Source organism: Notolepis coatsorum (assembly GCF_963971535.1).
Source record: "Notolepis coatsorum genome assembly, chromosome: 2".
Taxonomy (NCBI): Eukaryota; Metazoa; Chordata; class Actinopteri; order Aulopiformes; family Paralepididae; genus Notolepis; species Notolepis coatsorum.
The window spans coordinates 137,599,764-137,671,852 of record NC_140166.1 but is presented as its reverse complement, the minus strand read 5'-3'; the positions used below and the strand labels follow the sequence as shown (position 1 = coordinate 137,671,852).

Genomic DNA, 72,089 nt, shown 5'->3' with positions numbered 1-72,089 from the left:
AAATGTCTTCTTTAGAACGAATGTCTTTCTTTTCGTTCTTAAAGGGCATTGTCTCTAGTGTCCATAGCCTCTCGACATGCTGCAGGAGAGTGGTGTCTTCTTCTGTCGCTCTGGAGTGGAGGCAGCTAGTGGCTGCTGTTCGGTTGAGAGATTTAGCAAGGGGGCCTTGTAGTGTCCACCCTAGGCGGGTCTCGACTGCTGCAGGACAGCCTCGGGGTCCTGTATGGACCCGGTCAATCGGGACGATGAGGTCTGCATGGTCGGAGCCTATCAGCAGGGTCGGGGTGGCGCCGTCTATGAGCGGGATAGGTAGTTGACGCAGGTGCACATATTTATCCATCAGCTTGGCGATGGGGTAGGTGTACTGCGATAGTCCTATTTCTTGGCTGGTGAAAGCATTTGTAATCCTATACCGTCGCTCTGGCTGCCCGCTTGCTGCGATAGTGAAGGAGACATTCTCGCCCTTTATCGTCTTTAAATCTCTTCTTATTGTCCGAATCGTCATTTGGTTCTCGCTCCCCCGCAGTCCCAGCTGGGCCGCAGCGGACGCGAGCAGAAGGGTCTTCTCTGACCCGTCATCAAGGACGGCGTAAGTGTCCATGACTTTATCTTGGTAGCTCAATGTCACACGGACTACCTTTAAGAGCACTTGGGCGCCGCTGCTGCTGGCGGGGTCAATGTACATGACACTTGCCCTGGTGCCGCTCGATGGTGCAGGTGCAGGCCTTCTTCTGTTACTGTCGTGTAGTATATCTAGATGGGCTCCGTCACACCGACTGCACCTTTTCTTTAGGCGGCATTCGGCTGCCATGTGACTGCGCGCACATCGGTAACAGCGCCTGTTGGACTTTATCCATTGACTCACTTCTTCTGCATTCATCTTTGTGAACAGGTCACATTGTGACAGCCAGTGTTCCTTCTCGCAGTAGGGGCACACCATCTTCCACTTCTCTTTTCTCGAGGGGGTACTGTGGCTCTTACTGCTCGGTACTGACTCTGATTGGTGCATGACAGTCACCGATCTTCTTCCATCGTTTATTCTCCTGGGTCCCTCTCTGGAGCTTGGCGTGCTCCGCACGAACGTATCCAGTCGTAAGCTGCTGACTTCTCTCGCCAGGAAGTCGGCTAGATCGAGGAGGGATGGGTCGGGACCGTTAGGATCACGGTGGTCTCTCTGCCGCCTAAAACGCTCTTGTCTGGCGGGTGGCAGCTTCTCTAAAATCCTCTCGACGTTAGAGTTGGCGTATAGCTCGTGCATGCCCTTTTCCCGTTGCGCTCCCAGCATCCCTACCAGGGACTGCACTTTTATAGACAGGTCGTCTAATGAGCGATTGTCTGTTGCTGGGGGTAGGCGATCAATATGCCTTATCTCTTGGATTACGTAATCCCATATACGTCCATATCTCTGGTCCAGCGCTGCTAGAGCCGCGGTGTATGGGGTCGTAGAGGTGGCATAGGCTAGCGCTATATTGTGCGCTCGCGGTACTTTCAGGTGCTTCAGTAATATTGCATACTTGTGGCGTTCATCAACGACGTCCACCATCATTGTCTCTAAGCACATCCGGAGCTCCGTGTACTGTGCTCGATTCTCATAGGTGAAGTCTGGAAACATCGGCGTGGCAATGTATGACGCCGTGGATGGCTGATACATCGGCGAGCGTTGGGGGAGAGACCTCCTAGGCGAGTCTCCTCTTGCGCCTCTCTGTGGGCTGGTACCGGCAGGGTACCATGGCCCGCTGGTCCAGGTGCTATTCCTCGGGGCTGGTCGTGCGTCGTGCTCACCCGTGAATAGAGTCGGGGGTCTGTAGCGCAGCGCCGCGGGGGTATAGCCTGGGCTGTACTGGACCTCCTGGTCCGGTGGAGTACTGTGCTGTCGTCGGGCTTGGTTCTCCTCCTCTCCCTCTTCTTCTTCTATCAGGTCCTCTAGATCCTGTAGTCGTTTATTTAGCTTCTCCGCAGTGTATGCCGCTCCTTCCTTGTAGCTGGGTCTCGCTTGGACCGGTCTGGGAAGGGGGTCTGCGGGGGGTATAGGCTTGGTCTGTTGGTCAAGTTCAGGGTCGCTTGCTCGGTTAGGAGACGCTGCCCTTGACTGTTGTCTCGACGAGTTCCTTGAACCCCTGGCGGAGGGAGAGGGTGTTGCCTTGAGGATCAGCTGCTCCATTAGTTGCGCTTGTAACTTGTCGCGCTCGGCTTCGCGCTTGGTGAGATCTGCTTCTCTTTGGGCACCGGCAGCGGCGCACTGGGCGTCGGCCCGGTCTCTTGCCATATTCTCTTCCGTCTGAAGGCGTCTCATCTCCAGGCGTATGCGCTCTTCTTCGCTCCGTTGCTGCGCTTGGAGTTGTTCGCGCTCGATAAGCATCTGTGCTTGGAGTCGATCGCGTTCACCCTGAAGTCGATCGCGTTCACCCTGAAGTCGATCGCGTTCGGTAGAGGCTGTCAGGCTGACGAGGAACGCCTGTGATAGCATCCTCTCCGCTTCGCTGGGGGAAGACGGTTGTAGAGGTGAGCCGCTCCTGACGGTACTCGTTGGGGAGTCCCGGAGCTCTATTTCCTCGGCGCTCTCCTCCTCTTCTTCCGTGCAGAGTTCTCTCTCTGTAGGGTTGTCTTCCTCCCGGGGCTGGTCGGGGACTACTTCTTCGGTATTGGCGGGGGGTAAAGGCATGTCAGCTCCCTCCTGGTCCCCACCGTGAGCTTGGTCAGTTACATTAGAACCCACTAGGGCCTCTGTGGTCGGGGAAACCTGGTCGTTAAGGTCAGACATAATTTTACTTTCTACTTTTACCGCGTTTACCGTTTGTCGAAGGCTAGGTAGTTGACTGACAGCGTAATCCTCTAAGTACTGAGGTGGCTGTCGTCTGCGCTGCGGGCGTTCTACGTTAGGAGGACCGTTTCGTGGAGTGTTCATCATAGGCCATTCCAATATTAATAACACTATATTAATATTACACTAGTTACCCTCCGGCTCGAAGGACCAATTGTAACTGAGGGGTACAATTCCCTGACTGTATTGATAAGTATGGTATCATTAAACCACTACCGCTTGTACTTTAACTTCTGGCCATCCAGTACATGATATAGATATGATGAACACTTTCCCACCTGATGAAACGAAGTCCACACAAATGTATAAATCGAATATTTTATATAGCAAAGGGTATATACAACGTTCACTTAATGACATTTATGATTTGAAATGCACTTGTAAGGCAAATGAGTATTCGTAGGTAAATCAACATTGAATGTCCAATCTCTGGTTACGCAGGGAGCAAGTATACAACCTGGTTCTTTAGGGAACTATAGCGATGGTACTTAAATGATTATAGCTGGATACACTAAAGGGGGGGGTCCCGCTGGTTGTAAGTCAGTAGGGGGGGGGTTAGGAGAGCCGCTGGCGGTATCCCATCTGGCCGACGATTTCTTGGGAGAATTCAGAGTGCTGAACACGGTGCCCACAGAACCTCGGTCCGCAGATGAATACAGCTGGGCCCTCTGGTGGACGGTAGCTGCCGGTCCACAACGAAGAGACGTGAGGCGACCTCACTCGGGGTAGAGCGCCGTCTCACCTGGACTCCTCTCGGGGGGTAGTTCCAACACTCAGCAGTGTTGGCTGTTATCCATGGCATAATCAAAGCACCCAAAGCACGTAGATAATCCAAGCCGTGGAGGGCTCGCCGTCGTCCGGGTGAAGTAATCCAATGTACAGGTCCACTCGTCCTGGCCCGGAGCTCCTCGGATGCAAGCACCACACGTGGTCTGCCCAGCCTGGTTAAGACTCCAGATAACGTCAGGAACGATGGGGGTACTGCTCACTTTATAACTCTAACCGAACGATGCACCATACATAATAGACTATTATTAACTTAATAGAAATACGTCCCACTCGACGGTATAGTGCCAAACTATGACAATTCAACTATTAATCCACACGATGTCTCAATGCCTATTCTGAGGCCAAGTAGGCCATACTGCACCACACGTGCGTCGTGGGTGAGGCTTCACGTCTGTTACTAGGTTGGAGGGTAAAGGACTAATGGACTAAAAGAAAGTTCTACTTTACTTGCGCCATATATATATGCGCTGTGAACAAATAGTACCATTCGTATTTCACCAGACGTATTCCTACGCGGAACCGGGCTTGTAACGACATGTTCGTCGGCACGATTGAACTTGAACCAAGGGGCTTGGCTGCTGGCGCCAGGTTCTCGTCCAATGGTAGAATGAAACTATTATGGGCTGTTAGTAGACTAAAGGGATATTCAGTGTATATGTACAAGGAATATACAGGGGATATCAAACGATATACAAATACTATTAAATATATATCCATAAATAAATATATATATTCGGTTTAATCTGATCCTTCACAACAGGGGGGGCTCGCGTTTAAATCTCGCACAGGGCCTCGCATTTCTCCCAGGCGGCCCTGTATATACGTTTATATATATATTAGAGCTGGGCCGTTAACGGCGTTAACGTGCTGCGTTAACGCTATACTAGTATCGCGCGATAATATAATTAACGCATTAATCTAAAAAAAGATTTTTTTTTTTTTATTTTTTTTTTACCTTTATTTACCCAGGGTAGGTTCGCTGAGCACAGATGCTCTTTTTCAGGAACGCCCTGCTTCACATTCACACAGTTCCATTCACACCTGGGAGCTGCCCAGTACAACCACAGTTGACACCATTGGCCACTGAGCAACTCCACTGGAGCAGTTGATTCAAGCCATGTCACATAGTTCAAGTTTGAAATGATTCTTTCTGTTTTGCTCCTGAGAGTGTGCTAGATACTGTACTGTACTGGTAATATTATTTATTTGTGTTAACTTCTGAATAAAACAACTTATTAAACACAAGTACATCTTATTGAACATTATTTTGATATTTCATTACCAATTATCATAGCAAAACAGCTTTTTCAAACAGTCTGTAATGCATTTTGGAAACGGGAGATGGGCTCATGGTGTAATGGGCCACCTGGCCTGAGAAACATAAGGAGGAAAGAAAAAGTAAGGACTTACTTCTGGTCATTATTTGGGTAGAACACACATATTTTGAATGCCTTCGGCAGGTTTTTTTTTTTTTATTTGAGCCATTTTAATCTAGATTAATCTAGATTAAATCCAGGATTGCAGATAGATTAATCTAGATTAAAAAAATTAATCTATGCCCACCTCTAATATATATACATACGGTGTAATGATCTCCCCTCTCCCCTCCAGGTAGGATTGCATCCAGCTCACTGATAGACTATCAAAACCAATTGCTTTTAGCTTGTCAATCAGAATGGAGTGATTGACAGTGTCGAAAGCCTTTCGACGATTTGTTACAACCTCTACTTGTACCATCCCTGACTGACTAATGGATAAATAATGTAGCTGAACTACTTTTTCAAAGTAGTGTGTTTGACAAACACCATTTTTGTGAGAGTAGCTAAGATGTAGTTTAACTTCTTTCACTGTGAAGTAGGAGGTTCGTTAAGTAAACTACAATTTCCACAACACTGGTATTACAAAACAGGGTGTTGCTCACTCAATGCACTGTAATTGACTGTAAAGTGTGCTTTACAGCCTTTCTCAAAGGTAGAAGTCAGAGCTCCACCCATAGATATTACGTAAAACAAACTTGGATGTACCAAACAGAACACCAAACACTGTCCCTCCCAACAGTATATCACACAGTGCAAAGTAAATAAAAACACAATCCCTCACAACTCATTTGAAAGGTTAATATGGACCTTTTGTTAGAAGGCATATTGTCAAAATGGTAAGGTTTTGGCATATATATTCTGAAAAGTAGACCAACAGATAAATGATAGCTATATAAATGTACTGGTCTTGTTTGATACAGACCTTTTTTTTCTCACCTGGCAAAAGTTTTTCTCCACACATAATTATATGTTGGTTTCATTATAAGAAGGTAGAGAAAATAAACAACAAAGTTGTAATACAGTAATTTCGAAACCAAAAGTGGCTGAAACCTCACAGATAAGCACCACCATAAGATAAGATAAGATGTGTTTTTATTAGGGATGGATGCAATATTGTTATTGTTTTATCTTTTTACCGATACCGATATTTTCCGATATCACATTTTACTGCCGATATCGGCCGATAATATTGGTCGGCCGATAATATCGGCCATCCCTAGTTTTTATTGTTCATTGAAGTTGAAGATCAAAGGCTCCATTTTGTTTACATCCTGTGTACCACGGTAGGTGGTTTTAACAGAGTGCAGAATGGACAATAAAAACACATCTTATCTCACGGTGGTGCTTATTTGTGAGGTGTCAGTCGCTTTTGGTTTTTTCGAAATTACTGTATTATCTGTATGATACAGATAGACAGTACTGTTACATCCAGACATTTATGACATACCAGGAGGAGTGGAGAAGGCCACAGTCACCACACCAGGGCCATCCTAACAGACCTGTGCCGTCCGGCCGGGGTATAAAACAAACCTGGGCAAGTGCGCCAATAAGTTCAGTGGAGCGGCACATTGGCATAGGCTGCTGCCACATGTCTGCCACACGCATGCGTATATGTCACAAATCGCTGCTGTCGGGACAAAACCTCATAACTCCAAAAACCCAACTTTTCAGCAGATGAAAAAAACTAACACAGATTTGAGGGTGAATAGAGTTAGGAGGTTTAGACAGATGATCGGTTGAATGCTTTCCCATTGTTTAAACTTTGTAAAACCCACACACACATATGGAGGATGATCTACGGAGTTGATTTATATAATAAAAAAAAATTCAAAAAATGGAGTTATGAGGTTTTGTCCCGACAGCAGCGAAATGTAACAGTACTATATACCTGTATGTCATGTATGTCCCTATGTCATAAATGTCATGATGTCATGTATGTTGGGTATGTCATAAATGTCACTATGAATTGAAAATGGGGGACCCTGATGTAAACAAGACAAACGTCTTTCTCTGGTCTGCATCCCCTTAACAATTGTGTGTATTGAGCCTTACTGTATTGTACCCATTCTGCAATCTGTTAAATAAAGTTTTCATTCATTCATTCATTCATTCATTCATTCATTCATTCATTCATTCATTCATTCATTCATTCATTCATCCATTCTTCATTCACAGATAAAGAGCATAGCTAGCCAACCTCTTTTTAAAAGGAGGGTCAAAACATGGCTCACAGACAATACAGTATTAGCGCTTAGCCATGGGAGGTAGGTGACCAATGGTGTGTAATGTCTACTAATGATGACTCACCAACAAGGTTGCCGCTTTTCATGTCATCCTTTGGATTATTTTGTCTTGCAATTTTCCATGAAATCAAATCAAATGAAATCCATCAGTGACACAAAACACATAACAGACAATACAATACAAAAGAAGTAGGCCTGCAATAAAGTAAAATATAGTCAACTGCTAGATATATAATACCACTTTCCCTTGACTGCCAGAAGTGTACCTTCTTGCTTGGGGGCGACAGTCGCTCGGGAGGTAGAGCAGTCGTCTGGTAATCAGAAGGTTCCGAGTTCGATTCCCGCTCCCCCCGTGGTAGCGTGTCGAAGTGTCCTTGAGCAAGACACTTAAACACCTAACTGCTCCCGATGAGCAGGTCGGCACCTCGCATGGTCAACTCCGCCGTTGGTGTGTGAATGTGTGAGTGAACGGGTGAATGTGAGGAACAAATTGGATAAAAGCATTATATAAATGCAGTCCATTTACCATTTTACTGACTTGTCGCACATAATTTGTAAGCCGCTGAATAAATGTAAATGTAGTGTGCTATATATATCATGCCAGTTAGGGTACCTTGTGTATACTGCACATACTGTTTACTTTTACTCTCACGCATAGTATATATTCAGAATGTTTATTGCCTATATTTATTGTAACGTATAATATAACCAATAGGGCAATAGGGCAATCTTATTTTTCTCATATTTTATATTCAGAGTCGATTATATTGTTTACACTCTTTATTTTTCTCATATTATATATTCAGATCAAATTGTATTGCCTATATTTATGTCTTTCTACTATTACCCTGCCCATACCTGTGCCTCCCCTCCCCCATCCTGCTATGATGCCCGAATTTCTCAGAAGGGATTAAAGGAATATCTTATCATATCTTAGCTTATGTTATCTGTGTCCTCTGAATTCTTTCACACGACTATGATGGACAGTAATGACAGCCAATGAGGCGCGCTGTGTGAGTGTAACATGGCAAATGAACAGGTCTAGCACTGGGCCATGGTCGCAATCAAAAATTCAACTCAACAAGTAGCCTGATTTGTGCATCACAGAAAATATTTTATTGTGCATTTTTATCAAAATCCCCAAATCATTCATTCATTCATTCACATTTTTAAACAATCTCCAGCATGTGTGACAATGTGTATTGCATAGAAAAATAATGTGCATAAACAATTCATACAAGTTCTTTAAAACATCCGGTCAGCAATATAAAAAGTGCATTTCTTCACATCGAGAGAAAAGTTGATAGTAACTAGACAACGATATATATACATTGTTGCATGACACATCTACAGTGTACACTCCATGCATAGATACTGTAGATAGATTATTGATTCCATTCAAAGGAACGACACAGTTTGATCTCCTCTCTGCAACATCATCATCATCATCATCATCATCATCATCATTGCCTCATCAAATAATCTAGTTTTCCAGAAGAGGGGTCACATTTGTCTATGTTTGTTTACATATTTTACCCTCCACAAGATAACCGAGTTATTTACAGTGCTGCTAAAGGTCCAGTCCCGCTTCCAGTGCAATATCGTGAAAGGTCCAGTATTTAGATGCAAGTAAAGGGTTCCGCCTCAAGTACATGTACTCCATACACATTCATACAGTTTGATCAAGCCACTATTTACACACACTGTAACATAGAGAGCCCTTGTCCGTGAGCCTATGGCTCTAGATAAATATAGCACTCATCCTTAAACAAAAGAAAATGTGCTTATCTAAATATGATACATTTACATGTACATTTTGTGATACCTAAATAAACTCTTAAATAGCACACAAATAAGTCACAATCAATGGAAGGATCTCTAGTAAACCTTAATAAATATCATAGTCTGACGTGTCCTGAGAGGCACTGAAATGCCTTCAATGCAGATGTGCAACATACTGGTATATATACGAAAACATTTTATATATCTACTAATCGGTTTTTTTCTCGACACCGCTATTTGTTTGTGAAGCATTCGGTATTTAGGCAGTTGTTCCCCTGCATCACGAAAGAACACGGATATATCCATATTATTATATCGTCGGCGGTATCGATCGCTTCTTCACATCGCTCGCTCCTTCATACGTCGCACGGTCCTCTCGCCCGACTCTCGCCGAGGCTGCGTGAAAAGCCCCTTCTTCAAGGACAGTTACCACGAGACTAAATAAATACACGTCTTATGACATCGGGAATAAAAAAACGCACACGACAACAGCGTCCAAATAAATTAAGTATTTCCTGTCCTTTTTTGGTCCCCTTAGCCACATCGCCTCCTACACGCTCACCTTGTAGTTTCGCATGCGGCTTCTACACGACCTACGGAACCACACCCAGTAGAGGGTGATCATGAAGACCCAGTAGCACACGTAGGCGACGCAGCCGTAGATCAGAAACTCCGTCTCCATTATCTTCCCGGCGGTCTGCCAGCCCATCCGGCTCTCCTTGTAGATGGTGTAGCACAGCCCGCTGAGCAAGATGGCCGCCCACACCGACAGCGGGAGCAGGGGCATGTAGTTGCCCACCATCTTGCGCCGGCCCGACGTGCCCCAGCTGCTCTTGTTCATGGTGAGGATGGCAAAGTACTTGGCGGGCAGCAGGCTGGTCATGTAGAGGACGGAGTAGAGGGACATGAACACCATGACGAAGTCGCGGCGCAGGACACAGGCGTAGGCCGCCTTCAGCAGGCCGATGAGCTGGATGCAGCACAGGACCCAGAGGATGTCCCACAGGGAGCCCACCCAGAACAGCTGTATGATGGTGGCGGTGACGAAGAAGGGGAAGATGCCCGAGACAATGGACTCGTAGGTCATCCAGAGGTGGTGCTTGTGCCACCACATGGCGTTGTACAGCCACTCGCGGAAGTAGGACTTGCTCCAGCGGGTCTGCTGGCTCAGCCAGCGGAGGAACTGGCCGGGCGTCTCCGTGTAGCACTTGGCGCGCGCGGTGTACCTTTGAGAGAGAGGGGAGGTTATAGGAAGATGAAAAGTGAGAATTCCAACATTTTAGGTTTACAATTTCTTTTTTTTATTATTATTAGTAGTAGTATTTTTACAGCTTTTTCTGGTCACGCAGGACCGATAGAGGAGAGGGAGAACGGGAGGAGATGTGGGGAAGACATGCGACAAATATAGGCGGGAGCGGGAGGCGAACCGGGGACAGCTGCGTAGGACAGTCCGTGGGTGTGCGAGGCACTATGCGATGCGCCACGAGGGCGCCCCAGGTTTACAATTTCAACATCAACTAAAACACAACTCTTCAAACAATATCTTTAAAAAAAAATTAAAAATAAAGCTAACATCCTTACTGTCTTTTTACTACCCTACTAGTCTTTTTACTACTCCTCTTTTGTACCCTGCTACTATACTACTACCTATCATGCTAATATGTCTATAGGACTATGGTTTTTACGCTATTTGACGAACAATGCCACCTGACCCTTGGCCACTGACTTGTTGAGAGATTTACCCTTCCTGCTGACTTGTTGAGAGATGTACCCTTCCTGCTGACTTGTTCACAACTTGTGAAGTCGCTTTGGCTAAAGGTAATGACTAAATATACATGTAAATGCACTAATACACTCACAGTACACACTCACTTTAAATAAACTCACTGTAGCACCCACTTTACCCACTTTAGACACTTTAACACACTTTATATTTATTGGTAAAGAGATTTGCACTACAACTCATACCTCATTGCACCTTACCCTAAGTTGTACCTCATCCCATTTCTGCATTGTACTGTATATTGTATTGTAACTCAGCTACTTTTTCTCTACTCTGCATTGTATATTGTATATGTATATTGAACACTTTTGTTTTGTTTACACTTGTCTACGTACTTGACTTTCTATTTTATACTTATTTTATACTTATTTTATACTTATCTATTTTTATCTAGCACACTCTCAGGAGCAAAACAGAAAGAAGCATTTCATATAAAAGTATTCTGTATTTTTGTACGACAACTAATAAAGAAACTTGAAACTAAATGGGTAGTTCCATTTGACACTAGTGATCTTCAACTAACACATCACATCAAAGGTAGTGGTGCACTGTGTCATTTTAGTACAATACAGTGTTAGAGCGCTGAGAGCCGACGTACTTTGTGGCGTAGCCCATGCTCAGCATGCGGTTTGTGAGATGCCTGTCGTCCCCGAACGTACAGTGAGTTCCCAGGAACATCTGGTTGTACCACGACTCCAGGAACTGCTGGAGGAGGTCGTTCCTGTACAGACCTGAACGTCGAGGAACCATGGAAACACAACAAAACAGAGATTATAACAAATGTATTATAGAATAATAATTAAAAATAGAAAAAGAAAGAACCTTTTTACGGTCTTATGCTATCATGCGCTCTTCCACTAATTAATCTCCCTTGTCTTTATTTCTACCCACTATGCTAATATGTCTCTACTAATATGCACTCAACACTGCAGCACCCAAGTTTCAACACTGTTTGATGAACATTGTTACTCAGCTGAAAGAGTTGTACCCTTCCTTCCTGCTGACTTGTCGTACAGAACTTGAAAATGTATTACCACCACTAATTCTAACTATGATGACCAAAGGAATTTGCACAGCAATTATGTTTATAAGCAAATTGCCAATGATCATAAACACCCTAACCACACTGTTACCTTAAACTAATCATAACCCTAACCTTAACCACACTATTACCTTAAACTAATCATAACCTTAACCCTAACCTTAACCACACTGTTACCTTGAACTAACTTTAACCCTAACCACACTGTTACCTTGAACTAACTTTAACCCTAACCACACTGTTACCTTGAACTAACTTTAACCCTAACCACACTGTTACCTTGAACTAACTTTAACCCTAACCACACTGTTACCTTGAACTAACTTTAACCCTAACCACACTGTTACCTTGAACTAACTTTAACCTTAACCCTAACCTTAACCACACTGTTACCTTAAACTAACCTTAACCTTAACCCTAACCTTAACCACACTGTTACCTTAAACTAACCTTAACCTTAACCCTAACCTTAACCACACTGTTACCTTAAACTAACCTTAACCTTAACCCTAACCTTAACCACACTGTTACCGTAAACTAACCTTAACCTTAACCCTAACCTTAACCACACTGTTACCTTAAACTAACCTTAACCTTAACCCTAACCTTAACCACACTGTTACCTTAAACTAACCTTAACCTTAACCCTAACCTTAACCACACTGTTACCTTAAACTAACATTAACCTTAACCCTAACCTTAACCACACTGTTACCTTAAACTAACTTTAACCTTAACCCTAACCTTAACCACACTGTTACCTTAAACTAACTTTAACCTTAACCCTAACCTTAACCACACTGTTAACCTTAAACTAACCTTAACCTTAACCCTAACCTTAACCACACTGTTACCTTAAACTAACCTTAACCTTAACCCTAACCTTAACCACACTGTTACCTTAAACTAACCTTAACCTTAACCTTAACCACACTGTTACCTTAAACTAACCTTAACCTTAACCCTAACCTTAACCACACTGTTACCTTAAACTAACTTTAACCTTAACCCTAACCTTAACCACACTGTTACCTTAAACTAACTTTAACCTTAACCCTAACCTTAACCACACTGTTACCACACTGTTAACCTTAAACTAACCTTAACCTTAACCCTAACCTTAACCACACAGTTACCTTAAACTAACCTTAACCCTAACCTTAACCACACTGTTACCTTAAACTAACCCTAACCCTATAAGTGCCTTCTCCTTACCCAGCGGGCCGCTGATGCAGGACACACAGTTGAAGAAGGACTGGCAGGACCTCTCGATGTTAAAGGCCATCCAGTAGCGCAGGCTGCTCATGAAGCTGATGTAGGACTCCTTCAGGTTGAGGATCATCACGTCTCCCCCCACAGCGCCGTACCTGGGATCGCTCTCCAGCACCTTGCACAGCTCCAGCGTGGCCAGAGGGTCCAGCATAGTGTCTGAGTCACATACCTGGAAGATAAGATGAGATAAGATTATTATTCCTTTGGGGGGAAATTCTGGCGTAATATAGCAGCATGGGGGGGGGGGGAGGGGAGGTATACAGGTGGGCAGGGTAATAGTAGAAAGACATAGAAATAGGCAATACAATTAGATCTGAATATAAACATGAATGAATTAATGAATGAATGAAAACTTTATTTAACAGATTGCAGAATGGGTACAATACAGTACGGCTCAATACATACAATTGTTAAGGGGATGCAGACCAGAGAAAGACGTTAGTCTTGTTTCCATCAGGGTCCCCCATTTTCAATTCGGTTATATTATACGTTACAATAAATATGGGCAATAGGGAATTTGAATCTGAATATATGCTATATGAGTAAGAGTCAAAGTAAATGGTATACAGTATACAGTATAGACAAGGTGGTACCCTAACTGGCTGATATATACGTCAAGATGGCAGAGATAGCAGTGTAAAAAAGGATAAACAAATTTCAAATGTTTTTTTTAGCATCTTTATGAAAGTCACCGCACGCTAACGCCTTTATCATTTTTGTGAAAAGAAAAAGCGGATAAATAAAACGCAATTTTTTTTTTTTGCGATCTCTCTCCTAAACAGTACTGTATTTATTTGTATATCTTGTATGTCATAAATGTCAGGATGAAACAGTACTGGATATCTGTATGTCATAAATGTCTTGATGAATTGAAAATGGGGGACCCACGCATGATGTAAACAAGACGAAAGTATTTTTCTGGTCTGCATCCCCAATTGTTTGTATTGAGTCGTACTGTATATTGTACCCATTCTGCAATCTGTTAAATAAAGTGTTCAATCAATTCAATCAATCAATCAAACCTTACCTGTATGTAATCAACCGAAGAGCCCAGTGCTTTGAACGCCGTGTACATCACCTCCCTCTTTCCGCCCCACTGCTGCATGATGCACACGCACCTCGTGCTGTCGATCATGTGTTCCACCTGCTTCCTCTGAGGGTCCTCGCCGTCCACCACACAGTCCCCTGCCGCCGGGCCCCCCTCCTCCTGTTCCCCGGCCGCGGCAACGGGGTCCCACGTGTGGTAGTTGTTCTTCCACACGAGGCAGCCGGGGTCTTGGTCCGCGAACACCTCGCGGAACATCTCCAGCATGTAGAGGTCGTCCTCCGTGTTCCCGTCCACCACCATGATGACGCGCATGAGCTCCGGCGGGTACCTGAGCGCCCGCACGGACTCCAGGCACTTCCTGAGGTACGCCGGGTCCTCCTGGTAGGCGGAGATGGTGAAGCCGATGGTCTTGGTGAAGGTGCAGGGCTCCGTGATGCGCGCCCTCATCCGCCGGTGCTCCAGGAAGGCGAAGAAGCTCTGGACCACCACGTGGAGCGACAGCAGCAGACCGTAGAAGCCGAAGGAGACGATGCCGTGCGGGGAGGTGGCCAGCTGGAAACCCGCCACGTAGGCCCACACCATCACGCCCAGCACCGCCAGGGCGAAGAGGAACGTGAAGAGAGCGCGGACTATCGAGCCCAATCTCTTTATGATCGGTTTCAGCTCCATCTATTTTTCTTATTAAGCTGCAAAAAAAGAGAAAGAAGATGTCACTCTCTATTCCACTATGAATTGAAAATGGGGGACCCTGATGTAAACAAGACGAAGGTCTTTCTCTGGTCTGCATCCCCTTAACAATTGTGTGTATTGAGCCGTTTTACTGTATTGTACCCATTCTGCAATCTGTTAAATAAAGTTTTCATTCATTCATTCATTCATTCATTCATTCATTCATTCATTCATTCATTCAAAATGTTTTATGGGGCCCTGATATAAGATATCCCTTTATCGATCACAGGATCATAGCAGCATGGGGGGGGGGGGGTACATGTATGGGCAGGGTAATATTAGTAGAAATTAATATAGGCAATACAATTAGATCTGAAACAGATGAGAAATAATAAACAGCCTAAAGTCAACACATTTCAATACATTGTAGAAAAGAAAAGAAAATTACGGGAAATTCACTGTATTATTTTACAGATTACTTTTCTTTTTCTACTTTAAGTGTAAATGCCATACAAATACATTAAATTACATTAAATTACATTTTATAAAAATATGAAATAAAGGTTGTAATCTGTAAATGTATTTATTTTACTGTAATTTGACAGTAAGTATTTGGCAACCGTTGCTGCCAGACATTTACCGTTTTTTAACAATAACTATACAAGCATGGTTATCAATGACAACTCTTTAATATTGTGCCAATGATTGCCTTTTATGATAAGATATATAGGTTGCATTTTACTATAACAGCCACCGGAAACAATAAACAGAGATTATGACCATAACGTTAACAACACCGACCATAATTAAACCATGCATATACCCGCGTCAAATTATAGCACGAAGGAGCTACAGAGGACTTTCATCATATCATATCATCATTATCTGAAATGATAAAAAAAAAAAAAAAAAAAAAAAAAAAATCTAACCCCGACTAACCTTAATGTCATGCACTTGTCCTAATAAACTAACCTACACTGTAACACGCAACACTTTGATGAACATTGTTACTCAGCTGATAGAGTTATACCCTTCTTGCTGTCTTGTCGCACAGAACTTGTAAGTCGCTTTGGATAAAAGCGTCAGCTAAATGACTAAATGTAAATGTAAAAATGTATATTCATCTCATAATCATATATAGACGCACAAGCACAACAGGGACGTTTTAAGAAAAGGTAAAAGTCACAAAATATCCTACCATATATACAGCAACAAAATCAATGTTTTTGTTTGATTCATCATCATCATTCTTCAAAAGATATCATTAGAATTCATGACGTATAGCCTGATAATGATTGACAACCAATCAATGTATAAAGAATTGTTGACCACCCAGACGTTGTTTGTTTTTAAATGTTATATGGTATAATTATATATATATTATAAACTACGTTAGCAGGTACTGGTTGACTGCGACCGACTCATCCATAACTGGAATATAACTGGATATTAATCGTAAAAAAAAATGAAAGGAAATAAACTCACTATAATATCACAGATCAGTTTTAGTATTATTATTACCTGATGTCAAATTCCTCGGGTGTTGAATTTGCGACGCATCCAACTCGCGCTCTCTTCACTAGCTGTCTGGCAACATGTGCAGAAGTTGGCATGCTTTATAGAGGGACTGGAAACACACACTTCTTAATCATGGAGCCAGATGTGGACCATGTTCACTGAGAAATTAACAATCTGCGCCCATTGACTCAGCAGCAGCAGTGCGTCAGAAGAGAGGAGGTGGTCTCTCAGCTCAGTGGATTGAAGATGTATCAGACATGTGTGTTTTCCAGGAAGGCTTAGTTATGTTGTTTTGTGTTTCACCATGGTAATTAGTTACCTAGTTAAATTACACTACTGTGTGTCGTCTATAAAAAAAATGGTGTTTGTATAATTGTTACTTTATTGTATATAAATACCAGCTTTTTCATTTTGTTAATATTTTTTTTTTTTTATTCCTTTATTATGCTGTCGAGCAAACTGAGAGTAAGAATCAATCACATTGTACTTGTTGCATATGGCAAATAATCTGAATCTGAATCTTAATATAATAAGATAATAATCTCGATATATGCTATACCCGTGCTGTTGGGCTAAGTATCACATTGGCAATTAGAGATGATTTATTTTATACTGTATTCAGATCTAATTCTGTCTTTCTACTATTACCCTGCCCATACCTGTACCTGATTGAATTGATTGATTGATTGATTGATTGATTGATTGATTGATTGATTGATTGGTTGGTTGGTTGATTGATTGATTGATTGATTGATTGATTGATTGATTGATTGATTGACTAATATATCAATTAGTCACTCCCCCATGCTGCTATGACGCCCGAATTTCCACAAGGGGATCAATAAAGGAATATCTTATCTTATCTTGTCTTATATAATATTGCCTTGCTTTGTCTGTAATATGTAATGCATATAAATTTTTTAGAATGTATATCTTTGACTGTGTATTCTTATTATTGACTACCTAAATGTTTATTGTGAGCGATCTGTGGTGCTGAATTTCCCTCGGGATTAATAAAGTACTTCTATTCTATTCTATTCTATTTTATTCTGGATTGATATAGCCTACTTGATGTTTAAAGAATATATAATAATAATAATAATAATAATAATAATAATAATAATAATAATAATAATAATAATAATAATAATAATAATAATAATAATAATAATAATAATAATAATAATAATAATAATAATAATAATAATAATAATAATAATAATAATAATAATAATAATAATAATAATAATAATAATAATAATAATAATAGCCGCACTAGAAACACACTGCAATTAGAAACTGGCCCCGGTAACTGTCCAAATGCCCACCCAACCCCCTCCAATGTACAGTTTCTTCCCCTTCGAAAATATATTTTTTCTTTTAAGATCTCTTTCTCTTAAGAAAGTGAATACCAGGAAGGCAGCAGGACTGGACGGTATCCCCGGCCGCGTCCTAAAAGTCTGTGCCGACCAATTGGCCCCGGTATTCACGGACATATTCAACCTGTCCTTAGAACAGGCTGTCATCCCCATCTGTCTGAAGAAGTACACCATTATCCCTGTACCCCAAAAAATCCATGCCCGCTTGCCTCAACGACTACCGCCCTGTAGCTCTCACCTCCATAGCCATGAAGTGCTTTGAGAAGCTTGTGAAGGGCTACATCTGTTCCTCCCTCCCCATCAACATGGACCCCCTGCAATTTGCATATCGCCCCAACAGGTCCACGGAGGATGCCATAGCCCATGTGCTGCACACAGCAGCATCACACCTGGACAAATGTGTATGCAAATGCAATGTAATAGCAATGTGAGAATGCTATTGATTGACTACAGCTCAGCATTCATTCTGCCTGGTATGGAAACAGCAAGGTACAGGACAAGAAGGCCCTACAGAGAGTGGTGCGCTCAGCTGAGCGTATTATGGGTATTGCACTACCACCCCTGCAGGTCTTATATAACAAGAGGTGCAAATCCAGAGCCTGCAGAATAATGAAAGACCCTCACCACCCCAACAACAGCCTGTTCAAGCAAACACCAGCAACTAGGACAGAGAGACTTTGGCTCAGCTTCTTCCCCCATGCCATCAGAGTCTTGAACACCGAACTCTCCACACACAAGCACACATGAGCACACACACAACACACACACTGTATACGCTCACACACTAACAGTCACTTTAGCATGAACACACACACACACATGCTCCACACCCTCAACTCACGGTCACTTTACACAATGGAAAGGTCACTTTTAAAAAAAAGAATGGGAGTGGTTCTTGTATAGTAAATAGATGGATATAACAAGTTAGCATAAGGACACACAGTATAACTGTAGATTGTATAGTATAGCATTGTACAGTAGTGTACATAAGACTCAGTGCCTCATCCGTAGTAGCTAACATTGTATTGCACTATCGCAGGACCTTAGCATGTCTTACCATGCTTTTTGTAAACTTTATGTACATTATACCTGTTATGTCTATTCTTATTACTTGTATTATTGTTGTATTATTGCACAAATGTCTTATTCTCATTGCTTTCTTATTACTTGTATTATTGCACAATCATTGCGGGCATGATCCCCCGCATTTCACTGTATGCTTGTATGCCGTGACAAATAAAACTCTTGACTTGACTTGACTTTCAATACCATAGTCCCCTCCAAGCTCGTAGTCAAGCTCAGAGACCTGGGCTTGAACTACGACATCAGCCAGTGGGTCTTGGACTTCCTGACAGGAAGACCCCAGGTGGTGAGAGCAGGCAACTGCACCTCCTCATCCATCACCCTCAACATGGGCCTGCCAGGGCTGTGTTCTGAGTCCCCTCCTCTACCCGCTGTACACACATGACTGTGTGGCACAGCGGAACAACAACACAATCAGTTTGTTGAAGACACAGTAGTGGTGGGCCTGATCTCTGCAAACGACGAGAGGGCCTACCTGGAAGAGTTAGAGGATCTGGCGCGGTGGTGTCAGGAGAACTGCCTCTCCCTGAATGTCAGCAAAACAAAATAAATTATTGTGGACTTTAGGAGGTCGGGGGCCAGGGACTACAGCCCCCTCAGCATCGACGGGGCACCGGTCGAGAGAGTGAACAGTTTTAAGTACCTCGGAGTCCACATATCCGAGGACTTGACATGGACCACACACATTGACAGTGTAGTTAAGAAGGCACAGCAACGCCTCTACTTCCTTAGGCACCTAAGGAAGTTCAAAGTGAGTCAGAAGATCCTTAAGAACTTCTACTCATGCACAATAGAGAGCATCCTGACTGGTAACATCACCTCCTGGTTTGGGAATAGCACCACACAAGACCGAAGCAGACTACAGAGAGTGGCCCGTTCAGCCGAACGCACAATCGGAGGTGGGCTTCCCACTCTCCAGGACATTTACAACAAGCGTTGCAGGGGCAAGGGTAAGAGAATAATCAAAGACTCTAGCCACCCAAACAACTGCCTCTTTGAACTGCTGCGGTCAGGCAAACAATACCGGAGTCTCATGGCCAGTACAGAGAGACTCAGAAGGAGCTTCTATCCCCAGGCCATCAGGATGCTCAACGAACAATGACACTATGTAACAAAACATCAACTACACTCACAGCACACACATCCACATGTACACACTCACTTTAAATAAACACTCACCTTAACACCCACTTTACCCACTTTTAACACACATTATATTTTTTGGTAAAGAGATTTGCACTACAATTCATACCTCATTGCACCTTACCCTAAGTTGTACCTCATCCCATTTCTGCATTGTACTGTATACTGTATTGTACTGTAACTATTTTTTTTAGTGTTACTATTTTTTTTACTCTGTATTGTATATTGTATTGCCTGAACACTTTTGTTTACGTACTTTTGACGTTCTATTATACCTTTTATCCATTTTTATCTAGCACACTCCCAGGAGCTCATACAGAAAAAAGCATTTAATGGAAAAGTATTCTGTATTTTTTACTATGACAACTAATAATAATAATAATAATGACTTGGATTTATATAGCGCTCTTCATGGCACCCAGAGCGCTTCACAGAGTCCATTATTCATTCATACACAGTCATACCGGTGGTGGTAAGCTACAATTGCAGCCAGAGCTGCCCTGAGGCAGACTCACGGAAGCGTGGCGAATAATCAACGCCTACGGCCCCTCCGACCACCACCAACATTCATTCACATGCATACACATTCATACGAGGCAAGTAGGTTAAGTGTCTTGCCCAAGGACACAACGGCAGTGGGATGGACATGGGCTTGAGCGGGATTTGAACCACCAACCCTTCGATCATTGGACGACCCGCTCTACCCCTGAGCCACGCCGCCCCACTAATAAACTTATTGAACTAATAAAGAAACTTGAAACTTGAAACTTGTATGTCATAAATGTCTTGATGAAACAGTACTGTATGTCATAAATGTCTTGATGAATTGAAAATGGGGGACCCTGATATAAACAAGAAGAAAGTATTTTTCTGGTCTGCATCCCCATTGTGTGTATTGAGCTGTACTGTATGGTACCCATTCTGCAATCTGTTAATAAAGTTTTCAATCAATCAATGAAACACAGCAAAGGTTAGCTGGCGCCCTCTGCTGGTGGGGCGTATGAACAGGCAGAGGGGAACAGTGGTTTGATTGATTGATTGATTGAAAAGTTTATTAACAGATTGCAGAATGGGTACAGTACAGTACAGCTCAATACATACAATTGTTAAGAGGATTCAGACCTGAGAAAGACTTTCGTCTTGTTTCCATCAGGGTCCCCCATTTTCAATTCATCATTTGACACACACGACATACAGATAGACAGTACTGCTACATCTATACATTTATGACATACCAGATTTTCAAATACAGTACTGTTTGTGATACTAAAAAAATCCAGAAAAAGAGTGTATATACATTTGACATAGAAACTGTGCATTGGGGGAGGTTGGGTAGGTGGGGTGGGGCTGTACATTGGAGGTGGGGGGGGGGGACACACTGTACATTGGAATACTGACATACATTTGACATAGAAACTGTACATTCGAGGAGGTTGGGTAGGTGGGGTGGGGTTGGGTGGGGCTGTACATTGGAATACTGACAAAGCCATGCTTGGTCTTTATTGTACAACTGGGTTAGGACATTTGTAGGGGCCAGTTTTGAATTGCAGTCTCCCGTAGGTGTTCTTTGAGAGTGTTTTTGAAGGTGGGTAGTGATTCACATTCCTTTACAGCTTTGGGTAGGGCGTTCCACATTGTTGTGGCATAATTGCGAAATGTGTTTAGTCCCTTGTTTGAGCCGAATCTGGGTTTTACATGATTTGTGGAGCTCCCTCTGGTGTTGTGATCGTGGTATTCACTGACCTTTGGGAAGTATTTTGACATGTACATGGGTACCTTGGTCGTGTAGTGTATCTTGTAGACCAGGCCCATTGCAAGTTGCTGTACTCTGTCGTCTACTCTAAGCCATCCTAGGTTGGCAAAGTGTGCAGGGGTGAGGTGGGTTCTAGGAGTCAGGTCAAGCAGTAGTCTGACTAGTTTGTTTTGAGATGTTTGTAATTTGGTTTTTAGTGCCTTTGAGGTGCTTTGGTACCATGAGGTGCAAGCATAGTCGTAGTACCCTTGAATGAGTGCTCCTGCCAGAGTCTTCAGGGTATTCTTGTTTACCAGGGAGGAGATCCGGTACAAGAATCGAGTTCGTTGATTGACTTTTTTTATTACATTGGATGCCATTTTGTCACAGGAAAGATTAGCCTCTAGGATGGAACCCAGGTAGGTAATTTCATCTTTCCTTGTGACAATATTGTCACCCACTGTAACTGAGAAGCCGTCGGTTTTGCTGAGTTTGTTATTTGAACCGAAGAGAATGGACTCTGTTTTGCCCATGTGTAATGATAGTTTGTTGTCGGCGAGCCATATGCAGATTTTGCCTAGTTCCGAGCTGAGGGTTTTTTCAACCTGTAACTTGTTCTTGTCAGAGACCAGCAGGGCTGAGTCGTCCGCAAACAGGAACAAGTTGCAGTCACAAGCTGACGACATGTCATTTGCATAAATTAGGAACAGTAGTGGTCCTAGTATGCTTCCTTGTGGAACACCACAGTTCACTGTGAGGGGGGGGAGAGATTTCTCTTTTCAGGGACGATATGACGGAAAGCGGGTCGTCGAGCAAAGGCGTTTGGACCATTATGTGACTATACTGCTTGGCTCAGTGTAGAGCAGACCTCAGAAGACTTTCCCATCCACCCTAGTGCTGTGTAGTTTTCAAGTTCAAGTTTGTTTATTATTTGTCACAACAAAATACGGAATACTTTATAATGAAATGCTTGTTTCGGTATGAGCCCATGAGAGTGTGCTACATACAGTAAAAAGAAAGTAAGTAAAAAAAATAAAAAAAAAATAAAAGTAATTAAGAAGTAAGTAAAAAGTAAGTAAAGTCGTATATACAATATACAATACAGAGTAAAATGAGTAACAGTGAGGTAGAATGCAGAGGTACAAAACTTGGGGTAGGGTGCAAATGAGGTATGAATGTGGTGCAAATCTCTTTAATAATCAAGTTTCAAGTTTCTTTAATAGTTGTCATACAGAAGTACAGAATACTTTTATACAAAATGCTTCTTTCTGTTACGCTCCAGAGACTGTGCTAGACAAAAGATAAGTATAAAATTAAATTAAATAGTATAGCATGTAAAAATAGAAGTAAAAATAGAAGTCACGTACGTAGACACAGTGTTCAGTATATACATATGTACAATGTTCGATGCAGAATAGAGTAACTGAGTTACCGTACAATATACAATATACTATGCAATATACTAATATACAATACTATATAGTGCAAAGCAGAAATGGGATGAGGTACAATTTACAGTAAGGTGTACTGAGGTATGGGTTGTAGTGCAAATCCTTTACCAATAAATATAAAGTGTGTCTAGGTGTTCTAAAGTGTGGAGAGTGGGTGCTGCAGTGTGTTGTTTGTTTAAAGTGAGTGTGTGCGTATGGATGTGTGTGTTGTGTGTGTTGTGTTGTGAGTGCATTTGATGGTTGTTGCATAGTGTTATTGTCCGTTGAGCAACCTGATGGCCTGGGGATAGAAGCTTCTTCTGAGTCTTTCTGTGCTTGCCATGAGACTCCGGTATCGCTTGCCTGACCGCAGCAATTCAAAGAGGCAGTTGTTTGGGTGGCTGGAGTCCTTAATAATTCTCTTAGCCTTACCCCGGCACCGCTTGTTGTAAATGTCTTGGTGATATTGCCAGTCAGGATGCTCTCTATTGTACATGAGTAGAAGTTCTTAAGGATCTTCTGACTGACTTGGAACTTCCTTAGGCGCCTGAGGAAGTAGAGGCGTTGTCGTGCCTTCTTCACAACACTGTCAATGTGTGTGGTCCATGTCAAGTCCTCGGATATGTGGGCTCCAAGGTACTTAAAACTGTTCACTCTCTCAACCGGTGCCCCGTCGATGCTGAGGGGGCTGTAGTCCCTGACCCCCGACCTCCTGAAGTCCACAATCATCTCTTTTGTTTTGCTGACGTTCAGGGAGAGGCAGTTCTCCTGACACCACCGTGCCAGATCCTCTACCTCTTCCAGGTAGGCCCTCTCATCGTTTGCAGAGATCAGGCCCACCACTACTGTGTCTTCAGCAAACTTGATGATTGTGGTGTTGTTCCGCTGTGCCACACAGTCATGTGTGTACAGCGGGTAGAGGAGGGGACTCAGAACACAGCCCTGGGGGGCCCCTGTGTTGAGGGTGATGGATGAGGAGGTGCAGTTGCCTGCTCTCACCACCTGGGGTCTTCCCATCAGGAAGTCCAAAACCCACTGGCAGATGTCATAGTTCAAGCCCAGGTCCCTGAGCTTGGCTACGAGTTTGGAGGGGACTATGGTATTGAATGCTGAGCTGTAGTCAATCAATAGCATTCTCACATAGTTCCCCTGCCTCTTGTCCAGGTGTGATGCTGCTGTGTGCAGCACATGGGCTAAATTGCAGGGGGTGCAGGGGATTTTAAGGTGCTCCTCCTTGTATACAAAGCACTAAATGGAACAGGACCAAGCTACTGTACATTGCAAATTCACTTATTAATTATATACCCCCAAGAACTCTATGATCATCTGGACAGTACTATCAAAGCAGCTCTGAACGCTCGTACCACTGCCTACAACCTGGGCAGAGAGTCAGGAAACATGGAGGAGTACAAGGCTACAGTCTATACTCTGCGCAAGGCTGTAAAACTTGCAAAACGGACATATGCTGATAAACTGGAGACTACAAAGTCAGCGCCGCCTCAATGGGGAGCGACGACGCCTCTCTCGCGGACAAACTCAACTCTTTCTACGCTCGGTTTGGGGTAGACAGTGGCGCCGCTAGCTCAAAGGCTAGTGACGTCACTGGCGCGCCGGCTGTTGTGGAGGGGGGGGGGGGGGGGGGGGGGGGGGGACGCTCTCTCGTTGTCGGAACACAGTGTTAAAAGAGCATTTATGCAGGTGAACACCAGGAAAGCTGCTGGCCCAGATGGTATAACAGGACGCATACTTAAGTCCTTTGCCAACCAGCTAGCCCCTGTGTTCACCGCCATATTTAATTAATCCCTGGTGGAGTCAGTGGTCCCTGCCTGCTTCAAGATGTCTACCATCATCCCTGTACCAAAGAAACCCTCCCCAACATGTCTCAACGACTACAGACCGGTGGCACTCACCTCTGTGGCCATGAAATGTTTCGAGAGGCTGGTCAAGGACCACATTTGTGCCTCCCTCCCCAGTGATATGGACCCCATGCAGTTTGCATACAGGCCAAACAGGCCCACTGACGATGCGGCCTCCCAGGTACTGCACAGCACCCTCTCTCACCTTGACCGCCAGAAGGGGGGCTATGTGAGACTGTTGTTCATTGACTATAGCTCAGTGTTCAACACCATAGTCCCCACCAGACTGGTGGACAAGCTGATCGAGCTGGGTCTGAGCTCCGCTCTGAGCGCCTGGATACTGGACTTTCTGAGCGAAAGGCCCCAGGCGGTCAGGGTGGGGGGTCAGACCTCCAACACCATCACCCTGAGCATCGGGTCCCCCCAGGGCTGTGTTCTGAGCCCCCTGCTGTACTCACTATACACACACGACTGTGTGGCCAAGTTCAGCTCCAACTCCATAGTGAAGTTTGCGGACGACACAGTGGTGGGGCTGATCTCGGACAACGACGAGAAGGCCTACCGGGAGGAGGTTGAGGTACTGGAACGCTGGTGCCAGGACAACAGCCTGCTCCTGAACATTGGTAAAACCAAGGAGCTGATCGTGGATTATAGGAGAGGACAGCAGGAGACACACACACCACTGAGGATAAACGGGGCTACCGTGGACAGGGTGAGCAGCTTTAAGTACCTGGGGGTCCACATCTCAGAGGATCTGACATGGTCAACACACATAGACTCAGTCGTAAAAAAGGCGAAGCAGCGCCTCTACCACCTGAGACAGTTAAGGAAGTTCAGAGTATCTGGGAAGATACTCCAGTCCTTCTACTCCGGAGCTGTAGAGAGCATCTTGACTGGAAACATCACTGCCTGGTATGGAAACAGCACGGCACAGGACAAGAAGGCCCTACAGAGAGTGGTGCGCTCAGCCGAGCGTACCACGGGTATTGCACTACCACCCCTGCAGGTTCTATACAACAAGAGGTGCAAATCCAGAGCCTGCAGAATAATGAAAGACCCCCACCACCCCAACAACAGCCTGTTCTGCCTGCTGAGGTCAGGCAGACGCCTGCGAACCCCAGCAACTAGGACAGAGAGGCTTCGGCTCAGCTTCTTCCCCCAGGCCATCAGAGCCTTGAACAATGATCTCTCCACACTCAAGCACACATGAGCACACACACGATACACACACTGTACACGCTCACACACTAGCAGCCACTTTAACATGAGCAAGCACACACTCATGCTGCACACGCCCACACTTATGGCCACTAAGGAAAGGTCACTTTAAAAATAGTATAGTATAACCTGAGACTGTATAAAATAGCAATGTACAGAAAGACACAGTGCCTCATCCGTAGCTAACAGTGTATGCACTACCACAGGACCTAGCATGTCCTCCATGCTCTGTAAATAACTTATGTACAAATACCGATATGCCATACTATGTTACTGTTTATTGCACAATGTTGTTTTATTGGATTCTATTATATGTTGTTACTACTGTATTGCACATCGTTGCGGGCAAGACCACCCGCATTTCATTGTATACTTGTATGTCGTGACAAATAAAAATCTTGACTTGACTTGACACTTGTTTACTAAAGGTTCCCAATACATTTGATTTTATTTGATTTTTATTTGAGATTAGGGAGGCAAGCGCACTAAGTTTTCTTTTTTTTATAATTTTTTTTTTAAGTAAGCTAAAACCTATCTTTTCACCTTGGCCTTTTAATATGGATAACATTTAAAGACATGATTATTGTACTGTAAATGAGAGCTATTTTACTGCATTACTTTTAGCCTGTCTATTGTATACTTATGTTATGCCTATTCTTATGTCTGCACTTTATGCATTGCTTTGTTTATTCAACTGTATGCTAATGTTATGCATATGTTAATTTTAGGCAATTTGCTGTGAAGCACTGAGCATTAACATTCACATTTACATTTAGTCATTTAGCTGATGCCTTTATCCAAAGCGACTTACAAGTTCTGTACGACAAGTCATCAGGAAGGGCACAATTCTATCAGCTGAGTAACAATATTCATCAAAGTGTTGAGTGCTACAGTGTAGGTTAGTATATTAGGACAAGTGAGGACAGTAAGGTTAGTTAGGGTTAGATTATTTTTTTTATATATATATATATAATGGTTGAAGAATTCAACTGCTTTAGTCGACGGCGAAAGATTGGATGGGTTTCGGCTCCTAACTGGGGTGGGCAGTTCCTTCCACCATTGTGGTGCAAGGACTGAGAAAAGGCCACTTCTCCTTGATGATCCTCACAGAGCTTGGATAGGAGTGGGTCTGAGACGGCCAGAAGATGCAGAGAGTAGGGGTCTTGAGGGTGTGTAGTTAGAGACCATTGACCAGAGGTAGGCGCTATATAAATAAAGTTATTATTATGAATTATTATTATTATTAATAATAATAATAATTATTATTATTATTATAATAATAATAATAATAATAATAATAATAATAATAATAATAATAATAATAATAATAATAATAATAATAATAATAATAATAATAATAATAATAATAATAATAATAATAATAATAATAATAATAATAATAATAATAATAATAATAATAATAATAATAATAATAATAATAATAATAATAATAATAATAATAATAATAATAATAAACGATATTGTGATATTTTGACATGAAGAAAAAGGAGAAGAATGAATGCTGGGGCTCCTCCAGCTTCCTCCCCTTATTCTCCTAATCTCTCAAATCTTGATCTGAGCAAGTATCTGTCCTACATAGATACGCAAACTGATATGTGTGTCAGGCCTGAAATGAGTCAAGGGCCTTCTTTATGATGGGCCAAAGATCAAATCGTGCATTGGTTTGAGAGTAGAATAATTTCCACTTTCCGATTTGATTTTAAATGCCTTGAAATTTGCAATTATATATATACAGTATATTATATACTCCCCTTACTAAAGACAGACAGGTTCATGTTACATCTGATGATGATGATGATGATGATGATGATGATGATGATGATGATGATGATGATGATGATGATGATGATTATTGTTGCTATTCCGTGTGGCTATTTGCAATGTGGTCTCTTAATTTTTTTTTCCCCATGGCATATTATTCACAAAACTTCCTAAAGTAGGAGAGCTGATCTTGGGTCAGTGACACAGAAACACTCTTGTCTTCCTGGTTTTATTCAAAGCAGACTCCAGATCAGTATGGGATCGGGGGTCAGAAGCAGGGCTATGCAGACACGTTGTCGTGCCGCTCCTGTGGGTTCTGGGGTCAGAGTTATGTCATGTCCACGCCTTCTTCTTCTTCAGATAATGTTTTTGCTTGATGTGCAAACTGTGGTCCCTGAGCGGTCCTGTGGTCATATAGGTCGGGCGTGTCTGTGATGCCAGGACTCCATTGTGGACCCAATGAGCCCGGTTGCATTCATGAGTGATGATGTGGTGGGTGGTTACTGGTTACTGTGGCCTGGAGACCTGGTTACTGGTTACTGTGGCCTGGAGACCTGGTTACTGGTTACTGTGGCCTGGAGACCTGGTTACTGGTTACTGTGGCCTGGAGACCTGGTTACTGGTTACTGTGGCCTGGAGACCTGGTTACTGGTTACTGTGGCCTGGACACCTGGTTACTGGTTACTGTGGCCTGGACACCTGGTTACTGGTTACTGTGGCCTGGAGACCTGGTTACTGGTTACTGTGGCCTGGAGACCTGGTTACTGGTTACTGTGGCCTGGAGACCTGGTTACTGGTTACTGTGGCCTGGAGACCTGGTTACTGGTTACTGTGGCCTGGAGACCTGGTTACTGGTTACTGTGGCCTGGAGACCTGGTTACTGGTTACTGTGGCCTGGAGACCTGGTTACTGGTTACTGTGGCCTGGAGACCTGGTTAGTCAGTGCAGTAAATAGGTACATCGAGCATCGGAGAGGGGTGCTTACCATGCAGGAGAGGGGTGCTTACCATGTAGGAGAGGGGTGCTTACGATGTAGGAGAGAGGTGCTTACCATGTAGGAGAGGGGTGCTTACCATGTAGGAGAGGGGTGCTTACCATGTAGGAGAGGGGTGCTTACCATGTAGGAGAGGGGTGCTTACCATGTAGGAGAGGGGTGCTTACCATGTAGGAGAGGGGTGCTTACCATGTAGGAGAGGGGTGCTTACCATGTAGGAGAGGGGTGCTTACCATGTAGGAGAGGGGTGCTTACCATGTAGGAGAGGGGTGCTTACCATGTAGGAGAGGGGTGCTTACAATGCAGGAGAGGGGTGCTTACCATGTAGGAGAGGGGTGCTTACCATGTAGGAGAGGGGTGCTTACCATGTAGGAGAGGGGTGCTTACCATGTAGGAGAGGGGTGCTTACCATGCAGGAGAGGGGTGCTTACCATGTAGGAGAGGGGTGCTTACCATGTAGGAGAGGGGTGCTTACCATGCAGGAGAGAGGTGCTTACCATGTAGGAGAGGGGTGCTTACCATGTAGGAGAGGGGTGCTTACCATGCAGGAGAGAGGTGCTTACCATGTAGGAGAGGGGTGCTTACCATGTAGGAGAGGGGTGCTTACCATGCAGGAGAGGGGTGCTTACCATGTAGGAGAGGGGTGCTTACCATGTAGGAGAGGGGTGCTTACCATGCAGGAGAGAGGTGCTTACCATGTAGGAGAGGGGTGCTTACCATGTAGGAGAGGGGTGCTTACCATGTAGGAGAGGGGTGCTTGTTAAGTTGTTATGCAGAAGAGGGGTGCTTTTGTAACTTTAATCTTATGTCACTACTGTTCCTTTTTTATGATAATGATGACAATGATGATGATTATTATTATCATCATTATTATGACTATGAAATAACTTTTTTTATTGGGAAAAAAGTGACAATCACTGTTCTGATAATTCACTAATTACATCCCCAGATACTTTATTTCCAGGGGGAACTCTACTGACCACTGGTGAAAGGGCCACACCCTAAGCCACAGGAGTTGTCGTGAATGATGGACATGCAGTGTGTCAAACAGAAATAGAAGCCACCAGACCAACCGCTCGCTCGGTCACCAGAGCCTTGGTTTGTCAGCATGATGTCATTACATCAAGGCTGTGTGGTGGCCGGTGTATTTAGGATGATGGATCAGAGGCCTGACTTGGTGGAAAAGTTACTATGGATACAATAGGCTATGTCACTGATTCACCAGCAGAGGGAGCTAGATATATTCTTTTCACTAGGTAGACTAGGAGGACTGTAACTGTGAAAAAGTTGACACCGTTGAAACAGTTAACTCAGACCACAGTTATGCACCGCCCACCACACTAAGAACTGAGCACGTCAGACGATGAATCAGGCGAGTCCATTACATAAACATTGGACAGCTCGGGAATATAACTGAATAAATGCAATAATCCATCATCAAAATAAAAATAACGGTCAGTTAGAGCACTGAGGTCATCGAATGAGGTACTTTTAGACGTCCCAAGGTCTAAAGGCTCAACTTCGGTTGGTTTTAAAGGTGTGCAAGGTCGCCCACAGTGCAGCGCCCCTGGAGCAATTTGGGCATTCAGTGCCTTGCTCAAGGGCACTTAGACAGGATGGTGGGCACCGTAGATGTAATATGTCAACGCACTGTGTCTGAGTCTTGTTTTATGAAGATTTTTACTCTAAATGTGTGCAGTCCTGTTTACAGTCAGATGTTTCCAGGCACCGTGGATGCAATTTCTAACCAAATTCACTTCCCCAAGGCGGTTCTGACTGGGCAGGTCTGATGATGCTATGTGGCAATGTTTGTGTAATTTGAACCAAGAAATTGAAACGGTTTTATTAGTTTTGCAGTTTTGCTTGAGTTCATAATTGAATATAGGTCTAGGCTAAACACTAAAGACGACAAGCTTTTGCAGCGGCTGCCCCCAAGTTGTGGAATAGTCTGCCACTACAAATCCGGTCTGCCCAGACCCTAGAGCTCTTTAAGTCGCAGCTGAAAACGAATTTGTTTTCATTGGCTTTTTGAGGCTTGTTAAGTCATACATCCCTGGTCCTGTTGTACCTATTTAGTGTATTTATTGTATTGTATTGACTTGTATGTGCACGTTATATTGTGTTTTGAATTTGTCTGTTTTTTTGTACTGTGAAGCACTTTGGTGCAACTTTGGTTGGTTTTAAATGTGCTATATAAATAAAGGTGACCTTGACCTTGACCCTGGAGGGTGGATGTGACACATCTAAAAGTACTCAACCTCTACTGGGTTTAACTATGAATGTACATGACCAGTTTAGCGTCCTCATTCCTCAACCTTGTTCACCTGAACACTTGAATGAAGAGGCAGAAGCCAGAAACATAAGAAACGTTTGCTTCCCTCGCAGAACCGGACCGGACAAGCTTGAACGATTAACTGCTGTCAAAAGTACAACATTTTTATAAAATCTATATGCCTCACTGAAGCTCTAAAATTTGTCCCTGAGACTCACTGAACACTGAAATAAGTACACTGCAAGCATGGTATATCACACAGATGACTTTATATATATGTTTTAATATATATATGTACAGTATATATATATGTTGCTAAATCCCACGTGTTGCTCAGCTGGAGGCCATGGTGGTCTTGATCCAGGAGACGTAGTTGCACACCTTAGTGTAGACCCCAGGTTTCTTCCTCTGAGCACAGCCGTGCCCCCAGGACACCACGCCCTGGAGCTCCCCGTCACACACCATGGGACCCCCAGAGTCACCCTGGGGAGGAGGAGGGAGGGGGTATGTTAATGTTTGTGTTTGTGTTTATATGTTTATGTTTGTGTTCATGTTTGTATTTATGTTTATGTTTGTGTTTGTGTTTATGTTTAGGTTTATTTAACTCATTCAGCGCCAGAGGTCACTGTTTACCTTACCGTTGAAATGCCAACGCCTTTTAACATGGGGATACGTGGCTGTGTTTGCAGGCCTAAAGCTATATTATAGCTATGGATCTAATAATATAGTCGATTGTCATTGAGTTTCTTCCGGTCAAGATGCAAAAAACAGATAATTTTCCCATCCATACATTCCCGTTTTATACCGTCGTGAATATGAGTGTAGTTTCAGGGCGGTCTGGTGTAATTTCCAAAAGGCTGCGTAATGGCCGGAAACGTGTATTCTAGTAAAAGCGTTATCGTTTCTTCCCTGGACTAGCTACTGTTCTCAAATCAAATTTATATTATCGGTATTATGTTTCATCATGAATGCGTGAAAGGGGATGCTCTGATCGCCACCAACGGCATACATTGTGGAGTAACGTTACAGTAACACTTTCGGATCACAATGAAAGCATGCTCGGATCAATGCAAGATTGATACCATATAGCCCTTACCTTGACTAGGATGTACTGATCTCAAACCTACCGAAGTCGGCCCATGTCACCCCACTTCTTAGGGACCTGCACTGACTCCCCATTGCTGCACGTATCTGCTTCAAGGCCCTCGACCTAGCATACAGTGCGGCAAAGGGAACCGCTCCCGCCTACCTCCGGTCAATGGTCTCTAACTACACACCCTCAAGGCCCCTACGCTCTGCAGCTTCTGGCCGCCTCAGACCTACTCCTATCCGAGCTCCGGGAGGGTCATCAAAGAGAAGCCGCCTATTCTCAGTCCTTGCCCCACAATGGTGGAATGAACTACCCATCCCAGTTAGGACAGCCAAATCACGTCCAATCTTTCACCGTCGACTTAAGACGCACCTCTTCAACCATTATCTGAAATAATATAAAAAAAAATTAAATAACAAAATAAAAAAAATAACTAACCCTAACTAACCTTACTGTCATGCACTTGTCCTAATAAACTAACCTACACTGTAACACGCAACACTTTGATGAACATTGTTACTCAGCTGATAGAGTTGTACCCTTCCTGATGACTTGTCGTGCAGAACTTGTAAGTCGCTTTGGATAAAAGCGTCAGCTAAATGACTAAATGTAAATGTAAATGTTATAAGCACTTGGTGTGCCCGACTATTTAGACTCTGCCCGCAGGCCGCAGATCGACCGACACACCAAACCACATCGTTTCAAATGGAGTGCAATAGCGGCCGCAAGGCGGCAGGCGGCGGTATTGGACTTTTTCAATCTCAGACTGTTGACAGAATCTGACTATGGGGCGACAATAATGTGGTCAAGAGGCATGGTTTCTATCTTCAGCCATTAATCAGCGTGGTTTATTATTTGCATGGTAAAGCAGCAGCACAATGAGTTCTCCTCTCCGTGAGAGGCAGGTGGGGAAGAGGTAGAGAGGGAGGAGACATCTCCTTAAATACTCGCCACCTGGTGGCGTCTCTACTTTTCGTAGCTCCATTTCTGCAGACCCCTCTCTGATTGGTTGAGCCCATTTCTGCAGACCCCTCTCTGATTGGCCGAGCGCGCGCATGCGCATGAGCCGCGACAGGCTCCTCTAGCCAGGAGTCGAAACTCCGTTAAGCTCCAGAGAGAGAGGCTGAAAACCCACAGTTCTTGCCCGACGGATGGGAGCCGAATCCCGGATCAGAGTTTTCTGATGAATAGCCCCAAAACATGGAGGTCGCGAACGCAATTTATACGCATGGAAGTATTGATTACGCCATAACGAATCATTAAAAAAATATACCGTTAACTGGAATATGTTGTGTGTGCCTTTACACATATTATGTTATGGATTATGTAATTGGTTTGTCATTAAAAACCAATAATAATCGCTCGCATCGCCGGCTTCGCTGACCAGAGCTCTCTCAGATTCAAAGTTTTAATTGCAGCCTGGAACATACATGTTTCGGAACCAATGTGTAACTAGACAGTTACAATATAACATTTATATTAATTAACCCAGTTAATGCCTTAAGAGAAAGAGTCTGGTGGTCAATTGCTACGGAAATGTTGTGTCTTACTAATAATAACTAATTCCTTGGTCAATAGAAGTCTCTGTGATACTTTCTGAATATGATTTGGGAACATCAAATGGGCAGGCCGCGAAATAACATAACGTTACAATGTACAGTTTCTGACAGCTGGCTGTGTTGTGAAATGTGCATAACGTTATGAATAAACCGTGAAGTCACGCGAAATAACGTTATACGCGAATCTGGTAGTACATTTCTTTTTATCTTCTTGATATGATAACATTACATCCGCCTTTTACCGCGTGACGAGCTAAACCAATCAGAGAGGGGCTTCGCTCAACCAATCAGAGAGGGGTCTGCAGAAATGGAGCTACGAAAAGTAGAGACGCCACCTGGTGGCAGCATTAGTGGCTCCGCCTAGAGCGCCCTCTAGTGGAAACAGTTATATACAGTTAGACAGTTACTTGCAATCCTACATAGAAACTCTAACTTTAACACTCCCACTTAGGGTTGTATAGCACACTGTATAACTTCTTCAAAAACAATTTACAAAGAAAATAATACATTTCAGAACATCAAAAAGAATATGGCAGTCAATATTTACACACCAAACATGACCTCTTCAAATCTCTTCAATTTCAGTTTGGAAGCAGGTTTCGTCATAGCGTCTGCTACCATGTCGTCCGTTGGACAATAAATCAGTGTCATTCTTTCTTCTCTAATGACAGATCTGATGAAATGATATTTTATATCGACATGTTTACATCTCTGCCAGCACACAGGGTTTCTAGCAATCGCAATGGTTCCCTGGTTGTCCTCGTAAACAACAGTCTTCTTATATACATAGGTATCCATCCCTTGGAGCAGTTGTTCTAGATAAATACTTTCCTGTATTGTCATAGCTAGAGCCATATATTCGGCTTCACAAGTTGATAGTGCCACTGTGGGCTGCTTCTTTGTTTTCCATTGATTGATTGATTGAATTGATTGATTGAAACGTTTATTAACAGATTGCAGAATGGGTACAGTACAGTACAGCTCAATACATACAATTGTTAAGAGGATGCAGACCTGAGAAAGACTTTCGTCTTGTTTCCATCAGGGTCCCCCATTTTCAATTCATCATAAATGAAACCAGTTCAGACTCACACAATATCCTGTGGTACTTCTTCTATCTGTGGTGTCAGCTGCCCAGTCTGCATCACTGTAGGGTTTAGGCCCTAAGCCCTCACTGCTCTTTCTGAAACACAGCTGTTTATCTGCTGTACCTTTGAGATAACGAAAAACAAGTTTTGCTGTAATCCAGTGCTCCTCTGTGGGGTCAGCAAAATGCTGTGACAATTTTCTCACTACAAAACATAGGTCAGGGCGAGTACATGTTGTCAAATAAATGAGGCTACCCACAGCTTCTCTGTACATTTTTACATCTGTCAGTTTCTGAGCATCTTCCTGGTAGTCAAATTTTTTATCACATGGTGTTTCCCTTGATCTACATTCTTGCATGTTAAAACGTTTCAGGATCTTTTCCACATATCTCTTCTGGGATATTTTTACACAATTGGCAGACTGTTCAAAGTCCATGCCTAGAAAATACTTTAACCTTCCAAGGTCTTTCATTTTGAATCTGGTGGAGAGCATACCTTTCACCTGTTCTAGGTTTCTAGTGTTGTCTGCTGCGATGATCAAATCATCCACCCAAATGACGATGATCACCTTTCCTGACTCTTTTGACTCCCTTGAGTAAACACAGGGGTCTACTGGGTTCTGTAGGAAGCGATCTTCAATGAGACATGAAGCATCTCGTTCCAATTTCGCCCAGACTGTTTCAGGCCGTAAATGGATTTTTCTAGCTTACACACTTCTCTCCTTTCTTTTCGTAACCTTCAGGTTGTTCCATATATATCTCCCTATCTATGGGTGCGTGCAGATAGGCTGGCTTCACATCCATCTGATGTAAAATCAAATTGTCCTCAGCTGCTTTCTGCATCACTACCCTTACACTGGTCAGATTGGCTGTGGGGGAGAATGTTTCACCGTAGTCTATCCCCTCCCTCTGACTGTAACCTTTAGCTACAAATCTCGCTTTGTACTTGTCGTGGCCTTCAATACCCTCCTTGATTGAGTACACCCATTTCCCTCCCACTGTCTGTCTGCCCTCTGGTAACTTGGTTAGAGTAAAGCTGTGGTTGTCCTCTAGAGACCTCATCTCCTCATCCATTGCTCTCTCCCATTTACTTGATTCAGGGGACACTATGGCCTCTTTAAAGGTCTGAGGTACCCCACTGACTACCCTGTAGCAGTAATCAATGGTGGTAAGTGTACTGTCATCCTCGTCACTTCCTCTCCGGGCATAGTCTGTCAGATACTTTGGGGGTTTGTGTTCCCTTGAGGGATACCTCCCACTGCTTGGGGCACGTGACGTCACCCTCGGGTGCTCCTCGTCATCGCCCTCTGGGGGTTGCTGACTGTCTGTCTGCTAAGTACACTGGGCTGAGGTGTCTCTGTTTCTTCACACCTTACTCTGGAGTCCAGCTCTGGCTCCTCTGTCTGTGTCTCGCTCTCACATGTTGTCTTTGTGACAAACCTGACTAGCATGTGTTTCTGCACTCCCCCTTTACCGGGATAATAAACTAGGAAAGCGGGGCTTCCTTTGTCGTGCCCTACAAAGAGTCCTTTTTCACATCTGGACTCGAGCTTTCCTCTGTCCTGCAGGTAAGCATAACACACTGATCCAAATTTGTGCATTCTAGCTAGATTACACTTCTTTCCTGTCAGTGCTGTATACGGGGTGGTGCCTGTGTGCTTATTAAAGCACCTGTTTCTGGTGTAAGCGGCTTCTTGCACCGCATAATGCCATAGACTCTTAGGTAAGTTACTGTCTACTAGCTTACACCTAGCTATTTCGAAAAGAGTGCGCCATTCCCTCTCTGCCACTCCGTTCTGGTGTGGGGAATATGGATATGACGTCTCGTGTCTTATCTTGTTCCTTCTCAACAGTGATTGGAACTCTCTGTTTGTGAACTCGGTTCCGTTGTCGGACCTCAAGCATCTTACGTTACCATAAGGGGCTATGTCTGCCAGGAATTTCTCCGTGGCCTGGAGTGTGTCACTCTTTGCTTTGAGAAAGTAAACAAACACTGCCCCTGTGCACACATCTGTAAAAGACTGTACATATCTAAAGCCTCCTATGGACTCGTTTCTTACTGGACCGGCTAGATCTGTGTTAACTAGCGCAAGTGGTACCTTTACTTTTTCTGTGGGATTTCTGTTTCTCAATTGAGTAAACTTCCCCTTTATGCACACTACACATTCTCTGTCAGGTCTACGCTTTTCACCTTTCAGTAAATCCTCGTAATTACAATGACCCATAATCTCATGCCATGTCTGAATATCGTGACTGACAGATGAAGAAATTTACCTGGAACTCGACGACATCTATACCACAGCAAATAAAAACGGACTACACATTTTTCACCTGAATGTAAACAGCATAAAACATAAGCTGGAGGAAATAAGAAACCTGTTTATTAGCGGTAAGGTAGACATAATATGCTTTACTGAAACTAAACTTGACTCATCTGTAACAGACCCTGAAATAGAGTTGGAGAACTATTCTATTGTCTGTAATGACAGAAACAAGTATGGAGGTGGTGTTTGTATGTACATTCATAAGGACACCAATTTCATTAACCGTACTGACCTTCATCATGAGACAATTGAAACCGTATGGGTAGAAATTCTATTTGAAAGGGCTAAATCTGTTCTAGTCGGCACAATCTACAGACCGCCAGATCAAACTGGCTTTTATGATACTCTGGATGTGTGCTTAGCTGGAGCTGAGGATGCTGAAAAGATTCTTATTGGGGATTGGAACACGGCAATCAAAAAGATGCACCCGTCTTCAAATCCTTCAATAGGTTTTGTGATCTGCACGGCCTCAGCCAGCTAATCACCCAACCCACAAGGGTATGTGATTCAACTCAGACTACCATTGACCTCATCCTGACCTCTGACAAGTCCAAGATCTCCAATAAAGGGGTTATAGCATGTGGGTTAAGTGATCATTATATGATATTCTGTACCCGCAAAAAGCTAAAGCAAAAGGCTGGCTGTCACAAAACAGTCACATCTAGAGACCTCCAAACCTACTCTAGCGAGGCCTTTAACCTTGAACTGGAGAGTCTGGACTGGTCAGATGAACTCAATGGTACACTGGTTGAAGAAACCTGGCTTGGCTTCAAAACCAAATTTTCATCAATACTAAACAACATGGCCCCCCTAAGAACCACCAGGGTAAAAAATCGTGCTGAGCCATGGATGCAAACTGAAATACTGACCGCTATGAAAGCCAGAGACAAAAAATGCTCTGAGTTTCGTAAAAGTCAGTCAAAGCTTACCAAAAGCCTTTCCATTAAATGAGGGCCATTTGCTCCTTCCCTTGGTTGCCACGAGTTCTAAGACGGGGTTCTCCCCCTCGCCTCCGTTGGGCTCAGCAGGCTCCGTCTCCCCCGGTGCCGCCTCCCCGGGGCTCTGCGCGCTGCTCTCCGGGCGGGTCCGCTTGCGCTCCAGCAGCAGCGCGTCGGTGGGGTCGGTGCCCCGCTTCCTCCTGACGCGCAGGATCGTCGTGTTGGATTCCATGTTGCTCTTTGATGGTGGGCGTAGCTTTAGCTCCTGTTGGCCTAGCGTCTAGCCACGCGGTACTCCCGGTGCTAACCTAGCCTATACTTCAGCTAAACTTGCTACCCTTATTATTTCGCCCCTGCGTGATCTGGGCCCATAACCTGTTGACAGAATCTGGCTATGGGGCGACAATAATGTGGTCAAGAGGCATGGTTTCTATCTTCAGCCATTAATCAGTGTGGTTTATTATTTGCATGGTAAAGCAGCAGCACAATGAGTTCTCCTCTCCGTGAGAGGCAGGTGGGGCAGAGGTAGAGAGGGAGGAGACATCTCCTTAAATACTCGCCACCTGGTGGCAACATTAGTGGCTCCGCCTAAAGCGCCCTCTAGTCGAAACAGTTATATACAGTTAGACAGTTACTTGCAATCCTACATAGAACCTCTAACTTTAACACAGACCCATCCCCAGTGATAACACAGGCTCCTGGGATGTTTTATGAATGGGAATATCGAATAAAAGAAATAACGATGAAAACGGAGTATACTTTTTTTCGGGGGTCCTGGCGCTCAACGTTCAGCGAGTTAACCTGACTAATAGTCGGGTCTGGCTATCCCCATTAGAAGCATCTCTAGTCTTGAACATCTTCAACTTCAAATTACGTGCAGTGGTTAAAAGACAAACAGATACAGTCACAATACTGTAGGCGCCGTAATGGAGGTCTCAGTATTCTCATTCAGTATTATATTTATGTTATATTATTAGTTGTACTGTCACTTTAGGTGGTGGGTGTGTTCACAGGGATGCGGCGGTAATGGGAGTGTTCTTATGGAGTTTCATTTGCTTTTTGTGGCTAGCAGCTAACGTTAGCTCACGTTAGTTAGCCAGCCAGCACAAACTGATGATATCAGGAGCTATCAGTAGCTAGATAACATTAGAGAACGCCTCGTGTATTAAACAAAGGTGAATAGATGACTGGGCCATTTTGTTTAATGCTTGTTAAGATTGAAAGAGGAGCTCTGACTAACAGGGTCTGATAGCTAACGTTAGCTCACGTTAGCCAGCTGCTCATGCAATCGTTAATGCTAGCAGAATGAATGGATGTAAACTTTATTTAACATATTGCAGAATGGGTACAATACAATACGGCTCAATACAAACAATTGTTAAGGGAATGTAGACTGTTGTAGCTTGGACTGGGGTCCTTATAACAATAGCTTGACAACACATGGTAGCTGCAGCTATATTGTCACCGGACGTTGGTGAGGGCACGCAGATGTCGGCAGGCATGCGTTCTTCATGGGACGGGGTTGCACTGCGTGCAAGCCCAGATAAGTACTCGCTATTTGCATATCAATAGCGCCGGTCGTCAGGTGTGTTAAATACGTTCTCAGATACATTCACACCTAACTTGTTGTGAATGACATGTGTTACATTCCATTCGTAGAGGCAATTAGGCACTGTCTGTAGTCTGTGCTCAAGCGATGGGACATTAAATGCGCATTCGCGGGAGCGCGCGCACGCGACGGGAGTGCGCGTGCACGTGGCGCCATTATGTGCGTGCAATCCCAGTTGATTTCAATAACGCACCACTGGATGTCAGTATCTACTGCACATGGGCGTTGAGCAAATTTCACTTTCAACCAGGTATCTGATGAATGAAAACTTTATTTAACAGATTGCAGAATGGGTACAATACAGTACGGCTCAATACACACAATTGTTAAGGGGATGCAGACCAGAGAAAGACTTTCGTCTTGTTTACATCAGGGTCCCCCATTTTCAATTCATAATTAATTGTAAGTAAGGGTGCAACTTGCTCCGTGCAATCCATTCTTTGTGGATCTAGTCCAGAGTTTTCCAACAACCCATCCAGCCTGGCTCAACAGACATGGTGTCTGTCTGTCTGTCTGTCTGTCTGTCTGTCTGTCTGTCTGTCTGTCTGTCTGTCTGTCTGTCTGTCTGTCTGTCTGTCTGTCTGTCTGTCTGTCTGTCTGTCTGTCTGTCTGTCTGTCTGTCTGTCTGTCTGTCTGTCTGTCTGTCTCAGCAAGACCGACGGCTTCTCAGTTACAGTGGGTGACAATATTGTCACAAGGAAAGATGAAATTACCTACCTGGGTTCCATCCTAGAGGCTAATCTTTCCTGTGACAAAATGGCATCCAATGTAATAAAAAAAGTCAACCAACGAACTCGAATCTTGTACTGGATCTCCTCTCTGGTAAACAAGAATACCCTGAAGACTCTGGCAGGAGCACTCATTCAAGGGTACTACGACTATGCTTGCACCTCATGGTACCAAAGCACCTCAAAGGCGCTAAAAACAAAATTACAAACATCTCAAAACAAACTGGTCAGACTACTGCTTGACCTTACTCCTAAAACCCACCTCACCCCTGCCCACTTTGACAACCTAGGATGGCTTAGAGTAGATGACAGAGTACAGCGACTTGCAATGAGCCTGGTCTACAAGATACACTACACGACAGAGGTACCCATGTACATGTCAAAATACTTCCCAAAGGTCAGTGAATACCACGATCACAACACCAGAGGGAGCTCCACAAATCATGTTAAACCCAGATTCGGCTCAAACAAGGGACTAAACACGTTTCGCAATTATGCCACATCAATGTGGAACGCCCTACCCAAAGCTGTAAAGGAATGTGAATCACTAACCACTTTCAAAACCACTCTCAAAGAACACCTACGGGAGACTGCAATTCGAAACTGGCCCCTGTAAATGTCCTAACCCAACCCCCTCCAGTGTACAGTAAATGACAAAGTATGGTTCTGTCAATATTCCAATGTACAGTTTTGCTTGTACAGTTGTACAGTGTCCCCCACCCACCCCTCCTACCCAACCCCCCCCACCCAACCACCTCCAATGTACAGCCCCCCCCCCCCACCCCCACCCCCACCCACCCAACCCCACCCCACCTACCCAACCTCCTCCAATGTACAATTTCTACGTCAAATGTATATACTCTCTTTTCTGGACTCTTTTTGTATCACAAACAGTACTGTATTTGCAAATCTGGTATGTCATAAATGTATAGATGTAGCAGTACTGTCTATCTGTATGTCGTGTGTGTCATATATGTTATGATGAATTGAAAATGGGGGACCCTAATGTAAACAAGACGAAAGTCTTTCTCTGGTCTGCATCCCCTTAACAATTGTATGTATTGAGCTGTACTGTACTGTACCCATTCTGCAATCTGTTAATAAAGTTTTCAATCAATCAATCAATCAATCAATCAATCAATGTTCTACTGTAGCTGTGAGCCTTGAATCACCTGACAGGAGTCTTTGCCTCCTTCCAGGAAGCCGGCACAGATCATGTTGTCGGTGATCTGGAAAGGATAGGCATTGAAGCAGGTGTCATCGCTCAGGAGAGGGGCTTCCAGACACTGCAGCTTGTCAGGATACCTGGCTGGATTGCAGAGCATGAGAGTACAAACACAGGTAGGAAGAAATGGATCACGGTAAGTGTTTCTCTACTTGGGTGCAATGCTGCATTCGATTATAACTATCGAGGAAATTCCGACCTCCCAACTGGGGAAAATCAAATAAAGCGGTGCATCAACTAGGGCGGCTAGGTAGCGTAGCGGTCAAAGCACTCGCCTACCACCGCAGAGTGGGTTCGGATCCAGCGGTACCTCCGGCTCGGTCAGTCGTCCCTACGAACACAATTGGCAGTGTCCGCGGGTGGGAAGCCGGTGGGGTATGAGTCCTGTTTGTTGCAATAGTGACTCCTACTGGTCGGTCGGGGCACCTGTTCAGCAGGGAGGGGATATGGGGGAAATAGCGTGAACCTCCACACACGTTACGTTCCCCCAGTGAGACTCCTCACTGTCAGGTGAAAAGAAGCGGCTGGCTGACTCCACATGTATCGGAGGAGGCATGTGGTAGTTCTACACCCTCCCCAGACCGACAGTATGGCAGTGCAACGACCAGGAAGGGAATTGGTATAATAACTAAATTGGGGGATGGTAGAAAAAGATAGGCAAGGAGCCAATTATTATTTTTTAAATGGCGCGTCAACTCAGAGTTACTAGTCGCAAACTCAGGTATGATTTCTCAACCCCCAATAAAAGCCTTTGTGTCATTTGACGTCATTTCAATATGGCCACCCACACCGTTTTACGTTTTTATGTTGTTTTTAGTACATTCATAATAAGTATATTAGCTATATGTCCTTGTAAACTGTCTGTGAGTTGTAGTTCAAGCCAGACAAACCATAACAATAAAAGTTTAGCGTGAGCGACTTTGTAGCTCAAACGCACAGACTACAGATGGCGCTTTTCCCACTTGCAAATTCCCACCTCCAACCATAAAACGAATGCATCATAAGCACTTCAAAGTCCCATTTGATCATTGTGTCACAGTTAATTTACGTATTGTGTTTTCAAATCTTGAATTAATATAGACAGCTCCCCCCCCCCTCCCTCCACAAAAGAATGCAAGCTGTCTCTCATCACATACAGTACACACGAGCATGCACACATGTGCACACACACACACACACACACACACACACACGCACGCACGCACGCACACACACACACACAGACACACACACACACACACACACACACACACACACACACACAAGGTCAGGGTCAAGGTCAACTATATTTATAAATCAACCGAAGTTGTACCAAAGTGCTGTACAATATAAAAACAGAAATACTAAAAGAAATACAAAATACAGTATACAGTATACAGTATACACACACACACACACACACACACACACACACACACACACACACACACACGCACACACACACAGGCAGGCACATACTCACAGCCCTCATTACTGGGACGCAGGCTCCCCCATCCAGAGATCTGACACATGGTCCCGTCAACGCCACACTTTGTCGGGAGGGTTGCGGGGCGCACGTAGCTGTTCAGCGTGGCCGGCCGACTCAGTCTTATCAGCATGATATCGCTGTCCTGCGTGCGGGAGTTGTAATCTGGATGGCGGATGAATTGAGCGGACATAATGTGTTGCTCGGTGCCATCTGACTCCCAGATGTTGTGCTCTCCCAGGCGAATCTCCACGTCTGACCTGCAGGAGTTAAAGGGGCCATCTGTGATTTGCAGCCCGGCACCCCCCCCCCCCCCCCCACACACACACACTCTGTTGAAATACTGTCTGTTGCGCCACTGCTGGTTTTGTTTACATTTTTTATTTCTGACTGAGATGTATTGTCTGAGCCTTTGATACTAGGGCTGTACCACGTGTGATGGAGAAAGGACCATTACATGACTTTGAGGCAATACAATGTTTGTCTACATTTGTGATGTTCAGTTGGCCTGTGTCTTGACTTATGACACATTTTTCATCTATAAGTCAAACTCTTCAAGGGCATATTATGCGAGGCATATGCAACGTTTAGATGAAATACATATAGGATTTTAGCTTCAACCCCAAATGGAGACCATTGTGATTCTCTGAGAGTGGGAGGGGAAACTCCAATAACTTTGATATTTATTGATTTATTGATTTATTTTTATAGTGAAAGGTTAACCTTCTGTAGTGTGGTAGTGAAAGGTTAACCTTCTGTAGTGTGGTAGTGAAAGGGTTAACCTTCTGTAGTGTGGTAGTGAAATGGATACCCTGCTGTAGTGTGGTAGTGAAAGTGTTAACCTTCTGTAGTGTGGTAGTGAAAAGGTTAACCTTCTGTAGTGTGGTAGTGAAAGGGTTAATCGTATGTAGTGTGGTAGTGAAAGGGTTAACCTTATGTAGTGTGGTAGTGAAAGGTTAACCTTCTGTAGTGTGGTAGTGAAAGGGTTAACCTTCTGTAGTGTGGTAGTGAAAAGCTTAACCTTCTGTAGTGTGGTAGTGAAAGGGTTAACCTTATGTAGTGTGGTAGTGAAAAGGTTAACCTTCTGTAGTGTGGTAGTGAAAAGGTTAACCTTCTGTAGTGTGGTATAGTGAAAGGGTTAACCTTCTGTAGTGTGGTGGTGAAAGGGAATAACCTTCTGTAGTGTGGTAGTGAAAGGGATAACCTTCTGTAGTGTGGTAGTGAAGGGGTAACCTTCTGTAGTGTGGTAGTGAAAAGGTTAACCTTCTGTAGTGTGGTAGTGAAAAGGTTAACCTTCTGTAGTGTGGTATAGTGAAAGGGTTAACCTTCTGTAGTGTGGTAGTGAAAGGGTTAAAGCTGAGCATAATGTTATCACAGAACACTTTGATCACAAGTCTGAAACATGTGATAATGTAAAGCGTCCACTGGGTCCACACAGTATTGTTGTTGTGTAGACAGCTGCTTGCTGTCTGTTTGTTCCCACCTCTACTTGGACTCCCAGTAGCCGTGTAATGGATAACCGCTATTAGATTTGTGATAAGGCACATGAGGCGCTTGAGCACCTGGCCGGTTTCAGAGGCTCTATAGTTTCAAGTTTGCTTTTTATTTGTCACGTATGAGGTACATGTACATTACAGTGAAATGCTTGGTTCTGTATGAGCCCCCTGAGAATGTGCTTCATACAGTAAAATAAGTAAGTAAAAGAGGAATAAGTCCAAACACTATACGAATATACAATATATAGACTAAAGTACAGCCTAAGTACAATGAAAGTACAATGAAGTACAAATGCAGACAATTCTAATATCAGAGTAAAATAGAAACATCTAGAGATCTTAAGGAATCCATATAGGTAGCGGCCAGGAAATTGGTGAAATTGGTGAAAATCTAGCTCCAAGGTGTAAGAAAATGTGCCTTTTCTTTTTTGTACAGCTTTGATGATCATTTTGAGTGACAGTGAGTGACTATTTTTGTCTTAATTGAGCACCTGCCCCTTTAGAAGTTTCGTATCACAACACACTCACTTTAGACACTTTAAACGCTTTAACACTACATCATATTTATCTATTTATTAAGGAGAATTGCACTACATCATACGTCATTTTGCATCTGGCCTTTTTTTTTAACCTCATTGTCTGCCTTTTTACTTCATTGTACTTAGGTTGTACTTTAGTTTGTATATTGTACATTGTATATTGTATAGTGTTGGGACTTATTCCTCTTTTACTTACTTTTTTTTATTGTATGAAGCACATTCTCAGGGTCTCATACAGAACCAAGCATTTCACTGTAATGTACATGTACCTTATACGTGACAAATAAAAAGCAAACTTGAAACTTGAACTTGAACTTGAACGTCATCTATGACCCTGTGCAGAGGATTATGTCCTTACTTGGTCTTGCAGTGTGCGGCAGTGAGCACCCACTCGTCGGACAGGAGGGTCCCCCCGCAGAAGTTGTACCCTGTGAAGAGAGAGACCTGGTAGGGCACTGAGTTCTTCGGGCACTCGTACCCTCCGACTATCCTGTCCTCCTCCGCCCCGGCAACTGGTGATGATGATGGAAAATGAATGAATGAATGAAGTTTATTTTTTGGTATTGTTTACAGACAAATCAAACACACCCGTGTGGACTTACAAAAAGAAAAGAAAAAAGAAAAAAATCACAAATGTACATATTCAAGGCAAGTTCACACACAAAATCCAAAATCAATGCCGAAAAAAAGGAATAGGCTGAAGCACATGTTTACTGTCCATGTTTTGCCTATCCTTTACAAATTCTTAAAAACTAAATATATTTTAATATAAGAAAGAAAAACTTAAAATATGCTGCAAGATATAATTTTCTGAAAGAAAAAACAAATGTTTGATGTTTTACTCAAAACTGTACTAGGATTATTTTATCCTTTAAGGCTCCTTTAAGGCTTTTTTTTTTAAACCTTTAAATGAAAGGAAAACAAGGAGAGAGGGAAGATGTAAACGAAGCTGCTTGTTCTGTAACCTAATCTAATCTAAAGTTATTATATTAAATGAGATTATATGAGATTAGAAGATTACAGTACATTACATTAGATTAGATTACATTACATTACATTATATGAGATTAAAATATATTATGGCATTATGCAGCACAAGCACAGTACAACGAAAAGACGTTTGGCATCCAACCAGAGTGCAAATGTAACAGTAAAGTACAGCAGTAATATACAATGTACAGGTGATTGAACTGGGTATACGATATATAAATAAGTACTACTGAGTATAGTGCTAATCAGATGTATGTACAGAGTTGTAGTATTAATATGTACAGTGATACAGGTATAAAGACACTATTGTAGTAAGTCATATTATTATTGTTGTTATTATAAATACCTGCCCCTCCAAAGAGTGTCAGAAGAAGGAGAAGCTTCATGCTGTCTGTCCGTCTAGTTCTCAGGACTGGTGTCTCAGCCTCTGCATGTTCTACATTGTGTTCCAGGCTTCTAATCTCCTCTCTCAAGGCCGTTCACCATCAGGTCACACTGGAAAACACATGTTATATTTCCCTAGGACACCTGGTTTAGTGCATGTGTGACTAAAATAGGCTGAGTAGTCTGTAGCAGTGTTGTAGAGTCCGAGTCCTGGACTGATTTTCAGGACTCGTGACTCAGACTTGGACTTTTAGACTCGAGCATTGACTGCATTTGGACTCGGAAGGTGCAGACGAGGACTCAGACTTGTTAATTGATAAATACAATTATACAGATAAATACAGTAATAGGCCCTAATCATTTGGCACAAGATATTGATGGCTAGTGCATTTGTTTGGCTATTGTGTCACAAAGTAAATAAACTCCCTTTGAAATGGTGACCGCTGTGTCATTTATGTTTAATGTAGACCTTTTTTATTTGTATGTCAACTCTTTGACTGCCAGAGTGGAGTGGACCCAACCTTGATGACTTGGACTCGGACTCGGACTAGGGTAATGGGGACTCAACTTGGACTCGACTAGTTAGTTCGGATATGGATAGGGCAAAATCTCATCTTTCCAATGGCAGTGTTAAATATGGATTTAGACATTTCCCCCGTGTGACTACACACAGACTCGGACTAGAGATTTAGTGACTCGACTACAACACTGGTCTGTAGTTTATATGGTCTGAAACTACTCAAATAATGTTTTCGATTCCTATGCTTCAATTCACCAAAGTGTGTAAATCAAAAGCAAATACAATGTGATTGAAAAACACATTCGATTGCCAGACATTGTTTGTCATAATATCGTCACCTTCTTAACCTGTTGGGGGACCCTGCTGTCCTAGTCATAAATCGATCAATACAGACCATATTAATTCATGGTGTGTTTCTTTTTCAAATGTAGCCAAGAGTAAAGACCCTAACCCTATCAAAACAGCAGTTAAAGTGTATATTTTCAGCACTACATTGTTTACCAATGATTTGAATAATTTTTCGAAAATATGAGTTTCTCTGAATAATGTGAATTCCCTGTGCATTGCATCGGGAAAAGGTGAGTAGTCACGCGGGGAAATGACTAAATCCATACTGCCATTGGAAAGATGAGATTTTGCCCTATCCATAGATGTATGACTTGGCCATAATAAGGTGATTTATAGGCCTGATATTCTATATTCTATATTCAAATGCATTATAATTCAAATAGCACGTGTCCGGATGGCAAAATGCAGTACCGTATCTACAAAAACACTGTAAATCGTCTCCCCTTTATTCATTTTTTTTTCTTTTTTTTCTTAATCTTTTTCCCCCTCCATTTTTCCTCGGATTTTCTCCCATCCCAATGTTAGTCGTATGCCAATTCCCAATCCCCTTCCTGGTCGCTGCGCACTTACCCCCCACAGTCAGATCATCTGGGAGAGTGGAGGCTATCACGTGCTTCCTCCGACACACGTCCAGCCAATCAACCGCTTCTTTTCACCTGGCAGCGCGGATCCTCCCTGAGAGGGCGTAGTGTGTGGAAGGATCACACTATCCCACTCAGGTCCTATCCGCGCTTAGCAGGCGCCCCGACCGAACTGTAGGAGTCACTGTTTACAACGACCCGGACCCACCCCGCCAGCTTCTCCCACCCTCTAATACAGCCAATTGTATTAGTGTGAACGGCCAGCCAAGCTGGTGACAACCCCGGAGCTGTGAGCTGGACTCAAACGGGCGAATCCAGCTCACAGCTCCGGGGTTGGTGACGAACGCAATCTCCGCTACGCCACCTAACCGCCCCCCTTTATTCATTTTCTTAGATTTTTTGTACACTTGATCTCAAGAAGGTGCTGAATGAGCTCAGTGAGCCTGGTGTTATTCACCGTCAAAGATGCAAAGACAAATTATTATTTATATTCTCCTTTGTTTCATCACAATTTACTCAAGCATACAGTAGTAACAGACACAATATTTCTGACACTGGGAATACATTCCCTGAGGTCCATAGATGTTCATAGATACCAAGAACATGCAAATTTACCTTGTAGAAGTGGTAAATCTTCCATTTACTTTGGCATGTACTTTTAGGCAGATTTTCTGAAAATATGGCTGCAGCTTAACAGGTTAAAGTCATTTCTCACATTATATTTTCTAGTTTCTAGAGAAAAACTGACTAAAGTGAACCATATATAGAATATATGATATTTATTTATTTCACGACTGGGTAGGAACAGCATGATCGTTTCAATTAAGGATGTAGGCAACTTTACCAGAGGTGGCCTGTTACGATGGGGTGGCGAGGGAAGGAGAGGAGAACCCAATATGCAGAATGGAAGGAGGCAGAGACGGCAGGATAACGTATAGTGAGAGCTTTACTTGGCAAAGGACAAAAGTACAATAAAGCATGAACATAAAAGGCGCAGCCGAGCTGGCACTGAGGGAAAACAAAACCTAACCAGAAAAACAGACTGAACACTCGAAAACAAAAGGGCAACAAAACGGAACACTAACAACACTTACTTAGACTGAACAACAATAGGGCAAGACGACGTTGACAGGAAACAGGGGTAACGGAGGTAATGACGCCACAAGGAAGGGAGGACAGACCAAACTTAAATACACAGACTGATTATAATGAACAACACCTGGCGAAGGCCAAAAACATAGAATCAGATAAACACCAACTAGACACAAAAAGCATAACCAAATACAACAACCAGACAGGAGGACGACATCACACAAGGGAAGGGAACGCCAACGACAACAAGCATAATGATATCACATTAATCATACTTAACAACACAGATATAATAATAGCCTGGCCCATCTGATGGTGCCCGCTAGAGGGCGGCAGGAGACCACTGTTCATCTTGTCCCCACTGCCCCAGACAGGGCTCAGTCTGGGACCGTGACAGTGGCCAGCATCATGAAGATATTATTAATAATAAATTATTAATAATAATCAATTTGATTTGTAACACACATTATATTTGTAACTTAAGTGCTACATGAAAGGGGATAAAGATAATAAAATACAAATGAATAAAACAACCAATGAAATGAAAGAAACATTCAGATCAAAGTCAGCTCTAGACAGCTAAAAAAGAAAACATCACATTTTTTAAAACACACAAAACAAAACATAATTTTCTGCAAAAAGTGACTTAAGCCATTATTTTAAGAATGTGACGATATGGAATTTCCCCTCCGAATAATTTCCTTCTTTACAATGTGCTTTTAAAATCAGCTTTCCATGTAATCATGTGGAAAACAATATGGAAAGCAAAGTAGAACAGGTTCCTCAATTTTCTCTCATTTCTCTTTTATGCTGTGTGACAAAGTTGAGCTTCACACATTAATCAAGGAACAAAAAGGAGATTTGCCTGCTTTAAATTGTTTTATACATGTAATCATTGTTAAATGTGGCTTTTTGACCAAATGTGGGATTATGTGATCAGTTGTGTCGGCCTGTGCATGATTCTATCTGTCCAACTACAGGGCCGATCTGGATGATAAGATAAGAAAAGATAAGATATTCGTTTATTGATCCCCTTGGGGAAATTCAGGCATCATAGCAGCATGGGGGAGGAGGGAGGGGAGGTACAGGTAGTAGAAGACATGATACAGGTGAGGTCATAGAATTATAGTAAAAAAAATATTAATAAAAATAGGCAGTGTAAACAATATAACAATAGAATTAACTCTGGACATGCGCATATGGGCAAGTAGGCAGTGTAAAAAGGTCAAGGTGCAAGATGAGAGTATGTATGCCCTCAAAGTTATATTTGCCCTACATTAAATATAGTTACAATATATATATATATCATCTAATAATCTAATATCTAATCTAATATAATCTAAAAATGCTAAATGCAAGAAATGCTAAATATATGCTCTGATGAAGTAAGAATACAGTATTCACATAAGGTGCAGTATGCATAAGGTATGTATGCTTCATCGGTACTCAGTGTGAATAGTACATAGCAGTACTCAGTGTGTATAGTACATAGTAGTACTCAGTGTGTATAGTACAGAGTAGTACTCAGTATGTATAGTACATAGTAGTACTCAGTGTATATAGTACATAGCAGTACTGCCTGGTTCCCAATCAAACAACTGGAATGTGTTACGGTTTCACCTCCACAACCCTCTGTACCAACGTCACACACCTCTGTGTCTGTCTCACCCTCCGTGTCTGTCTCACACACCCCCTACACTTCGGCATACGCTCTACGGGCGTGCAATCGGCACAGGTGATACAGTATAAAATCCTGCCGATGGATGGAGGCTCCGCACCTGTCTTCTAATCATCACGCTACACTACAAGATACCTGGATCTCCATTCATCAGCGTCAGATTTTCTTTAAGAATGGCCTGGCAAGTATCCTCCATATTACTTCCCGTAATAAGGTTTTTTGCGTCTATCTTGTGTGAATCCTCTTACCGTTGTATTTCCATGTATACAACCTTCCCGTTATTTTTGACGTTCTATGCTATCGTGTTTTTTCCCGTGTGCAATAGTTTTCCCTGTGAAGACTTATTCTGGTTTTATCTCTCTGTGTCATCCACAGTTGTAACCCCAGTGGCTCTCCACCGGCCACCGTCATCTGCCCGCCAGGCTAAAGATGCACACCGCACTTGTTTTTTCTCCTTTTCAATGTATTAAACAAGATGGCGCCGCTAAGACCGGCTGCCTCTCCGTGCGCTCCGTCGAGACTGTGCTTACTTTTGTTAATATTTATAATTTTAAGAGTTTTGTTTGTACCAACTGTATGTTCATTTAATGTGTATGACCGTCAGTCACTCATAGAGTCTATTTTCCACTGTTTCTTGGAGTGTAAAATAATTGAAGTACTTTTTGAGGTTGTAGAATCTGTGTTTGTCAAATGTGGGGAGAGTTGGAGTAAAACTGCTTTTATTTTTGGTGCTGGTTATAAAAGGACAAATGCAATGAAATGGGAGCTGTTACATTTTGTAGTGGGACAGGCAAAATTGTCAATTTACAAAAGTCGGAAAAATCAAATTGAATATGGTTCAGGTGGGGAGTTGTTGCCATTGTTTAAGGCTTTGGTACGAGCTCGAATTACAGTAGATTTTCGGTTTTATTTACTCATGACTGATTTTGAGTTTTTTTTGACGCGTTGGTGCTTCAATGAAGCTCTTTGTTTGGTTGTTGATAAGCAGCTCTGTTTTAACCCCTTGTTTCTGTGAGGATTTAAATCGTGTCTATGTATGAATATGTTTGATTGACAAATGAAAAAATTTCCTTTTATTTATTGGAAATAAAGGTTCTTAAAAATCAATCAAATCTCTCTCTCTCTCTGTCTCTCTCTCTCTGTCTGTCTGGACCACAGACTCATCTCTCTCTCTTTCTTTCTCTCTCTCTCTCTCTCTCTGGACCACAGACTCTCTCTGTCTGGATCATCACAGACTCTCTCTCTCTTTCTCTCTCTCTCTCTCTCTCTCTCTGGCCTTGCTCTGGTGGAGGGTGTGCCACTGTGTGTGTGCCATCATGTTAACGTTAGCCTCAGTTAAACCTTGCGACGCCTCGTTAGATGAAGCTGTGTTCTGAGGTGTCCTGTGTTCTGAGCTGTGTTCTGAGCTGTGTGCTGAGCTATGTTCTGCATGTGTTCTGTGTTCTGAGATGTGTTCTGAGCTGTGTTCTGTGTTCTGAGCTGTGTTCTGAGCTGTGCAGCGATAACACATGTATATTGACTGTAGAACGGGAGCTCTCTCTCGCTGTCTCTCTCTCTCTCTCTCTCTTGCTATATGTTGACTGTATCATGCCCAGCCTCGGGCAGCGCTATTATTTAAGAATATGTTGACTGTATGAAAAAAAATTTAAAAAGTTAAAAATTATATAATATATATATATATATATATTTTTTTTTTACCTTTAGGGGGGGGGGGGGGGGGCTCGCGTTTAAATCTCGCACAGGGCCTCGCATTTCTCCCAGGCGGCCCTGCCTATCGGATTAAACAACCTATACCGCTCCATTCTCCTCTCCCTGTGTTCTGCTTTTGGGCTCAGTTAAACGCTACCCTAACAACACCGAGCTCTATCAAGCCTGTGTTGGTCCTGTGTTGGATTATGTCGCTGTGGTTATAAAGTCTATAAGGGATGTGAACAGGTTCATAATAAATGGAAATGGCTGCATTTATATAGCAGCTTTTATGCAAGGCGCTTTACAATTTGTTCCTCACATTTTACCCATTCACTCACACATTCACACACCGATGGCGGAGGCGACCATGCAAGGTGCCGACCTGCTCATCGGGAGCAATTAGGAGTTAAGTGTCTTGCTCAAGGACACTTCGACACACTGCACGGGAAAAGCGGGAATCGAACCGGGAACCTCTGGATTACCAGACGACTGCTCTACCTCCTGAGCCACTGTCGCCCCGTCAGAGCATAATAGAACTTCGCATCCCCTTCATGGTGAGTTTGATAAGCTTCCATCGGGAAGGCGCTATAGTTCCTCTAGCCTATAGTTCCTATAGAGAGGTGTAGTGGTTACGTCATTGCTGTTTCCGGCCGGTCCACCATCTTGAAAACGCAACGTATTTTCCCATTGCCCATTTCTAAATAGTCTCGTTTAAAACAAACAAAGCATGAACATTTGCATGGTGTACCTTTCTGTGCATATTCATCCACAATCTATAGCTCAACATGAAAATATTCGCAATTAATCGTAAAAGAAAATCTGCGAATTTTATTTCAACCAAAAATGCTTAAAAATAATGTTAGTGATAGAAGGGAACTCGTTTTGTGCAAAATGGAAAGCTTTTCAATGTTCATGCGGCAGAATTGTTACAATAGCCGTCAGACTACACCTCCCTATAGCCTTCATCCCACATGGCATTGCTCTGATGAATTTATTTATTTAAATTTTAACCATGGTACTGGTTAGGTATCTGCAGCTCTGTCCATGTTGTTGTTGTTGTTGTTGTTGTTGTTGTTGTTGTTGTTGTTGTTGTTGTTGTTGTTGTTGTTGTTGTTGTTGTTGTTGTTTTTCTTTTGTCTGTGAATTGGGCTGTTTTGGGCCAATGTATTTTGTGCCTGTGTGGTGTTTGTACTGTGTTGTCTTGTTGACTGTAACCATGGTAACCAAATTTCCAGAAAAGTGGACAAATAAAATATCTATCTATCTATCTATCCGATTTTTGGGAGTCTTTGCCCCAATCCTTGCCACTGCAGGAGATATGGGAACCGTGTGAAGTACGTTGGACAGTATACAAGAGTAGATTGTGGAATAGATCTCTGGCTACATTCACACTGCAGGCAAGAGTGGCCCGAATCTGATTTTTTGATAATCTTTTAAATTCTGATTTGGTCCTAAATCAGATACAGGTCAGATTTGTTTTAATTAGCTGGCTTCTACTGCATTCAACTTAGAAATTAAACCATAAACTATGACGTCAGTGTCCCTCCATGTTTAAGTTCAAACAAAAAAAATCTGATCTGAGCAATAAATCTGAATTGAGCACTTTCATTCAGGCATGCATTGGCATGCATTGTGAACATAGCCTTTGAGTATGAGTGATAGTAGACTATGTAAGAAACTGTTTATGTGGGATATGCAGATGTGTGGGCCTTTGGGCAGCTGGACATATTCACATGTTATTTCAGAGAACAGGACTTGAAGAATTTTAAAAGTTAATATTGACTATGATTGAGGGGGCTGTTTTCCAGCAGTTTGAAGATAAATGGTCTGTTGAGATCTGGAGCCAAACTCAGAACATTATGGTTTGATAAAAAATGTGTTCAGTGCTGAGAATGATGAAATATGACGCAACCAAGAGGAACAGATCTCTGTGCCCAGATCAGCTCTGGAATACTGCCTTTACAATTAGGGCTGTTAGTTTATCGTGTTAATTAGATTAATTAATTACACAGCAAATTATCACGTTATGAAAATTATTATTATTATTATTATAATTTTTTTTTTTTTTTTTAGCTCATTCATTCCATAAGAACGTAGAATACACATTTACAGATTTTTTTTTTAATATGGTCCATTTGCATGTTCTTGGTATCTGATTCTAGGGACATCTATGGATCTCAGGGAATGTATTCCCAGTGTCAGAAATAATGTGTCTGTTACTAGGCTTGAGTAAATTGTAATGAACCAAATGAGAATATCTTTGACTGTGAATAACACCATGCAAAAATTTACCAGACCTGAAAAATCTAAGCAAATTAATAAATGGAAGATGATTAAACAGAAGGTTTTGTAGATACAGTAGTGAATTCTGCCATCCGGACACAATTTGAAATATGATTATAGAAATAGAATATCAGGCATAAAATGGTTATGCGATTAAAATGCGATTCATTAGATTAATTAATTACAAATCCTGTAATTAATTAGATAAAAAAAGATGGTCGCCTGACAGATATAGAATATAACCTGCCCAGGAGGAAAGGTATCTCTGTGCTCAGATCAGCTCTGGAATACTGCCTTTACATTTGGAAACTGGACGTTATGTTGGCACTAAAGAACATGACAGGTTTTGTCATTTATGTGGGCTAAATTAAATAGAAAATTAAATACATTTTGTTTCATACTGTGTCCTCTGTGTCATGTGCAGACAAAGGGTCTGTTTGGTAAGATAGAGTGAAGATTTCGATTATTTATTCATAAAAAAACTCAGAAATACTGAAAGGTGTATACGAGAAGGAAATACAATGAATGGAAGTGGACAGTGTTATGGGGGTGTCTAGAGGACCCAAGAGCAGAACACAGGCACAGGAGAATGAGGCGGTTTAGAAGGTTTAATGAAACCAGGGAAGGACAAGGGAGCAGGGGGCTGGTGATGAAGACCAGAGAGTGGGGGAGAGACAGACGGACACTGTGGGTAGGTGAGTTCCAGGGAAGTGCAGGCTGGTGAGGTCCGTGGGTGAGTGCAGGCCGGAGGGGTGAGGTCCTGCACATCAGAGAACAGGGGTTATGATGACGCAAGCTACAGAGCTCACAAAATCACACTATAAATATATATATATATATAATATAGAGGTCCAGAATCAAGAGCACACCTGTAGTCTCGCGAGAGGTGCAGAAATGGGATGTGACGTCAGAGGAGACGCTCCAAGCTGCGTTTGAGTGCACAGACTGGGGGGTGTTCCGCGACACAGATAACATTAATCGGCCCATGTCACCCCACTTCTTAGGGACCTGCACTGGCTCCCCATTGCTGCACGAATCCGCTTCAAGGCCCTCGACCTAGCATACCGTGCGGCAAAGGGAACTGCTCCCGCCTACCTCCGGTCAATGGTCTCTAACTACACACCCTCAAGACCCCTACGCTCTGCATCTTCTGGCCGCCTCAGACCTACTCCTATCCAAGCTCCGGGAGGGTCATCAAAGAGAAGTCGCCTATTCTCAGTCCTTGCCCCACAATGGTGGAATGAACTACCCACCCCAGTTAGGACAGCCGAAACACGTCCAATCTTTCGCCGTCGACTAAAGACGCACTTCTTCAACCATTATCTGAATTAAAAAAAAAAAAAAAAAAAAAAAAAACTAACCCTAACTAACCATACTGTCATGCACTTGTCCTAATAAACTAACCTACACTGTAGCACTCAACACTTTGATGAACATTGTTACTCAGCTGATAGAGTTGTGCTCTTCCTGATGGCTTGTCGTACAGAACTTGTAAGTCGCTTTGGATAAAAGCGTCAGCTAAATGACTAAATGTAAATGTAAATGTAAATTAATGTCTACACGGAGACAGTGCTGGACTTTGTTCGTACTTTGGTGGAAGAAACAATCCCCACTACCACAATTAAAGTTTACCCAAATCAAAAACCCTGGGTAGACAAATCCGTCCGTGAAGCTCTGAAAGCGCGCACCAAAGCATACAACGACGGCCTGGTGGCAGGCAACATGAATGACCACAAGGTGGCGCGATACAACGTAAGGAGGACAGTAATAGAGGCAAAACGGCGCTACAGGGATAAAATTGAACTCCAGTTTGAACAGGCCGACTCCAGAGCTATGTGGCAGGGGCTCAAAACGATGACGGACTACAAAGGCACCTCCCTCAAACTGAACAGTGACATCTCCTTAGCAAATGACCTCAATACCTTCTATGCGAGGTTTGATGCTGGTAATAACAACACCAGCCCACAAGCCACGGCAATGGGGGGGGGTCTGCTGCTGATGGAGACTCAGTGTTCAGGGTAACAGAGCATGAGGTGAGGCGGACCTTTAAAAAAGTGAATATCAGGAAGGCAGTAGGACCGGACGGCATCCCCGGCCGCGTCCTAAAAGTCTGTGCCGACCAACTGGCCCCGGTATTCACTGACATATTTAACCTGTCCTTAGAACAGGCTGTCATCCCCACCTGCCTGAAGAAGTCCACTATTATCCCTGTACCCAAGAAATCCAAGCCTGCTTGCCTCAACGACTACCGCCCTGTAGCTCTCACCTCCATAGCCATGAAGTGCTTTGAGAAGCTAGTAAAGGGCTACATCTGCTCCTCCCTCCCCATCAACATGGACCCCCTGCAATTTGCATACCGCCCCAACAGGTCCACGGAGGACGCCATAGCCCATGTGCTGCACACAGCAGCATCACACCTGGACAAGAGGAAGGGGAACTATGTGAGAATGCTATTCATCGACTACAGCTCTGCATTCAATACCATAGTCCCCTCCAAACTCATAGCCAAGCTCAGGGACCTGGGCTTGAACTATGACCTCTGCCAGTGGGTCTTGGACTTCCTGACGGGCAGACCCCAGGTGGTGAGAGCAGGCAACTGCACCTCCTCATCCATCACCCTCAACATAGGGGCCCCCCAGGGCTGTGTTCTGAGTCCCCTCCTCTACTCCCTGTACACACACGACTGTGTGGCTCAGCGGAGTAGCAACACAATCATCAAATTTGCTGACGACACAGTGGTGGTGGGCCTGATCTCTGCAAACGACGAGAGGGCCTACCTGGATGAGGTCAAGGTCCTGGCGGGATGGTACCAGGAAAACAGCCTCTCCCTGAACGTCAGCAAAACAAAGGAGATGATTGTGGACTTCAGAAGGTCGGGGGTCAAGGACTACAGCCCCCTCAGCATCGACGGGGTACCGGTTGAGAGAGTGAACAGCTATAAGTACCTCTGAGCCTACATATCCGAGGACTTGACATGGACCACACACATTGACAGTGTTGTGAAGAAGGCACAACAACGCCTCTACTTCCTCAGGTGCCTAAGGAAGTTCCAAGTCAGTCAGAAGATCCTTAAGAACTTCTACTCATGTACAATAGAGAGCATCCTGACTGGCAACATCACCTCCTGGTTTGGGAATAGCACTGCACAAGACCGAAGCAGACTACAAAGAGTAACGCGTTCAGCCGAACGCACAATTGGAGGGGGGCTCCCCACCCTCCAGAACATTTACAACAAGCGGTGCAGGGGCAAGGCTAAGAGAATCATTAAGGACTCCAGTCACCCGAACAACTGCCTCTTTGAACTGCTGCGGTCAGGCAAGCGATACCGGAGTCTCAAGGCGAGCACAGAAAGACTCAGAAGAAGCTTCTATCCCCAGGCCATCAGACTGCTCAACGAACAATGAACACTACACAACAACCATCAAACGCACATAGCACACACATCCACACGCACACACTCACTTTAAACAAACACACTGTAGCACCCACTCCCCACACTTTATAGCACACACTCACTTTAAACAAACACACTGTAGCACCCACTCCCCACACTTTATATTTATTGATAAAGGATTGCACTACAACTCGTACACCTTACTGTAAATTGTACCTCATCCCATTTCTGCTTTGCACTATATAGTATTGTATATTAGTACACTGCATAGTATTGTATATTATATGGTAACTCAGTTACGTCTATTCTGCATCGAACATTGTACATATGTCTATACTGAACACTGTGACCTCATTTTCTACTTCTAATTTACATGCTATACTATGTTATTGATACTTATCTTGTCTAGCATAGTCTCTGGAGCGTAACAGTAAGAAGCATTTTGTATAAAAGTATTCTGTACTTCTGTATGACAACTATTAAAGAAACTTGAGAAACAGAGAAGAGTCCTAATACCACAAGAGGTGAAAACAACACTCGGACCAGGAGTGGCAGGGGTGCAGGCCTCTTATCCTGGCTCTGTGATGACGTGAGGGTTATCAGGTGTGTAGGCCGGCCCAGGTAGGCAGAGTGATGGTGAGACGGGAACAGGAAGAGACCCATATAAGGCTGTGGAGACCTGCTGACAGACAGGGGAGAGAAAGGCCCTGGCTGTGGCCGTAACAGACAGTGCCGGTTAGCCTTTGGGAGAGGTGTTAGTTGGACAATGCCTAGGCTAACCGGCACTGTCCGCTTCCATTCATTGTGCTAAGCTAGCTTTCACAAAATGTTGGCGTGTTCCTTTAAGCTAACATTAATAGTTGACACTTTTATCTGGGGTTTTAGAAACCAGTTGGTTTGATGGTTCCTCATTCCGCTCTCATTTTAGGGTCAAAGTCAGTTAAGAAGTCACTGGTGTGTGACTTCACAGAGAGTCAAAATAGTACAACAAATAGTAGTGAGTAAGACAGCGTGACATGGGTACATAACTCATGTGCTTAAAGATGTTCAGGGCTTGAGTCAGTCTGAGTGGTGGAGGAAGGAACGGCCAAGAGGGCAGAGGAAGACCTGAGCATATCTGGTCTTAATAACTCTTTACTCACAGATTTGTAAGATAAGATAATTCGTTATTGTCTGTGCAGAACTGCGTTTTGTGTCGGAACACACAGCACTGTGTTATAAAAGTGAAAACATAAGACAACCATGTTACAAAGTAGACAGACATACAGACAAGACTTCAGAGAAACAATATCAACCCCATCCCTCCCAACCAACCAAGTTATTCATTTTGATGTGGCACAGTCCCATAAGTTCAAGGTTATTCCATATTGCACAGCCCTTTGTAAGTTGCAACCACATTTCCACCCTACTTGTCAAGTAGGCGCATTGAATGTGACACAAATTATTTTTTTTAATCTTTTCAGTTTCCACTTGGGGGATCTGAGGCGCCTATGTGAGGATAGCAGCTCGTATTTTGTGTGGAATACATGTGAGGGATCTTCTATGATCTTATGGGCCGTTCTCAACATATTTGTAGTGTATTGTAGTGTGTGCGCATGTGTCCGGCAGCACATCTTGCCAACTAAAAGACCAAGCTGGATGAAACCTTGCTTCATATCACCATTCCAGTGTTGTAGTACTCGAGTCTGAGTGATGGACTGATTTTCAGGACTCGTGACTCAACTTGGACTTGAGCACTGATGACTCTGACTTGGACTTGGACTCGAGCATTGACTGCATTCGGACTTGGAAGGTGCAGACGAGGACTCAGATTTGTTAATTGATAAATACAATTATTTATATATGTATTAAAAAAAAGTATAATAGGCCCTAATCATTTGGCATAAGATATTGATGGCTAGTGCATTTGTTTGGCTATTGTGTCACAACGTAAATAAACTCCCTTTTAAATGGTGACCGCTGTGTCATTTATGTTTAATGTAGACCTTTTTTTATTTGTACGTCAGCTCTTTGACTGCCAGAGTGGAGTGGACTCAACCTTGATGACTTGGACTCTGACTCAGACTAGGGTAATGGGGACTCGAGTCTGGCTCTTCTTTGGTGATTCGGACTTGGACTCGGACTCGAACACTGGGGACTCGGACTGAGGGGAGGAAACAGATGGTGGAGGTAAACGGTACCCTATCCCCCCCCCCTCACAGTGAGCTGTGGTGTTCCATGTCGTCAGCTTGTGACTGCAACTTGTTCTTGTTCGCAGACGACTCAGCCCTGCTGGTCTCTGACAAGAACAAGTTACAGGTTGAAAAAACCCTCAGCTCAGAACTCGGCAGAATCTGCACCTGGCTCGCTGATAACAAACTATCATTACACCTGGGTAAAACAGAGTCCATTCTCTTCGGATCAAATAACAAACTCAGCAAGACCGACGGCTTCTCAGTTACAGTGGGTGACAATATTGTCACAAGGAAAGATGAAATTACATACCTAGGTTCCATTCTAGAGGCAAGTCTTTCCTGTGACAAAATGGCATCCAAGGTAATAAAAAAAGTCAACCAACGAACTCGATTCTTGTACCAGATCTCCTCTCTGGTAAACAAGAATACCCTGAAGACTCTGGCAGGAGCACTCACTCAAGGGTACTACGACTATGCTTGCACCTCATGATACCAAAGCACCTCAAAGGCACTAAAAACAAAATTACAAACATCTCAAAACAAACTGGTCAGACTACTGCTTGACCTTACTCCTAGAACCCACCTCACCCCTGCCCACTTTGACATCCTAGGATGGCTTAGAGTAGACGACAGAGTACAGCAACTTGCAATGGGTCTGGTCTACAAGATACACTACACGAAGATACACTACACAAAGTAGAAATACCCAGATAAGTGAGTACTCTGGTAAAAGTAAAGGTCCTCCATTAAAATTCTACTTAAGTAAAAGTAGAGAAGTATTTGCTATTGAATATACTTTAGTGTTACGCGTGCAGGTAAGCAAATGTGAGTCCAATGGTGGAGGAAATAATGTGAGACAGAGAATGGGTTGCTCTTTCTTCGAGGTGTCTTTTGTTTTAATATAAGATCACTGAGCAAAACGGATACCAGGAAAGACGCCGAGCGTCAACTGAGAGAAAGGTAGTTTACAAAAGGATAAATATACAACGAGAAGGTCAGCACTTTCTCCATCTCCTTCCTCACGAACGACAGTCTGAAGCCTCAAGGACAGAGAGAAACAACGAGTGAATAAATAGTCAAATACCAAACATTCCAATGCATCAATCAGTGACAGGTAATTGACAGCTCGTAACAGCAACCAGTGGTGACAGATCAATGAGTGACACATCAGGAATAGGGCGTGACCACCAATGTGTGCAGATACCAACCACAGGTGAAATAACTCCAGAATGACAGTAGGGTTCCTAAGACAAGAACCCAGAACGTTACACTTTAGTATCTAAAGTAAAAGTACACATTCTACATGACTACTCTCAAACCATTGACCATAACCAACGGTTATGTTAAAGTGGTATGTGGTCCAGTTACGCTGCTCTGATTATGTTATATATTATATTATATATATATATATATTATTATCTCTGTGAGTAGTATATAATCTTCATACATTTTTGCCATGTTTTCTATGCAAAATCCTTTTTTCTTCAAAGTAACTAGTGACTCTAATGGGTTCAGATAAATGTAGTGGAGTAAAAAAGTACAACATTTCCTTTGAAATGTAGTGGGGTGAAAGTATAAAGTTCCCTAAAATGAAAATACCCACGTTTATGTTTATGTTTGTTTATGTTTATTTAGAATCCCCATTAGCTTTTGCACTTGACAAAAGCTATTCTTCCTGGGTTCCGGCAACGTAAAGTACAAGTAGCTCGAAATTGTACTTAAGTAGAGTAAAAATATTGACTTACTTTCCACCACTGATTATACTGTTTGTCAGAATATCATTCAAAACCAAAAGTAATTGCGGCATTGCAGAGATGTCCCAGTCCACAAAGCACAGACCCAAAAACAAAGAAAAACAAAAAAACATCCCAGTTTTGGCACGGATCCCTGTGAAAGTTGCACCACGCCCCATCCCAATGTGTTTTTCAATGGAAATTAAAACAATGAAGCACAAATTGACCCTTTTTTATGAGTTTTATGTCTCATCCTTGTCTTTTTCCCAGCCTAAATTAATCTAGAAATAACTCTATCCCTCTCCAAAAAGCACCGCTCGGGTTTTTCAATAGGTAGTGATTGGAAGGATCACAAGTCTTGGTAGGATATTCATCTTTACTGAATCTACATGTGAACTGATATTTAGATAAGGAATTCAATTCCATCTAAGATAAGATAAGATATTCCTTTATTGATCCCCTTTGGGGAAATTCGGGCGTCATCGCAATATGGGGGGGGGGGGGGGGGGGGGGGTAGTAGAAGACATAAATATAGGCAATAAAACTATAGTAAGGATACAAATAAGCAGTGTAAACAATATGAATATAAGAACATGTAGTGATCAAAGGTGCAGATCTGTGTGCCAGTTATAAAGTATACAGTATACATAAGGTACACTAACTGGCGTGATAAGTCATACGTTATATGTTGTAGTACATGCAGTTTAGGTGGTTAAGAGTCAGACACAATATTAATATCTGCTATGATTTCCTTTTTGAAGGGGCTTTAATTAATTTCTTCTAAAAACGAATTTATTTAGCGCTCTTATCCAAAAATAAATTATGTCTTCTTTCCATTGATTGATTGATTGAAAACTTTAATTAACAGATTGCAGAATTGGTACAGTACAGTACGGCTCAATACACACAATTGTTAAGGGGATGCAGACCAGAGAAAGACTTTCGTCTTGTTTACATCAGGGTCCCCCATTTTCAATTCATAATGAATTGTAAGTAAGGATGCAACTTGCTCCGTGCAATCCATTCTTTGTGGATCTAGCCCCCAGTGTCTCAATTCAATCTGAAGGGAATCAAGTTTATCTGCTATTAGGCTACGTTCACACTGCAGGCCTTAGTGCTCAATTCTGATTTATTGCTCAGATATGTTCTTTTGTTTGTTTGGCTGTTCACATTATTATTATTTTTAAATGTGGCCAATATCAGATTCCAGTGTGAACTGGTCACGCTCCTGAACTGACCCGCATGAGCAAATGAACAATAAAGAAGATGGCCGTAAATTATTGTGACAAATCTGTGTCAATCTAGAGTGTTGTAAAAGTCACATGAAAGTCACATGACTGTTCAGACTGAGATCACGTTGCAAAAAAATCAGACCTGTATCTCATTTAGGACCACATATGAAAGTGGAAATATCAGATTCCATGTGATTTGTGTTGTTCACACTGTCGTGATAGAATCAAATTTGAGTCACATATGAGCCTTTGTTTCTTGAGGAGAGATGTTATTGCAAAGAAACGATCACCTTCCCTCTCGTTCAATGTGCGCCTTTTCTTTTTCTTTTTGCCTTTCAACCTTTTTCTCCCATCCCCCAATTGAGTCGTTATGCCAATGTGATGCCCACTAGAAGTGGTATCATGTTAATATCTTTAGATTATGTGTCAAAACAGTGTGAACATATGGGTACAGGATTACCTCCATCAGAAACAAGTTAGAACAGTAATTTATATGTAATGGGAGACATTAACATAATCTGGTCAATAGGTGGCGGTATAGGACTGGTGTTTAGTGACTTCGCCTTCCAGGGACCCGTACTGTGTGCTTAGGAACGCACGAGGCGATCTCAGCCTCACAACCGGGAGGAGCCAGAGTCAATAACATCGTGTCTGCACCTTCCTTTGTCAAATGATTAACTACAACCTGTTTCATAGGTGGGTAATATACTACAAAACACACATAAAGGTTAACAAGGATACATGCAATGTCGAGGGTTCAAATGAAGTAACTATTGTCAATGTTTGAGTCAAGTTTAAGAAGTTTAAGACGACAGGTAACGTGGTTGAGAAGCAGACCGTCTATTGATGGCGCCACGTTTCGTTGGTACATTTAAATAGTGTTGGAACACAATTGTCAATTTAAGCACTAACGTGTCGAAGTTAAGTATCTCCAAGGGGATTATAAAGGTTTATGTTTTGAAATACATACTGTGTTGGGTTGAATTGCTGTGTATTAAATGTGTATATTGTGTACAAGATGGTTAGAGGGAAAGTACTTTAGCTTACCCTACCTAGAAGGTAGCTAAACACCGGGGCTGTACCACATGCTCTCTCTCTCTCTCTCTCTCTCTCTCTCTCTCTCTCTCTCTCTCTCTCTCTCTCTCTCTCTCTCTCTCTCTCTCTCTCTCTCTCTCTCTCTCTCTATTGCGCCCTCCGTTAAATGTAAATATAAATCTATTCCCTTGAGTTATACCATGGTCACGGTTTAGCAAATTCCTAGTAGGGTTGAGAACGGCCCGATACATATATATATATAAATGTACTTTCAGTGCACATTTGAGTTTCAATAGAACTTGAGACCGGAACACAACTATGGATAACACTGAGGTGTGGAGGTATTTCGGTATACTAGAGAATAGTGGATATGACTGATGATAAGTGACTGATGATAAAGGTAACACTTATTGGTGATTTAAGGAATTGTTTGACAGACAATGAGAATGACAGTGTTGGTTAAAAGACATACTATGGTCCCTTCCAACATGCCTAGACATGTCTAGACAGAGGTTAACAGGATAATGTTTCTCTTCTCACGTGCTTATATTTAAGCCGCCAAATATGTATAAAGACATAAGTAATCACAATGTACAGTATATAATACTGGATAACTACATTTAAAAGGAAAATGCTATTGAAGTGAACCAGGGTGCGTGTGGCTTTTTCCAAATCCAACAGTGCAAAAATGCGGAAGCATTCGTCACCGCACGCCACTACGGTAAAGCGCCTTTCTTTTCAGGCCCGCTTTGGGAGCTGTCGCGCGGAAATAGGCTGTCTATTGCCATTCTCTTTGACAAACTCTAACCTTAACCAGCTCCTTAACAGCGCCTAAACTTAACCGTTCTAACCTTAACCAACTCCGAAACAATGCCTAACCTTAACCTTAACCTTAACCATGCCTAACCTTAACCATAGAAAGAATATTGCCATTCTCTTTGACAAACTCTAACCTTAACCAGCTCCTTAACAGCGCCTAAACTTAACCGTTCTAACCTTAACCAACTCCGAAACAATGCCTAACCTTAACCTTAACCTTAACCATGCCTAACCTTAACCGGCGAAAGAATACACGTTAAAAAAAAATCACGTTAAAAAAAAAATATTTGACAGGATTCGAACTCACCAGCAACTAGCTGTAGGATCCACAGCCATGGCGTCTTGCCAATTGAGCTATTTCTGGATACTGAATTTGGGGCGGTGACTTATATATATTGTTAAGGCGGGATCTCATGCGCATGCGCGAGCACCTCGCGAGCACCTCGCGAGCACGCCGGCGCACGCACGCACCTGAGCGAGCACGCCGCCGCTGGGCGCTGCGTGAAGGAAAATGAAAGGCGCATTACCGCACGCCACTACGGTACCTCCGGTGACGAATGCGGAAGCATTTTTGCACAGTTGGATTTGGAAAAAGCAAAAGGCAACCAGCGTATCCTAAAAGGGTAGAATGTGTGTTGCAATGATGAATATGCTTTTGAATTAATAACAAGTATGGGATTATAATTGAATGTATTGAAGTAATGTAACTAATTGAACTGGATGATTATACAATGATGATACAATGATTATACAATGATGATACAATGATGATACAATGATGATACAATGATGATACAATGATGATGATGATTGATTGATTATTCTGTTGAATGAATAAATGTTGTTGAAATATACAACCGGGAGGAGCCAGAGTCAATAACATCGTGTCTGCACCTTCCTTTGTCAAATGATTAACTACAACCTGTTTCATAGGTTAAACATATATCTGCTATCAGGTGCCATATCCTGGTACCTGTAACAGTTTATTGGGGGCTCGTCCGGGATCAGCGCCACCTGCTGGATGGGAGCTGATCCAGAGATCTTGACACCTGGACCAACCGCGACCCGATGAACCAGGAACCAACGCCCGGTGTAAAGGTCGGCGAATGAGGGATTGATCTGCGCAGTATCGACAGCAGTGAAGTGCCTCATCTGATGCCAGACGACAACGAGAGCTGCGTCCACTACTCTACCTGACGAGAAGGAAGACCGGTGTCGTGTAGAGGAGATCCACCCACCACGGAAAGTCGTCACAGTGATCCTGAACTGAGAGCCAAGTGCGAGGAATCGGGAAGCAGCCATGGGAGACAGCGAGAGGAAAAGCTTGGTGTGGGACATCAAGAAGAGCCTGCTCACTCTACCTGCGGATGAACTGTTTCGCATTGCCGAGGCATTGGAACTGATACCAGGACTGGAGACGTCTGACCGAACCCACCTTACCGTAGACGACGTGGAGGGGTGCTTCAACTTTATCAACGACTACCTGTACAGTAAGGTTTTACTGGAGTTAGAGGATACAGGGTTGTCTTATTTATTACAGATAAAAGATGTAACTGATGGACTTATGCAGAGTGAGGTGGTGGGTCTAGAAGAGGGTAAAACCGAGGGCCTACGGTCCACCAGTCAAAGTGATGCAGTACCAGTCGACCCCATTAGCGTCTTTTATGATGTAAGTGAAACCATTGAGGGTGTGCCCACTCCAAAAGTAAGCAACCAGGTTTTACAGTGCCTGCCCAGTGTACTACCACCCACAGCTCAGGCTGTGCCATTGAATAAGAGTGTACCAGACACCGAAAGTAAACAGGAAACCCCTGGTGTGTCGCCAGATAAACTAATATCTTTAAGAGAACTGTCGTACCTTCACCGCAGGGAGTTTAAGCTCCAGGGAGGTCAGATAGGAGACCAGGGATCAGACATTAGTTACAACAGTGTCTGCAAACAGATCGACGAAGGTCTGAAGGAGCAATTCAGCGATGCAGGTTGTTAGAGCAGTCTTGAGAGTGATCAAAGCTGGCAGCTTTAAGGATATGTTAATGGTAAAAGACGATTTGACTATCGATGAGCTGAAGGGTTTTCTCCATTCTCACCTCGGTGAACAAAGTAATACCGAGTTGTTTCAAGAACTCATGTGTACAAAGCAAAAGGATAGTGAAACACCACAGCAGTTTTTGTATAGAGTCATAGGACTCAAGCAGAAGATTTTACTAGCATCAAAATATGCTGCTACTGACGTTAAGTACAACGAACGAACCGTTCAGGATGTCTTTCTCCACACTGTATATCAAGGTTTAGGACACAAACATGATGACATTCGTAGGGAACTCAAACCCTTACTTGAAGACAGAGTACCTGATGAGGCCATTCTCAGACAGATGAAAAAGGTCATGAGCGATGAGAGTGAAAGACAGCGACGGTTAGGGCCTACCAATCGCAATAGACCCCCCCATGTACATAGTGTAGGTGCTGAGGTGAAGGGAGCACAGTGTCCCCCCCCCCACTAGGGAAGAAAATACAGGAAAGAAACTTAAACTAGACCCGATCCAACAGTTAACAGAGAAAGTAGAGAAACTTACCAATCTAGTGGATCTCCTGCAACAACCACCCCAGGTCAGAACAGGGAGGATAAATAGGCAGAGGGACAGGCCATATGGCTGTAGCAAATGTGTAGCACAGAATTTACCTAATTGCCCTCACTGTTTCCATTGTGGCGAAGAAGGCCATAGAGCGTTAGGCTGCCAAAAGAGACCACCACGTCAGGGAAACTGAGGCCGGTCACTGCAAGAGGACAACCATTGACCGGTTCCCCTTTACTGTCCCAAACTGACAACCGTCGTACTAGTGAGCCTGAGAAGGAAAGAGTAAGAGAGGAGAAGACTGCACCTAGAACAGGAACCAAGACGGTAAACCAGATACAGAAGCACACAGACCCCCCTAATTTACCAAACACTAAGAGTGAATGCCTCGCCAAGCTCGTAGGGAGAAGAGCTCTCACCCATTGTAACCTAAATGGTTTAGCAGTCCAAGCCCTGCTTGATACAGGGGCCCAAGTAAGCATGATTGACAGAACTTGGAAGAATAGATACTTACCTGACATGCCAGTCAGACCCCTTAGCGAAATCATCGAAGAAGAAGAGGAGTTGAAAGTCTATGCGGTAAACGGTGAAGTCCTCCCATTTGATGGTTGGGTGGCCCTTACAGTGAACTTAAAGGGGAATGAAGATCCTAACCTGTCAATCACTGTGCCTTTCCTTGTAAGCAGCCTTGTCCTTGAGAGACCCCTACTGGGTTTTAATGTGCTGGAAGTGATGATACAGGAACAACCTGGAAGACTGATCCCAACTCTCACCAGCCTGCTCTGTAACGCCATGGTGATACCAGCCGAGAAGCAGAACTTCTGGTGAGTTATATCCAGACTGACAGACCCCCTGTCCAGGTTGGTCGCCTACGAACAGGTAAACAAGCCACTGTCTTCCCCGCCGGTCAAGTGGCCTGGGTCAAGTGCCAAATCCCCCCCCACGTGGACCTGTCTGACCCCACCTTCCTGTTCGAACCAGATGACAGCAGTTTAGCGCTGGCAGAACTGGATGTTGGAGAAGGCCTGCTGCAAGCGCAAAACCCCAGGAAGCCGTATGTCACCGTGCCTGTGGGAAACAACACAAGGCATAACGTCACTCTCTCCAGGAAGACAGCTCTGGGCAGCATCCATTGTGTTGGGAAAGTCATCACGACAGACTCCCCACGGCAAACCCCCATCCCAACCTACTCACCTGAAATCTCCCAGCCTACGGTACCCCCCAACCGTGCTGCTACAACGTCAGCTGTGCCCAGCTCCATCCTGTTCAAACCCCCCGTCGATCTCAGTCACCTCGACGACGAACAACAGACAATAGTCAACTGGATGCTTTGTGAAGAGGCTGGGTCCTTTGCACAAGACAGTGGTGACATTGGGTGCATCCCGAGCCTGCAGATGACAATCGCTCTCCATGATACTGTCCCGGTCCAGAAGACGTACTCATCAGTACCAAAGCCACTGTTTAAAGAAGTAAAAGAGTACATACAGGAACTGTTAATGAAAGGTTGGATAGTCAAGTCAAAGTCTCCATATTCTGCCCCAGTAGTCTGCGTCAGAAAGAAGGACGGCAGCCTACGGCTATGCATCGACTACCGCCTCCTGAACAAAAAGACTGTGCCCGATCGTCATCCACTACCTAGAATACAAGACCTGACTGACACGCTTGGAGGCTATACCTGGTTTAGTATCCTAGACCAAGGGAAAGCCTACCACCAGGGCTTCGTCGCCGAGGGTTCACGACCCTTCACCGCCTTCATCACTCCATGGGGTCTTTACGAGTGGGTGCGCATCCCATTTGGACTCTCGAATGCCCCTGCAACGTTCCAACGGAGCATGGAGGAGATGCTAGGTCCCCTCAGGGACGAATGCTGTATCCCGTATCTTGACGACGTACTCTGTTATGCAAAGACATTTGAAGAACATGTAGAGACCCTCCGCAAGGTTCTCCAAGCCCTTCAACGTCACGGAGTGAAATTGAGACCTGAGAAGTGTGACCTCTTCAAGCAAGAAGTCAGATACGTGGGTCGCCTTGTGTCAGCAGAAGGGGTCAAGATAGACCCACGAGACATTGAAGCCGTGAAAGCCCTGTCAAATAAGACACCCAAAACTGTCGGCGAAGTGAGGAAAATAACAGGATTCCTAGGATATTTCCGTTCATACATTCAGGATTTTTCCCGAATTGCCAGACCCATCTACGAGCTACTCCAAATCAAGCCAGGAAAGACCCCAGCCCCAGCGCGGAGTAAGAACATCAAACGCCCCCAGTTGCCCTCCAGAGAGCCCATAGAGTGGACCACGGAACAGCAGAGAGCACTTGAACAACTGATTGACCTTCTCACAAACCCCCCTGTCTTGGCATATCCTGATTTCAACCTACCCTTCAGGTTGCACACGGATGCCTCCGACCAAGGCCTGGGAGCTGTTCTGTATCAACATCAAGATGGAAAACTGAGAGTCATCGGGTACGGGTCAAGAACATTGTCACCAGCCGAACGAAATTACCATATGCACAGTGGGAAACTGGAGTTCCTTGCATTGAAATGGGCTGTGTGTGTGAAATTCCGTGACTACCTGTATTATGCCCCACACTTTACTATCTACACCGACAACAACCCGTTGACCTATGTAATGAGTACTGCCAAGCTCAATGCAGTCGGTCATCGGTGGGTTGGAGAACTGGCAGACTTCCGGTTTGACATCAAATACAGACCCGGAAAGTCCAACATAGATGCAGACACACTTTCCCGCCTTCCCCTGGATATGGAGAGATATGAAAGGACCTGCACAGAAGAGCTCTCTAATGAAGCAGTACGAGCAACGTGGGAAGGAAGCCAAGCAGCTGAAAGGAAAGACGTGGCATGGGTTGCGGCGCTCAACATCGCGTCCCCAGACTCAAACCAGCAGTCTCACCCACACCTACAGACAATCAGTCACGATGAACTGGTGAAGGCCCAAAAAGAGGACCAAGCCATCAACACGATCAGGGAGTTGAAAGAGTCGAACACGAAATTGTCAGACGACGTACGAAGAACCGTAAGCGCAGCAACCCGAAAGCTACTTCATGAATGGAGCAGATTACATATTGAAAATGATCTCCTTTACAGAAAGACCAATCAATACCAACAGTTGGTCCTCCCTGTAAAGTATAGAACACTTGCCCTGAAACATCTACATAATGAGATGGGTCATGTTGGAACAGAAAGAGTGATCCACCTCGCAAGAGAAAGATTCTACTGGCCTTTCATGTCCAGAGAGATTGAAGAATATGTGACCCGAAGATGTCCTTGTATCAAGTCTAAGAAGCCGGTCACCCATGTCCGAGCTCCCATGGGCAGCATTACCTCCAACTTCCCATTAGAACTTGTGTGTATCGACTATCTACATCTGGAAACCAGTCGTGGAGGGTATGAATATATCCTAGTGGTGATCGACCATTTCACAAGGTTTGCCCAGGCATACCCCACCAAGAACAAGAGTGGGAAAACAGCTGCAGAGCGTATCTTTAATGACTTTATACCCAAATTCGGTTATCCCTCGAAATTACATCACGACCAGGGTTGAGAATTTGAGAATAAGCTGTTCCAAGCACTGCAACGGCTGTCTGGGGTCAGCCACTCTAGAACATCACCCTACCATCCACAGAGCAACCCAGCGGAGCGGCTCAATCGGACCATACTACAGATGTTGAGGACATTGACTGAAAATGAGAAATTGCGGTGGAAGGACCACCTCCCGCATGTGTTACACGCGTACAACTGTACCAAACATGAATCAACGGGTTACTCACCCTTTTTCCTCCTCTACGGTCGTCATCCACACCTCCCCGTTGACCTGTTGTTTGGGTTAACGAAGAAAGAGGAACCGTACTTACCCAGAGGATACGCGGAGCAATGGGCTGAGAAGATGTCTGAAGCCTATCGGATTGCTTGCGAACATAGCAAAAAGTCCAGTGCAAGAGGAAAAGTAACTTATGACAAGAAAACAAAAGGAGTAGTACTGCAGTCAGGAGACAGAGTTCTGGTGAGAAACCTCAATCAGCGTGGAGGACCAGGCAAGTTGAGATCGTACTGGGAGAAGGCGATCTACGTGGTCAAAAGCCAGCTCGCTGAGAGTCCAGTATACATTGTCTGCCCTGAACATGGAGATCAGAAAAAGACCAGAACACTACACCGAAATCTCTTACTGCTGGTAAATGATTTGCCCGTGGAAATGACTCCACCACCAGCCAGAACTGTCCCTGCGAAGAAAACGAATGACAGACCAAGACAAGGAAGAATGTCAGACACACAAAGACAAGTAGAGACAAGGGACAGCAATGACAGTGATTCGG

General features: G+C 43.5%; 2 protein-coding genes across 2 annotated transcripts; both read right to left on the bottom strand.

The window, feature by feature from the left end:
* Window positions 1-9,504: 9,504 nt before the first annotated feature.
* Window positions 9,505-14,768, bottom strand: has1 (hyaluronan synthase 1; the record flags this gene model as incomplete). Its single annotated transcript, XM_084307585.1, has 4 exons — window positions 9,505-10,180; window positions 11,336-11,468; window positions 12,995-13,220; window positions 14,079-14,768. The coding sequence occupies 4 exons, from the start codon at window positions 14,766-14,768 to the stop codon at window positions 9,505-9,507; spliced, it is 1,725 nt and encodes a 574-aa protein (XP_084163711.1).
* Window positions 14,769-31,508: 16,740 nt separating this feature from the next.
* On the bottom strand, window positions 31,509-45,956 carry LOC311223537 (trypsin-3-like; the record flags this gene model as incomplete). The annotated part of the gene is made up of 5 exons (XM_084308318.1): window positions 31,509-31,658; window positions 41,683-41,819; window positions 43,198-43,460; window positions 45,594-45,747; window positions 45,950-45,956. 5 exons carry the CDS (start codon window positions 45,954-45,956, stop codon window positions 31,509-31,511), a joined length of 711 nt encoding a protein of 236 aa, XP_084164444.1.
* Window positions 45,957-72,089: the final 26,133 nt, after the last annotated feature.